The sequence below is a fragment of the Chinchilla lanigera genome, unplaced genomic scaffold (genome assembly GCF_000276665.1).
Source record: "Chinchilla lanigera isolate Chin_1 unplaced genomic scaffold, ChiLan1.0 scaffold00041, whole genome shotgun sequence".
Lineage (NCBI taxonomy): Eukaryota > Metazoa > Chordata > Mammalia > Rodentia > Chinchillidae > Chinchilla > Chinchilla lanigera.
In genome coordinates this window covers 10,150,459-10,222,547 of record NW_004955442.1, presented here as the reverse complement: position 1 = coordinate 10,222,547, position 72,089 = coordinate 10,150,459, and the positions used below count along the sequence as shown (strand labels likewise).

Below are 72,089 nucleotides of genomic sequence, written 5' to 3'. Positions count from 1 at the left end.
ATCAACTTCATAGTTAAATTCATATTTGGAGTTTAAAGTGTAAAAGAATGAAGCAAGTGTGATGGAATTGTTGTGATTCAAATAAATGTTTTTTTAATTGCAGAAGATATAAATTCCTAAAAGTTTCTCTAATATAGGAAAGTACATTAGGAACACATTAAGAAATTCAAATCATTATTGTTTTAAGTTGCTTTTGCTTTTTACACAATGTCATTTGATTGCTGAAAAGGATGAAATTCTTAACATAAAGGTATCTCATACTCATTTCTTCATGGTTTCCAAATTTTTAGTTATATTATGAATTTTCACATTGCTATGTATTGTGACATCTACACTTTGTTCTGTGATCCTGATTTTCAAAAATGCCAAATGTCAACACTACACAGAAAGAGAAAAAATGTTTAAAATAGTAGTAGTCTCTTGACCACAATTTCTTTATTCCCAAAATCGTCAGTTCCTCTGTAGAGGCTGTGAAACCCATATAAGGCCCAGACCTATGATCTTGCTAAACACAAATTCTGTCTCAGGTCTGCGGTGGGGCAGATTTTCTCACTCTGTTCTTATATGTAACGCCCACAAACCATGATTTTAAGAGCAAGTGCTGTCTTCAAATATCTGCATCCCCTGAATCTTTCATAGAGACTCTCTGCTTTGCCTCTAGAACACACTAATTTCTTTCACTGGAGATATTTCTGAATCACATTTATGTGCATACTGATTCATATTCTTCTAGAATTAAATATAATTTCATAGAAATGTGATCAATGACAGAATTTTACTATTTATAAATGATTTTCTTTATCTCATTGATGACTTGAATTGTTTGTTTTTAATGTTTAATGATATGACCAGCATATCTTTTATAATAATTTAGTCCATGTTTTTCTTCAATGCCAGGTCCTTTTGTTGTATAGATTTAATTATATTTTGCATTTTTATATTTCATAAACTTTTTCTTCTGTTATATCTTTGAAGACTTTCATTTTTCTCATTCCACTTGTCAACTCCTTTTCTATAGGGACATCCATTTAAACATTTGTCTTCTCTTTGTTGCTTCAATGAATATTTTCAATTTTTGCCTAAATTCAGAGTTTAAGCCAATCTTTTCCTTAGTTTAAATAGTTATCCTTCAGTATTATCATTTCAACTTCTTATTGGTCCTCATTTTTCTTTGTATATGTCACTTCTCATTTATATTTGTGTTTTTATTTTATTATCCTTGAGATAACATTCTTTAAAATTTGTTCTAGTTCAGCTGATCTACTGTTTAAACAGCTCTGTAATTTCTTCTTTGTTGTTGTGTTAGGTATCCTTGTAACTTGGGCCCATTTTCCCTATAATTTGTATTTATTTTTTTATTTCTTGATGACAATTTTTAGTTCCTGTCCTCCTAGCTTTATTGCACAATTATTTTTTCATATTCCTCTTGCTTAAACAGATCTACCAGATCTTCTTTTTGGTCTCATAACATCTAGATGATTTATTTGCACCAGTTTAGCTACACAAGTTACTACACACTAAGCCACAGTTTGAGGGTTGAGTATTAAATATTGTATCAGCTTTTCCTTGTAGCCTGAGGTCATGGACAAGAGCAAAGAGCCCCTGTTAAGAAAGAAAGCCTCTCTTTGTTAGAAACAATGTTCTGCAGAGCCTCCCAGGTTTTGTGAAATGCCCTGGCTCGTTGCATTATGGTCCAGGTTGCATCCTATTCCCCTGCGAAGATGCGTCCACAGTTATGCTCGTCTTTGAATTCATTTTCCTTAAAAACAGTCACATTCATTTGGTTCTGCTGCTGTTTCACTTGTTTTTTTCTCCAAAAAGAATTTCCATTGCAATACTAGTCACAAAAGTCAAGATACAGAATCAACCTCAGTGTCCCCTGATGGATTAATGGACACAGAAAAATGTTGTATACCCACAGTGAAATGTTATTCGACCTTAAAAATAAGAAAAGCTTGCCATATGCAAAAACATAGATAAACCTGCGGAACATTATTGCTAAGTGAAATAAGCCAGTCATAGAGGGATAAATAGTCTAGGATCCCACTTACTTGAGGCATCTAAAGTTGACCAGTTGATACAACCACTGAGCAGAATGGTGCTTTCTAGGGCCAGGGGGAAGAATGAATGGAAACTTGTGCAGTAGGTACCAAGTTTCAGTTATAGCAGAGGAACAAATTCGAGGGCTCTGCTGTACAATACAGTGCCTACAGTTGACTATACTGCACTGTGCACTACACATTTTAGGAACATGCTTCTTGTATTTAGTGCTCTTAGTTCACACTAAAAAGAAAGGTGGGAGAGTAGCAACAAAACTTGGAGGTGATGGATATGTTCATTACTTTGACTGTAATAATGGCTTAATAGGTGTGTGCACGTGTTCAAACTCATCAATTTGTACACATTAAATTCATGCAGTTTTTTATGCAGCAATTATACTTCAGTGATGCTGTTAATAATAATGAAAGAGTTTGTGGCTTGGCTAAGGAAAACAAAGCAACGGCACAGCTAGGACTCAAATGCAGGCAGATGCCACTACCTGTACCATGGATTACAGCACAGGCTCTTTGCTACGTAGGAGATGTGGAAATGTCCTAGAGAACCACTTAGCTTCCCTGTCATATAGTGAATGGCCCAAAGGCTAGACATAGACCAATAATAGATGATTTCCATGCCTTATACCATTCTAAAGGAAGGATTGTTAACAATAAAGTAAGGAGATTTCACACCTAAATATAAACGAGTATGTTCTAAGATGTCAGATACTCTGGTAATATTGGCTTTGCAACCTTCATAGTGACAACTGATAATCACTGAATTATGGTTGTCCCTTCTACATGACATGTGTACTCTGCAAGCCACCATAGTCCTCCTCTGCTGGAGGAAATTTGTTTATGGACCCAGCCCTGGTAGGCATTTGAGTTTTGCATGCTAACCTAATGAAACCTGACCCAGATCTCCTCCAAGATCACTAAATAGGAGAGTAAATCATAGCTGGAGAAATTACCAAGTCCACAGGAAGTACCAGCCCTGCCTTGAACATGGACACAAGCGGCCCCCCTGACATACAACATTACTCCTGAGAATACCTCAACCCCACCTTAGAGTCATTGGGAGTGTCACTTTGTTCAGCTAGGACTTACTGCAGCACCAGCAGGCTCCACAAAGCCAATGATCTCAGAGGACGACTTGCAAATCCTTCAGGAGCAGCTCAAACCGAGGCTCTATTCTCCAAGGACAGAATAAGAAGAAGCTGATGCCTGAGATGTGGTAGAGTTGTTTCCTCCCAGGGGAGAAAGGGTTAATGAGAGCTAAGAAGGCCCACCTCAAGGTCTAGCAGGGGTTCCTTACGTGGAAGGGGCTGCCAAGCTGCCTCCCATGGACCCTCCCAGGGATTTGCTCCAGAGGAGCAATGGATGGGAGTTATCACCCACATTATCACTCTAGGGAAAACAAGCCTCCCTTTCCAGCTTTCTGCTCAGCTGTGGGGGCTCTCTTAGCTATGATCTGACTCAGTCTTATCAGGACAAACCTTGTCTCCCTGAAATTTGTAGCTGAGGGTGCTCACATTTCACTATCCATGGAAATCCCCCATGTAGTTTCTTAATTATAGAGTCTCCTGGCCCTAATTTTTTGCCGAGTGAGAAAGTCTGTGGTGGAACCTGGGAATTTAACAAACAGCTTGGGTATTTAAAATGGATGTACCAGAGTTTGAAGGGGGAAAAAAAAATCAATATAGAAATTTCTAGAAAAGGGAAAACTATAAAATCAGAAAACAAGTCAGCTATTGCCTGCAGCTGTGGGGTGGGTGTTCCGAGGTTGACTGCAAACAAGCATAAGGCAGTTTTCCGGGGGTCATGATGATCCAGTTCTTACACTGCATTTGGGTCATCATTGCAGAGGTAAATACTTGAAAATTCACCTAACGGGATGATTAGGATGAATGGACATTATGGTATATAAATTAAACTTCAGTAAACTAGCACACACAAAGATACAAACTCTGAAGCAGCGATAATGGAACAAGAGAGCAACATAGAAAAGTAATGAATTATGGTGCCAATGGACTAATGCAAAGGATAACAAACAATCACCGAGCTATGGCTGTGGACCAGTCACTGAGCCAAGTTCTTACACGTATTTGTCATTGTTTTTCACTCCTGTCCCATACATGTCTGGTGTCATCTTCATTTTTCAAATGAGGAAATTGAGGCTTAAGTGACATCTTCACATGCCCTGTGGAGAACTGGGATTTGAACACAAGAGGTCAGATGGCAGCTATGCAGTATCTTACTAATTAATAGTAAGTTAAATGGATCTCGCTGTAGATCTATTATGACAGTCAGACTCCATCACACTTCTAACTTCACAGCTCCCAAATATGTAAGCTCAGGCATCAGCCTTTGATACTCTAATCCTTAGTTTTTGTATCTGCAGACTGAAGATCTAGTTCAGAGGGTTCTCAGAAGATATAAATGAAATAAGAAATGTAAACCACAGTATATATGAAAAGATGTCTAGTAACTAGAAATACATTTAAACTAGAGGATGTGAATCCTTTAACATAGGGTTGAAGCATTCTTTACATATGCTTAGAAATTATTAGCTAGTATAAAACTCTAAAACTATTAGCATGATTGATTTTATTAGTGATCACTTGAGACTTCACATGTACTAAACACCAGGAGACTCACTGATTCAGATCTCACACAAGCAATACAGCACTATCCTGCTCTCTGAAACAGCCAGCATGTGAGCTACTGATTATAACATAATGTCTGAATACCTCACAAGGAACGAGTAGAGGTGGCACATGCCTATAATCTCAGTGCTCAGGAAGCAGAGGCAGGAGGATCACTGTGAGTTTGACTCCAGCCTGGCCTACATAAGCAAGTTCAAGGCCAGTTCACACTACATGGTGAGACTCTGTCTCAAAAAAAAAAAAAAAAAAAAAAAAAAAAATTAAAAATTGGTCGCTCCCAATATGTCACACAAAAATAGCTATTCTTATTATATGGAGGCACAGGTCAGGACTGCAGGGGAGAACAGGCGATTGAGCTTCACCTCCTAATGTTTAGTGTTCCCAGCATTTGCTGAAATCACTGAGAACACCGAAGAAAATGTTTGCAGAAACGCAGATCTGTGGAAATCTTGTTTTTTTTTCTCTTACAGCTACCTGACTTAAGAGTCTTGGCACTTCCCTCGCTCTGTCATTTTCTTCCTACAAATCCCTAAGGCTCCATTGGAAGAGTAAAATTCTCGAAGTGGAAGTACAGCACTGACTTCTGGGATGTCTCCAGTACCATTTGCCCGCTCCATGCTAACTCCCGGAAGCTGCATGGAAAATATGGCTTCTTGGGGACCCTGGGTTCCAGCATTGTGCCTCGGCATGGAACATCCTGTACATATCCCCTGTTGAGATAAGGCAGCCAGTCATGAAATGCTGATCTCCTACCTGGAGTGTGATTTCACACTCCTAGTTCAACTAGCAAAGTCAGTATTTCCAAATGACTGTAATTTTGGTGGGCAGGGTTGTTTAATTGGTTCCCTTTTGTTTTTAAACTCTCAGAAATGCATGGCTTCCAGCTAACAGAGAGTTGTACATTTTCTGTCTTGAATTTTTCAGTGCAGGGGAGAATCAGAAGGTGAAAATAAGTAGATGCTATAGGTTTCATTATAGACACACAGGAGGTGAAGCGGCTTAAGAGCTACCCTGCTTCAATTTTAAATTACAAAAGTTAAGGCAGCAACTAAGTAAATGGTTCTCCTATTCTTAATAATGACTCTGTACTTTCTTCAATCTGACTGAAGGTAGATTGGGGTTGGACGGCCACACACTGAATGCTGGGATCCAGAATATTTTAGTTTTCTAAAGCACAGACTTAGGAAAGGAAAGAACGTCTGCTGTCATGGTCGTTAGCAAGAGTGATGCAGATGGACATCTTTCAAGTATCTCAGCCTCAAATCTCATTAGATGAGAAAAGGGCTCTACTTGCCCATGCAAGACATAATTTATAAACATGTACATAAATTACCTGATTCTTCACTCAGCTGATACTCTTCCAATTGCTTTAATAGACCATAAAACTGGTAATACCATTGTGAACTGTTAAGTGGTCGGCTATTTAGCTCACAGCCTTCCTTGTTTCATAGTTTTTTTCCTTTAGCATGTACAATTTGTATCCAAGTAAATCTAATTTTGCAGTATGTTGGGGATGTTAAACAATCTCTGGGAGACTTGGGCCCACTTTTTGTGGAAAGAACATTACTGATAGCTACCTGGACTCTGTATCTACCTGTTTGTGAAACACGACTCAGGTTAGCTAATTAGCAGTCTTTTTTATGTGACTTAAAGTGCAAGAGGTTCTTGTTGTTTTTGCTGTCATTGTTGCTTATTTCTGTTGTGGGATTATTCGGGACACATATCAATGTGTCTGACAATTTATGCAAAGAAGTAACTTAGTTTGATCACTTGCGCATTTTTAGAATTGATGCTAGCAATACCTCTCTCTTGGACATTGACTACACCTTGAACTAAACACAAAATCTAAATGACACTAAGAAAGTAGAGTGTGGATTCATCTCTGTTAATTTTTTATCCTGAAATTCAAAACCAACACCTGTAGAGACTGTAAAATTCGGTAATTCAGATTCAGAGTGAAATAACTTTAGTGAGATAGGTGGTGAATCTGTTCTACAAAGAGCTGAGACATTTTGTACTAAGTGATGAGAGACCCTTTGAAAGCATCTGAGCAGGGGATATCAGGTTGGAGTCTGTGTGCTAGTTCATGTGGAGAGGGATATCTTGGAATCTCAATGAGGAAGCACACTTAGAAATGTAAGGGTAAGGCAACGGATTTCACCTGAAGTGATGCCACCCAGAAAGGAAGGAAAGGATAGGTGCAAGCAATACTGAGTTGTGATGGGCAGAATTCCGAGAGGACCTCCTCCATGTTCCATCCTCCTGTTAAATTCCATCACCTTGAATGTAGGCAAGGTCCGTGGCTATAATGTGTTTTCCATCCCATGAAGAGTTACTAACCAGTTGACTTTAACAACAAAGAAAATTGTGCCAGGTGGGCTTGATCTAATTAGGTGAGCCCTCAAAACGAACCATGGCATAGCTGAGATTCTCACTGTGGGTCTTGAGGAAGAAAGCAAGCAGCCTTGTTGTGAATGGCTAATGAAGGGAGCCTAGGTCAAAAACTACAAGGAACTGAATTCTCCTACAACTGGTGAGGACAGTATAGGAACTCATGTTTAATGCAACTTCAGCCCAGAAGCCACCTTGAGTGCAGCTTTGAGAGATATTGGACAGAGGACCCAGCCCCACTGCACCTTGACTTCCAGCTTCCCAACCTGCAAGATCATACATGAATGTTGGTTTTAGCTGCTTCATTTGCAGTGATTTCTTAGGCAGCAATGGAAAACTAATGTAAGTCCAGACTAAACCAGTAGATGATCAGTTTAAAACCTTATATATATGAATTATAAAGTTTTACCTTAAAATATACAGTGCTACTTCAAACATATACAGTGAACAAATAAACCACTGACCAAGTGTTTTCAAACAAAGGGACATGTGAGCTTCCTTATGAGTTTATAACCACCACGTTCAGTATCTTGTGGATGTCACTGGTTAAGTGTTTACACTGATGTACATTGAAATCAAGGTTTGTTTTCCTTCTTTTTCCCCACTTGAACTCCTCTGATGACATTAATGTATATTGTTTTGGATATTACAATAATGTTTGAACCTAGTTGAACCATGCTTTATTCAAAAACATGTATCACTGCAATCTAATAAGGCATATATTGTGTGAGTCTCAGATAAAGGCAGGTCTTAAATGAGTTGTGGAGGTTTTCACTGGGGAAAGCTGACCAGCCAGCCCTCTGGGTTCCCAACAGGTAGAATTTGCTATGATGAAATTAGTTGTGGCCGCAATCCAAACAGTCTTTGTCCTGAAAGTTCAGACATTCCTTATTCCTAATTCTCTAAGTAGGCCTGCTCTGTAGAGGCCAAGCTGGATTCATTCTGGACTTAGGTCCAGATTCTGACTCCCTATCACCACGCTCAAGTTAAATGAGAAGAAAGACTCGAGTTTCTTACGCTGACTTGTGACTCTTTAGTCTCCTTGGCACAGGGCCTGGCTGATGTGCACACTTGACTCAGAAATCCTCTTCTCCTTGATGGCCACTAGCCCTCTTAATAGCATAGACTTTATCCCAGCATGTGGATTCAAGTCAGCCTTGGTTTCACCATCATTCTGCTGCATTAGGCTGGCATATATCTATTCTCTGTGGTTCCACATATCAGCTTCATATTTTAAACTCCAGGGGATGACTTTATTTTCAGTCCCTTGAGGTAAAGAGGCAACTCAGACTTGCTATTCTGTCCTGTCTATAGAATAAATCACACAAACTGAATAGACCCAGTGAGATTACAAAACCAAAGCCAAAATGCATTTTGCCCAAAGTCATTCTAGACCAAAGACAATTCATAGAGAGTGAAATGAATATTTTCCCTAGGTTTTATGATCTGAAAGATTTATGGGCCATGACTTTAAAAGCCCATTTAAGTTATGTAGAAAAATGTCCTGATTTTTAGATGTGTGCTGAAGTATTTAGAGATGAAGGGTCATGAAGTCTGCATCTTACTTTCAACTGGGTCAGCAGAAAATCATACACACACAAATGGAGAGAGACGGGTGCACATCGAGGAAATATGGCCAAATTTTACCAAATGTTGCCATTGCCTCTGGGTGGTACGCATGTGGGTGGTCATTATTTTGTCTTTCAACATTTCCCTGTGTTTGAAATTTTTCATAATAAAGTATTGGAAAGAAATTTCACCTGGGTTTTAATTCTACTCTACCTATCCAGAAATACATCTTCTGTCCTGTGTTTCTACAACATTGACTCTAACCACTTTGAGGCACGGAAACTTTCCCTAAAGCCCCTTCTCACCATCCGGTTATATTTGGTACTTTATGTTTTTATTCTCTCATAGCTATTTTGTCCAACTCTCTTCTCCTTACACCGTGGATTTGCTCTCTGCTTTTAATGCAATTTTGTACTTAACCAAAGTATGTTTGCTTTGGCTGTTTCCTTTCATTGATGTCTTATTTAATAAATCAAAACTATCTCTCCAGTCTCTGAGATTATGCCCAGACAATCCTCAGCTTCTCATTAGATTCAGAATGTCTGTAACTTTCTAGGCTGCCACAAAATTACTTTACATTTAGTGATGGTGGTCTAAGTTACAAGGAAATAGATCCAACTCAGTTTGACTCACTTTGAGCCAGGCCTCTTAACATAATTTTAAAGTGTTTGACCCAATCAGGATTATGAAGTGGAAATTTTGAGAAAATCTGATTTATGAATTTTCTTTTTCCTCTGGGGGAAAAAAAAGAACACTGGAACATGTTTAAAGAAGTGACCCAGCATAGGGGGAAGATCGCAGTGTGTGGGCCAAGACACTTCACAATCAACCACCCAGAAAGGCACCTAGGTGTTACCCTAACAAAATGACACACTTTAACAGGCAGAGGGACAGAAAGAACCAGGAAGGGTCTAAGTGCAATGTTGGAAACTTGCTTCTCACAAGAGTCACCTGAGCATGTCTGTATTAACCCTTTTGAAGTCAGTGATGATCGCACTGGGTCCCCTAGAGTTAGGGGAGTCATCTTTGAAAAAGACCTTTGCCAGAGGACTTGTAGTGATATTTTCATGGACATACAGAATCTTTATAATAATGTTAGAAGGTTAATGAATGCATTACAAATTGAAGATGAAGAAATTGGGACTCTGAGATTGGACTAAGTCAATTAATGGCACACAGCTGGATCTTTCACATTAGTCTTTCAGGTTCTAGGGCTGAAGATAAGATCTTAATCATAAAAAAGGGACTTTTAGAGCATGTACTCAAAGTTTGCTCTTCTCTCCTCCCACCCTCCCTTTTGTCCTCTCACTTTCTCCCTTTTCTCTTCCTTCCTTCCTCCCTTCCTTTCTTCTTTCCTCCTTCCTCCATTCCAGCCATCCCTCCTCCCTGCCTCCTCCCTCCCTCCCTTGTTCCCATATTTTCAGAAAACCACATACTTTCTGTATGATTTTCCAGTAGTTATATTCATAAATGCATATACACCACTTACAAAAATCTTGGTTACTATTTTTACTTTTTTATTGAAAAATGCATTACATGTGATAAAAGTCTCTTGTTATGGTACACAGTTCTGTGAGTTCACAAACACAGTAAAGTGTGAAGGGACCCCAGTGATACTGGAAGGTGGAGAAAGACACACAGATTTGATTCCACCTTCATCAAGAGATAGAACAGACTGATTACATGTAAAGTCTCTCTTTCCCTTTTGTACTCAACTCTTCCCCACCCTCATCCTCTGGCCTGCACTAACACATGCCATGTCTATAGAGCTATCTTTCTCCAAAATGTATAAATGTAATCAGATAGTATGTAGCCTTTGAGTATCTTTTCATTCACTAAACAATGCACTTGAAATTCACACACGTTCTTGTGTGCATTGATAGTATACTGATTTTTATTGCTGAGTCGTATTCCATAGAATGGTTGAACCAAAATTTAGAATCCCTTTTCCTAAAAAAGACATTTGGATTGTGCCAGGCTTGGGTGATTATAAATAAAGTCATGGTAAACATTAATGCACAGGGTTTTTTATGAGAATATATCTTTTCATTTCACTTGGGGAAATATCTAGGAGAAAAATTTCTGGGCTTATGTATAGTATTTTATTTTTTAAAAAAAGAGAGAAACAACTAAACCAAATATAATAAAATGTTAGTTTAACAAATGTGAGTTGACAGACAGTAGTTATTATTTATAATATTCAATATCCTGTTCTTATACTTACTGCATTTTATATAAAAATAAAATTCACAATATTGTACAATATGTCAAATAAATAATTCAGGTGATACATGGGCAACTGCTTCTGTCAAGGGATGCACAAGCACCTTGTAATAGTGATAAAATCTTTTTATACCTATTGATACTAATGAATAGGCTCCTAGCACTGAAACCTCTGAATGATTGTGTAACTAGAAGTAGACCAATATCCCCTTTTTGCAGACAAGGTTGGGTTGAGGCAAATCTGTGTGTCTCTCTCCATCTTTGAGTATCACTGGGATCCCTTCACATAGATGCCTACTGTTCTTTCTTTTCTTCCCTGTTCATCTCTGCTCTACCCCCAGCTTATCAAGATGCCATCTTCTTTTAGTTATCATGTTTTCCTCACTCCTGTTTTTTCAAAAGAGCTTTTCAGCCAGTGCATGGAGAATTTACAAGGCATCACTCTTTCTTGCTAAGGTAGCTCATGACAGCATCCCATGACCCCATCCCTACTAGGGTTTGGGGGAAGATAACTAAAAATAGTATGCACTCAGGGAACCCATTGGTTTTAGGCCAGAATAAAGAAGGGAAGGAGCACAGATCATTAGACTTTAAAAGTGGTGGCACCTCCGACCATCTGAAGGTGACAGTGAGAACACTTTCTGGCAGAAAATACCTTCCACAAAGTGCCTTTGGATTATGTTTCAGAAAATGGCATTAGCTGTAGTGATAAATGATCTTTTAAACCTCCAAAGCATTCATCAGTGGAGCACTCAGGCCCTTCAGGTAATGCAAAGAGCAAACACGGGCTAGAAACATGAAATATGGGCCAGTTCTCCATCCACTAACTAAAATGTTTCATCTGGTAATCACTCTGGAGCAAGATTTATTTTTGGCTTCACAAACATCTTTTTAATTTAAGTTAGATTTAAGGGGTCCTCTCTCTCCATCATCCACCTTCCTAGAATTTAACATTTACTGAAGTGTTTTTTTTTTAATTAACCCATATCATCTTCTTCCAAACAAGTGTTTCTGAAAACTGTAAACAGAACTAAACAGTTATTATTAACATCTCTAGAAATTTTAGTTAATGCTATGTTTCTTGAGGAGTGGAATTAAAGTGATTTAAGTAAAAGAAATGTGAAGAAATCTAGTATAGAATTGGAATCACATTTTCCCTAACACAATCCCAGCTTCCTTGGACTCATGTGGTAAAGTTCAGCATGGTTGAAACATTTCTACTGTGGAAACATTTGTTTGTGTCTACTTCTCTTACACATAACTGTATACTCCTTCTTTACCTCCAGAACAGTCAGTTACTTTCACAGGTGAACACAGAGAAACAAAGAACAAAAGGAACATATTGGTGTGGGGGATCCTCTGAGAACCAAGCTCTAAAGGTCAAGGAGTTCTTCCCTGAATTTGACCATGAGGATCCCAAAACTCAGAGACTTCAAGTCTCCACTAAATTTTATGAAGTGTTTGCCTGAGGTAGTGCCATACAGTTTTGTAGGGAAGGTTTCTTCTATCCCACCATGATATGGAGTAAGTTCTCAACCAAGATATTAACTTTTTCTACTTATAAGCCTTCCATTTAGCACAGCTTCAGATCAGCTCTTCTATAAAAATCTGTAGACACAAGTCACTCAAAAACCAATGTATGCATCTGAACAGTGTCCAGATCATTGAAAAGGAGGGGAGGCTCCCCAAAGCTGACATAGACCCTGAAAGGGATGATAGCCCAAGATTACTGATGACTCCACTTCCCATAGCTGGAAAGAATGTCTTGTTGTGATGGGGGATAGAGTTTGGGAGACACATTTTTGAGTACATTCCAGTGGGATACACAGATAGGGAAAGAAGATAAAGGGAACAGAAAATATAAGGAAAAGAGATACATGCAAAATGGAGAGGTTGCTATAAATTAAATTGGGAAAAGTTGAAAAGGTATGATAAAAATATAATAAATATTTCAATAAAAGTTGATGACAGTAAAAGACACTTTGCCCTCAGTCCCCCTCAAAGTGTTCCTCCTGCCTCACCTTCAGACACACTTGTCCCATCATTCTTGCCCTTTTCAGACTGGTTTGGAAAGTCTTTCATGAATGTCTCTCTGTGGCTGCCCCAAAGTCCTCAATCAATTCAAAATGTTTATGGCAACTTCTGTTGAATGAAAATGTGACAGTATGTCCTCATCCACCTTATTCACCACACCTAGCACCATGTGACTTCTAGCTCTTTCTCAAAGTAAAAATGACCATGAAAGTTCAATATTCCAAACTAATTTAGGACATCAAAGCAGCCCCACAGTGCAACTAAAGACAATTACAAAACAGAACTTCCAGAGCTACTTCTGAAAGTGGCAAGAATCATAGCATAACTATGTTTGAAGTCAAGTGGAGTATTCTCAGGTGGATTAATGGCAATATGTCTTTGACTTATAATATGTATATTTTTTTAAATTTAAACATCCACTGTACTTGTTGACCATAGCACTGCATCCATTTAGATTCATAACAGTAAGGATATTTATTTGAACAATAGATAAATTCCAAAGAGATAACCATGAGACAAGAAGCATGGAGGGATTCAGTGGAGAGTAAAGGAAGGATCTAGATCAAACAGAGCAAACTCTACTTACAATGGTTATAAACTAGAGCAATGACACACAAGTTTGGGATCAACTCCGGACTCTGCACATAACACATAACAAATAAGTCATTTAACTTTTGTAAGCCTTAATTTCCTAATTTTAAAAATGGAAATAAAATGTAATAATTGCATAATATTGTGGTGAATCTAAAGTTTAGCCATGTGCTTGGCATATAACAATCACCCAATAAATTTTAGTAATTGGTAGTGTCATTCACACTAAAATCTGAGTTTTACAATTCCTTAGTGAGTAAGGTTTATGAAATTGATACCAGACTTTCCTTCCTACCCAACATCATTTCTATATCACTTACCTTTTCTGCCTTTAGGTATACCAAATGAACCATTAGTAAAACATCTGTATTTCTAGCTTCAGCAATGATTCAACATTGCCAATGATTTTCTTTTGATTTATAGTTATCTTCACTGATTATTAAGTAAATTGAAGATGCTCCCAAGACATTGCTATAAGCTTTCACCAAATTATGGTGTTCTACAAAAAAATGAAATAATGTAAAGAACCAAGTCCATGGTAGCAGAGGTCTAGACAATATCTCTGTCTACAATCTCTCTTACAGAATCACAAAGGACAGCAGCACAAGCAATTATGTAAGAAATCCTTCTCCACAGAAACTATGCCAGTATTTAACTTTTTTGGAAATGAGATTACTCAATTATTTTTGGCCCTATTGCCCTCATTTTTATAAGAATATTTATTAATCAGCATTGTTGAAATTGTAAACAAAGGAAACCATTGTAATATCTCTAAGCAAATAGATATATGGTACCAACTAACTGTACCAAGAAAGGGTGAAGTCCTGGCACAGTTGAATCCAGGGGCTGAATAATGTCATTTCCAATCTTTACACCATATTTTCTCTGTAGGTAAATAATTCTCAGGAAGACTCTCCAGAAGAGGTTAAGACATGGGCAGCATCAGCTCTAAGCTTTCTATGAGTATGGTTACCCTCAGGAAGGAAAAGTGAAATTTGTTTATGAATTTGGTAAGTGACAGAGTGGTTTCTAGCCCAAATGGGACACTAGCAATGTGACCAGAGTAATGTGATGATACAGTGTTTCAGTTGGTTCTGTATAGGTCAGATGTGCACTTCTGGATCAGAAGTAAGGCCATTAGAGTCATGCCCATTCAAAGCAGAAAATCTTAGAGACCCCCAGAAAGCCCAGGGCTCCAGAGTCTGTTTCCAGAGGGAAATTGATACAAAAGGATCCTCTCTCTCCCCCTCCCCTTCTCCTCTTCCTCCCTATCTTCTCTTCCTCTCCCCCTCCTCTCTCTCTGTCTCTGTCTCTCTCACTTTCTCCTAATGTTATGGTTTGTGTCTGTGTGTCCCCCCAAAGCCTCATGTGGTCATGGGGCAGGCTTTTAGAGTTTGATTGATTATGGGTGTGAGAGCTACACCCACCCTGGGGTGGATAGTTTGCATATGTAAGGAAGAGAAAGAGTTTGCTTGTGGCCATTCCTCCCTTTTAGTGTTTGTTGATTCTCTGTGTTCTGCCGCCATGAGCTGTAGCCCTCTGCCATGTGCCACTCTGCCTTGTAACCTGCCAAGTATGGACTGAAACCTCCACAAACTGTGAGCTAAATAAACCTTTCCTTCCTAAATTTTGGGCGTCAGATATTTTGCTCCAGCAATGAGAGAAAATTAACCAAGACACCTACCCTCAGGGATGAAAGGGTTAAGTCCCAGATAGCCCCAGTGCCAGTGAGGCCATCTGAGATCTTTGCTTTGCCAAAACCAGCACCATGCTGAATTTGCAGAAAGGTCTAATTTCCCCTCTGCAGCTCTGAACAAGGCTATTAAGACACTCTTTCAAGTTTTCCCTCTGGGAAGGTTTGCAGCAGCTGCACTGAAAGGAAGAGGTAAGAACTGTAAAGCTTTTGGAAACTGGGCTCTGCACCCTCCAGCAGCCCCAGGCTTTCTCAGGGCCACCTTGGTGTGGAAGCAGCAGCATGCAGGGTAGTGAAAGACCTGAAGGTTTTAGGCAAGGTTCACGTCTGATTATATGCTTGCCAGAGGGTGTCCTGGACAGCATAAAGCATTTTTTCCAGAATAAGGCTAGAGAAAAAAACTTATTTAGTTTAGGATACAGAGGAGCTAGTCTGAGCACAGTTTACGGTGATTGGGAGAGAAATGCTGTTTTCTTTACTTGGAGTGCCACAAATATCATGAGTCTTGCTGGGCTTGATATTGCAAGTACTTCCATAAAGTGCTGTGGGTTATTGGCATGTATGCTTTGTTTGGAATATATAAGTCATTTTAGGAACCACTTCCAGGAGAAGGACACTTAGGTAGGCAACATGGAAAAGTAGCCCACTGGGACACAGATCTGTATTTTCATGGATTCACTGAGTCTCCCTCTCCCTTCCCTGGGATTTACTTTCTTCATCTCACATGTGAGGTGGGATGGGCAGTAAAAATAAAATCAGTCACAAGCCAATTATACATTGTTAGCTCTGTGCTGAGAAATATGGGGTCATATTTTTACTCTTTAAAATAATTATGCAACTGTTTGGAAATCACTTGCATAACCATGGGAAAAGGCAGCTAATGAAATCTCTTTTATTTGCTATTCCTGGAGAAGATGAAATCTATGATTGAAATTTTTCAAGATGGAAAATTCTGTTCTTCTAATACTTGAATACTTTCCCTCATGCCTGAGACTAGATAACTATTTTTAACTCTTCTCAATCATTTGAAATGTTACTCACATCAGTGTTGCAGAAATTCTTGAGCTTAGGACTCTGTTTTTAGATATCAAAACTCAAAATGTGTATGAGACACAGAGCACAGACATTCCTCTGTTTTGTGTGCTGTGGTGAGCAAACTCTGTCATACACGGCTAAGCTCCAGCATGTGGACTCACTGCCTCCGTCAGCTCGCACTTCCTGTGGGTGAGCCCTCAGCCCTAACTGTGTTGTTCATTTCTGAGAGTCCATAGCTCTTATAGATGCTAGAAAACAACCTCTAAACAGCTGGAGAGACCCTGAGGCAGTGTTATGATAAAAACTGATGGCTTTTCAGCTTATTGTGCTCTCTCCTGCAAAGCTGTCACTGGTTTTTTGTTTGTTTGTTTGTTTGTTTGTTTATGTGTGTCTTTTAAAGGAAGTGATTTTTTGCACAACAATTCAACGCTCTCTGGTGTCAGTTAGGAGTAACTCCCTGTGCTGAGAACAAGAGAAAAGTGAAGATGAATGGGACATCTGCTGTGTCCTTGCAGAGGTCACAAGCTAGTGAGAAAGACAGACCCGCCCACAACCAATGACAACAAAAATCAGACTATGATAAGCCGGAACACTTTGAGAGAATGGCGCGGGGACGGACATTTCCTGGATGGGCACTATTTGGAAAGCTATTTGTATTTGGCAATGCAGGATGAATGTTAGGGAGAAAGGAAGAGAGAAAGCTACAGAAGGTGGGGAGTACGTGCATGTCCAGAGAGCAATGAATGAATGATTCACGTTGACCAAGATGTAGTCAGTGTACAACAGCAGTGGAGAAGAGATAGAGATTTATAACAGAGCAAGAATAGTATTCTAATGCATTTCATTTTGAAAACTTGACATGTGATAGACACAGGCTGGGTTGGCAGGAGAACACACAGGCCCAGCTCTCAAGAGAGTGTATAGCAAGAGAAGATCTTAGGCAAAGCACTGATCACAACACAAGGTGGTACATTTTCTAGTGTGGATATATAGAGAGGCTTTGCACTAAATATCTGACATCAAACAGGAGTACAAAAAAGTGTTGGTGAGCACATGGAATGCACTAAGAAAAGATATTCCTAGTGCTTAAAGTAGCAAAACTAAAGACGTGGTGCCATGACAGTTTCTAGTACCTTTAGAGAATTGCAATAAATTTAGGAAGGCCAGAAATGTAGACTAAATCAAGGGCAAGCAGTGGAAGTGAAAGCTGAAAAATGTGTGACTTGTTCTAAATGAAGAAAGAAAAAGAATGCTTCACTTATTAGAAAATGAATTGCAAAGTGTAAAAATCTACAATAAAGTATTTGACCATGCTAAAAACTATTTTAAATGGTTCATGATTTATAGTACATAATCAGCACTCTGCATAGATTTTTCCTTATGATTTTATGATCAATTAATTTTCCATTTTTTTTATGGAGGGGATGATTAATCCAGATGCATGGAATAAGTGAATTTTTGTCTTTAATACAGAAAATTTTGTGAGCTACCCTAACCCTATCCATAGCACTTACTTGGACAACATAAACGCTTCATGCTGTGCTCTCTCTTATGGCAACCACCAGGCTTACATGGTTATCAAGTACTAGAAATGTGACTGGGGAACTGAAAACTGAATGCTTTATTGTATTTAATGCTACTGAATTTAAATTTAAACTTAAACAGCTTAAATGTAGCTACTGACTTCCATACTGGATAGCACAGGCCTAGACAAAGCAAGTATGTATAAAAAGCTGAGATGTGAAATTTGATAGAATTATATTTTTCAGAGCACTGTTCAAAGACTAAACAAATGAGACAACATATCAGATGGGACTAAGTCAACTAGGAATAACATTATGATGTTAAATTCTCTCTGTAAGTTTAGAAATCAGGTAGGGCTGTGTGTGTGTGTATGTGTGTGAGAGAGAGAGAGAGAGACAGAGACAGAGACAGAGACAGAGGGAGAGACAGAGAAAGAGAGAGAGAGGCTAAACGTTTTCTCTTCCTAGAATTACCTTCCAGTTAGAGTTAAAAGAACCAGTTGAACAGAGAAGGTTTTTAACAGCAGTAGAAATGAAACAAAATTTTAAGACCAAACTTAAACCGCAACCTTAATGCAAGTGTACTGACCTTTGATAGAATGACCTTATGAAAGGATTTACACAGTCCAAGATACGTAAGGAATAAAACCTTGTGCCTGAAATGAAAATATCTTGCTTCTGACTCACCAACATCCTTTTCCCATTTTTCTGGTTTTAGCATCAAGTTTTTTCCTTTGGGGACTTGTCATTTCCACCTTCCAGATGGTCCTCACAGAGCTTTAAATCTCAAACCCTGAGCATGATGGCCGAGCCTGGTCAATAAAAATACTTCACCAACCTAAATTTAACGATTAGTTTGAGGATGAATTAAATGAACCAGCTAGGATTCTCCCTGAAATGCTTCCTAGATGCTAGATTGTTCTCTGAAACTAAAAACCAGAAATATTATACATTTGAAGTTGCCAGTGATCTCCTTGCCATTTGTTTAAGAAAGGAAATAGAGACATCGAAAGTTGTATATTCCAAATCCCTGCATTGAGCTATGGCAGAATCTCATAATCCATCTTCTGGGAATTCCTAGTATTTGAGCTATTTAATTTTCTCTTTTTATAGCAGCTGGTTTGAATTGGTTTTATGCCACTTGCAACCAAAAGCTTTTACGAATATATTAGCTCACAGAAGATACAAGACTCAAGATTTTATAGATGTTTTTCAATTAATTAAATTTAAATATTTGCTTCTGACAGACAAGTGAAATAATAATGTTTAGTTAGTAATGGCTGATTATGAAGCAGAGTGATTTTTCCTTATTATTTTAGCAATTAAAGAGTAAAAGAAAAAATAAAGGCAAACTTGGACTTTCCCAATATTTTGACAACTGGTACATAAATGACGTTAAAATCAAGTACTGCAGGAATATGTCACCTACTTTAAAATTCAAACACAGTCTCCAGCAATTGTGTCCACCCTAACATCATCACTCTTATTCTACTGACACATGAGGGAATTACATTTTGAAACAGGAGTCACGGTCAGATTTTGCCCTTCTGATAGAACAGTTGTCTCCTCAGTCCTTCCCCCATTTACTTTCCAACCTGTGTGCAAGAGAAGCAGAAAAGTCCTCTAAAAGGGTGGATCTGGATAATTTCCACTGACCTTGGGAATACACCCCACACTTCCAGAGATTGGAGATATCTACACCTGAGGTGTGGACTCTCAAATATGCCTGAAAGTAAACCAACAACCCCAAGTGAAAATTCACCTTACCCAAATTATCTATAAATCAGTGTAATCATCTATTAAGGGAAGCTGTTGAAAGATGTACAGCATTTGCATGGCATGAGCACACGACGCAGGGAGGAGATGAGAGGGATGACATAAGTGAGGACAGAACCACAGAGCATGGACAGTGAAATGATGAAGGACCTAGGAAGGACTCGGCAGTGAGACAGACAGACAGAGAGAGACAGAGACAGAGACAGAGAGACAGAGAGACAGAGAGAGAGAGAACATCAGGTTGTGTGATATGGATGAGAAATACCATTCAATAAAAGCAGAAAATTCAGGTTATAAAAGACAGAAAATGCCAGTAATTGCTGGGAATGTAGCTCAATGGCTGTGCTTTTTCTCAATGACCTGGTTTCCAACTCTAGAACAACCCTCCCCTCCACCAAAAGACAGCAAAGGAATGGAAAAGAAAGCTTCTGAAGGTGTCTCTACAGAAAAGGAGAAGACAGCACTATCTCTGGACTGTCTGTTGAAGACAGAAGTGTTTTAGGTATGTGCAGGTTCAGCATCAGCAATAGAGACCATGGTGATGTACAGTGTGGCTTCTAGAATAAAATACATGAGCTCAGATCTGGATTACATTATTGATGCCACAAAGCAGAGGATCTCAGCTGAGGCAATTGTGTCTTCCAGGGACAGGTGGCAATGACTCATCCCACCTGAAGAGGAAGGGTGTAGCTGGGAGAGACCAGGGATAATGCTAATTATCTTATACTGCCTGGGGAACCACCCCCAATGAAGAGTGATTCGGCACAAACTGTCAATGGTGCTGTGATGGATAGACCCAGTCACCAGTCATGGCAGGCACGTTTCCTAGAAATAACAACACCCACTTCTTGGTCATTTGGGATTAAATGGGTTAATATGTGCAAAGTAATGGGCTGTCAAATCATTATGGATAACACCATTGTTACTGCTGTTTTATAAGTGAGTATGGTAGATCCAATTATTAATTGAGAGGGGGTAAAATGCCAACAGAAAGAGAATACCTTTAGCATTTCTGTACCAGAGCCTTTGATTTTCAAGTTGTCTTTTAGAGAGAGTGGGGAGCAATCAGGGCTAGGGAGAGGGAGGAAGCTGCCTCTAGAGACTGGTTCATTTTTGCTTCAACTCTGGAACGCCCCCTGGGTGTTCAGTCTTCAGATACAGAAATACTCCCTGCAGTAGTCTTTTACCAGATAGGAAGTGCTGCAGACCATTACTCAAGTTAAAACTAATACACTTTGAGCCAGGCATGGTGGCCCACACCTGTAATCCCACCACTCGGGAGGCTGAGGCAGGAGGATCACTGAAAGTTTGAGACCAGCCTGGGCTCCAAAGTGAGCTCAAGACCAGCCTGAACTGCATAGCCAGACCCTGTCTCAAAAAGACAAAAAAAACAAAAAACAAAAAAAAAAAAAACCACAAAAAACTCAAACACTTTGGATAGAAATGATGTATAGACAATCAACCTGATTCCATGGCTGTTGCTGTTGAGATTGGGCTATTTTTTGGAAGGATGGGAAGACGGATATAAGATAGATAATAGATAGACGATCGATGGATAGATGATAGATAGATAGATAGATAGATAGATAGATAGATAGATAGATAGAAAATAGATGAAATAGGTATTTGGGGATACCTCTAACCATAATATAGTGCATTTACTAATGGAAATGTGTACGTTTGAGAGATTGCATACATATGTTATATTTATGTACATTTCTATTTTCAACAAGGGCATAAAACAGTTTGAACAGATCTTGGGACATACAAATGTTTTGTTGCCAAACTGTAACAGGAGCCGTGTGTGTGCGCGCGTGTGTGTGAGTGTGTGTGTGTGTGTGTGTGTGTGTGATGTAACTAGAAATCACCTGCAAAAGAGTTGGGCAAGAGGCACACATCTGAAAGATTCCTCCTCTAGTCAGACTCACTTAGCCCCTTAATCCCTTACACTGGCAGCTGAATCCCAAAGATGTGTTCGAATGCACAGAGGAATAATAAACAAACACAGCTCAGGCCTCTTGGCGTCATGGAAAAAAATCACCTATTTCTTGTAAATAGATTGTAATAAAACCATAGCGACTGGACCTTTAGTGGAAAAAAGAATGAGCCGAAAGGAACTCTGACTTGGTGGCCTTTAAGCTACAAAAACAAACAAAAGAGCATTGAAATGGACTCAGACACATCCTTTCAAGACCATCAGTTTTTGAAGGTTTATTAATCTTCCTCTTGGCCAGGATACTGGATGGTTTTAACCAAGTGAAGGTAAAAGAAAACAATAAAAAAGAGTTGATGGATGATCTGGAAGATGTGTGTTCCCACATCAGCAATTAAACATTTTTTTTTCTACCTTGTTTTCATGTGTCTGCACTGGCCAGATTCTGTCTTTTGGAGATGAGCTAAAAGAAAAATGGAAGGTTTGGCTGTTGGTCATAGACATGTGTGATAGAAGTCTTAGAATTTGCATGCCTTCTTTTTAATTAATAGGGCCTGATTTCCATTTGGAGGACTGTATGCTTCTTTCTCCTTGAATGGAAGTGTGTGTGCTGGGACACATGACTTAGACCAAACCAATTAGTTCATTACATTCTTTCTGTGACTGCTTTCTCCTTGGCTTGCAATCTACTCTGCTCTTTTCTACTATATCAGTCAATATATTCCCTTCATGCTAAAGTCAGTTTAATGGGCTGGGGATATAGCTCAGCTGCACAGGCGCCTACCTGGCAAGCATGAGGTCCCATGTTCGATTCCTGCTACCAAAAAAATAAAAAAGTAAAGTCAGTTTAATGGGTTTTCTGCTATGTATAACTCAAAGGATATTTGTCCTTCTCCTGGGTGTCTCTGTTGATGCTTGAAGTAGTAGTTTCCTACTGCTGCTGTAACAAATTACCACAATGTAGCGGCTTAAAACAGCACCAGTGTATGACTTTTGTTTATGTGTAGGTCAGAAATCTAGGCAATTTAAGTCATTAAGGAATTTCTTTGTGACATTTTTCTAGGTTGACCCAAGAGGCAGTTTAGTATCAAAGATTTGGAGTTGAATGGAGTTGCCAGTTGGAGGTGTTACATAGGAAATTTGTAGTTTTGACCTTGTCATTTTTACATTTTTATATTGGAGCAGTAATGTAAACCTTTTAGTAAGTAGCCTTTAAGAATTATGAAGCATTGTATAATAAAATATCCCTGACCTCTACCCTAGCCCTACCTTTCAGGGCAAGGGAAGGAAGAAAGGAAGAGAAACAATGGCAGGATGAGGACAAGGAGTGGGCTGGCCATGGAGCAACATCGCCATGATCAGGGCAAAGAACAGGCTATAGGGGCCTGAGTTTTAAGATCCTCTCTGAGGAAAAGAATTCATAGATAGAAGTAAAAATGTGTTACAAAGCTGAATGTTTACTTACAATGAGAACATAAGCCACGACAACTTGCATATTTTTACGAGCTTACACAGAAGCATATACATCACAAAATGCAGAGAAATGATGTAATACTGCTTTTCTTTATCATCTCCTTGACACACTTACAGAGTAATGTTTTTCTCACATTGTGTTAGCTGCAAATTCTTTGATTGCTTTTTCATATGACAACAATTTAATAATGTTTTTAATAGAGAGAAAGGAAGATAATTGTTTTGTTGATTGGAGTGCATTTCCATTAATATCAGTGGTTGTGTGCCATAAAACCTGTGGCTTTGAATACATTCTCATTGTATGCAGTAATGATACAGGTTCTGGCCCTAAAAACTCAAAAACTCTAATGAAATTTTATTCACTTGGGCTGGGGATTTAGCTCAGTGGCACAGCGCCTGCCTGGCAGGCACAAGGTTGTGAGTTTGATTCCTGGTACCGGAAAAAACCTAAAAAAAAAAGGAAATTTTATGCACTGTATTTCCTATATGACAAAAGAAAGCTACGGAGCATTTAAAAATCATATAAGTTGTGTCTTTCTAAATATTCATGTTGGTAGTTAATTATGTTTTGATTAGAACCAAGTCAGTTACACCAAATTTTACACATCTAATAATTGGGAATATTTTCTACAGATTTAATTTCTCTACCTCTCTCTCTCCCTCCCTCCCTCCCCTCTCCTGTTTTCTTTTCACTGGTAGGGACTAAACCCAGGGTCTCTGGCATGATAGGCAAATATTCTACCACTAAATTATATTTCCAACTTCACATCTTTTTTCTTTATTGCTACTCCCATAATTCCAGGCCTGGAGGCTATAAGACCAGGTATATTATGATTGTAGGGTTCCAATTTGAATTGACCACAGCCATCTTGAGCCATAATTACAATGATTGCCCAAGAGTAAACCTAGTTAAGTTTTTCTACATAGTTTCCCAGCAAACTACAAATAGATGAAACCATTTGAGTGATAGGTAGTTTAGGAATATGTCTGACTCTTTGATACGAACTTGAGATAAACCATGTGAACCCTATCTTAAATGAGTCACTTTAATCTTGTCAAATTTATAACTGACCTATGTCATGGGGATCTCACTTGATCTTGCTACTGTCCAGAACCATGCTTCTGTTGGTAAATGCCCCAGTAAATTCTACTTTTGCAGTTTTGGATCCATCTGCCTTTCTTCTTGGAGCTGGTTCTCACACACTGGGGTAGAGTTGTTTTGGAAAGATGATATCACTTTTGCTCAGCATTTTCATTTTGTGACTCTTGAAAGCACGTACAGTGTTTAAAACACATATTCTTTGAAGCAATTCCTACACTGGAATGTAGCAATAATTTAACTCTCTATGGAGGTAACTGAAAACTACATCAATATATCATGCTCATCCAAGTAAAACGTATCCCCAAATCAAATTCTCTTGAATGGATTCTCAAAGTGCCTGGGCAGTTTTGACACTACATAACAGGAAGAGGGAGTATGATGGACAGGCGGTTGGGATATAATCAATAACCTGAACTGGTAGCAGTAGAGTATTTGCCTTAGACATTGCTGGAAAATGTATGACCACAGGAACACATTGCTGAGTTTTGACCCCGAATCTTGGAAACCATCAGTGTAAGTGAAAGGTCTGGATGCATGAGATGAGATTCAGGAATTGTAAAATGATCGTATACATGATAAAAAGGAGATTTTTATATGAATTATGTGATAAACTGAAAGTTTTGGGGACTTCTTTTGTTTTATTGGCTGACTGAGTACAAATGTACCTGCATCTAAATCCACATGGTGTGGTACAGAGGTATGAGTGTGGTTGGAATGGGCCTGACCAAAATATATGCATTGAAACAAAAAATGTGAAACTATGAGAGAGAGCAGGGTAAAGGGGGATAGTGAGGGCAGGAATCAAAATATGCTATGTGCATGTACAAATCTGCTAAAATGAAACCCATCAATTTGTGTAACCAATATGCACTAATAAAGAGACATGAAAAAATCCATATGGCACTGATTTGGAATGGACATCTTAGTCTCACATTCTCAATAATTTGACATTCTATCATTTTCAAAAACCCTTTCCCAGTCACAGTTTCTTTAGTCTGTTTTCCTGTCTGCTCATAAGACTTGACCTAAATTAAGGCACTCGTATAATATAAGTGGAGTGAGTGTGTGTGTGTGTGTTTGTGTGTGTGTGTGCATGTGTACTTGTATTTGCGTTAGGAATATGGGTCCTCTTATGATCAATAAGGATATCTTTTTAAGCCAACTTGGCTTTTAGTGTGTGTTCTCCCAAGATCTGGTAGAGCTTTTCGGTATGTCTGCTAGCCAAGGCAGATACAGCCCATAAAGAAACATACAAAAGGTTAAAACCAGGAACCAGATACTAGGTACAAAGCATATTTTCTTTTGATAAATGTATCCACAAAATTTCTCTTCATTTAATAAGTGTTCACAGAGCATCTATTATGTCATGTGTCCTCTGCAAAGACAGCAATCTACAAAATAGGGAAAACTAGGAAACACTCTAATATGAATCAAAAAAATCAATGGACTCCTGGTCCAGCACTCTCTTCTGCATTGTCTCAGTCTTTCCTTGTTTTTGAGGTATTTTGTGGCTCTTTAAATGTAATGCAACATTGTTAATTTCCTATCACCTCGTCTGGAATTCTGTATTACTTGCATTGTTTATGTGTTATCTTGTAAATGTATGTGTGTTTGTTAATAGGTCTTTGTTCCTTTATCTTTAAAATAAAAGTAAATAAAAATAAATTGTGCAAAATGTATAGTGCTGCAAACAAGCCTTTTTCAGGGAAATGCAAATGTCCCATGGAAAGCAACTAATTCTTGCCTTGTAGATGTTAACCAGTTCAGCCAGCTTTGCTTCTTTTTATAAGTTATTTTCCACATTTCTGAGGCCTACACATTTTTATGTCTTTTGGATTCTCCTTTGAATCATTTGCAACACCTTACAGATTTCTGCATTAATTAAAAACTCTTTAATATACCCTAATTAAAATTTTTGACATGTATGCATGTTATTTTTATAAGAGAGCCATAATTTTACCATTTTTAATACTTCTTCTTTAGCCTCACAACACATACTTCATGGAAGCTATAGGTATGTTAACCATATTATCTCCTACAACTATATGTTGGCAGGTTCTTAGCAGCCCTGAGGGTCTATAACAGGGCCACCTCATATTGTCTTTTGATCAAAGCAGAACCCTCATGAAAATTGACATTTGATTTGATCAAGTGGAGTTTATAAGGTGTGTGCAGCATGTGTAGGCAGAGAGAAGAATTCAAGAGCAAGCCAGATTGTCATGCACACAGCTGGGGATCAGTTCTCCCAGAAGGAGATTTGTGGTCCTGGGAAGGGCAGGTACTGGACAACACTTCCGATAAGCCGGGAGAGTTCGCAGCTGCCATGGCCTGTGCTTCATGATAAGAGAGTCTGCAGGCAAGCCGTCTTCAAATAAGATGAGTCCAAGGGCTTGGGGGAGATGGGCTCGGAGAACCTAAGGGCTGCTGTCTCTCCCCTCGATTTCCTGGGATGAGGGTTCCAACTACTTGCTTTGATGATCAGACACACAACTTCCTTAAAAACACATTTACCCCAGGCTCTACAGTGGTACATTTCATACAGCAAGAGCTTGATTTGTCTGTATGGCCAGGTTAGGTCATGAAACCTGCGTTCATCAAACTCCATCATTGTTTTTAAAGGGTCATTTTATAATTTCCTGACCATTTTCATTCTGAATCCTGGGTTCAGGGGTAAACCCCACTACCTGCAATGCCCTTGTTCAGGGTAAGGGCTCATTCTATACCTCATTTATTTTTCTACCCAGTGGCCTTTCCTGGGAATGACCATTATGGATGGCCTCATCTCAAATGCATTGCTTCCTTGATCCTTATCATTTTACTCTACAGTGGTACAGGCTGCCGGCAGTCTGCCATGGGCCAATCTCTCCCTCTTCCACAGAAAATTCTAGCTGAGGTCATGGAGACAGCAGGGGAAGGCAAAATACCAAATAAAGTGCCTCTTTATGTTCTTTTAAAATACAAATTTTCAGTGCATTCCTGTGTATCTGGTAATAAAAAAAAAAAAAAAATGACTGCTGAGTGATCAAAAGGAGAGGAAAGATTTTTTCTAAACTTTACAGATTTGTGGGGTAAGTTTTCTTACAGATGTCATGTTGGGAGCTGATTTCACTGGCAGGAAGACATTTCTGGAAGCTAACAATACCCTGCAAGGATTGAGAAGTACTACAGTAAGCAGGCTTAATTCCTGACCACATATGATCACCCTGACTAATGCCAGACTTGCCTCAATCCTGCTAATGTCCCCCAAGAATGCACATGATCACATAGTCACTGTTTTTGCTATAATAACCCAAGTACACTTTCTCTGCACAAAGCCCTCATTTGCTCTAACTGGACCTGTATTTCCCAGTTGGAAAATCTATTCTGTACCCAAACAAAACTGCCTTTCCTTTTATGTTAGTCTGCTTTATGATTTCTTGGTTTCCATATCTTTGGTGCAAAGCATTTCTTGTCTGAGGGACCCACTCATTAGATGATTGTATTTACTCAAATGAAATTCAATTGCAGTGAAGAAATCCAAATGAAAGGATTTTGACAACTGTAGCTAGTACACACTTAATTATAAAATGCCATCATTATAGGCTTCTCCCAGCCCTAAAGAACCCTAATGCCTTTCCCTCACAGAGCACTGGTAATGCCTCAATACTAATTCTACTAGTAGAATTCATTGATCTTAGTCAAACCAAATTGCTGTTAGTAACGCGAATATACACATATTCAAAGATTTGTTTGCACATCTGCACATCTGCCTTGAGGAAGTTTATTTTTGACCTTGGAAGATATTAATACATAGGTGTGAATGATATTATCAGAGTATTTACAATTTTCCAGACTTCAAAGAATATATTGGTTATATAGTTTGTGGTTACAATAATAATATTCTATATTTATGAGGTTCATATGCTAACCACCATTCTGAGCATTTACATAGATTATATCACTTATCCCACTCAAACACCGTTATAAAGAGGCTTTATTGTCCCCATTTATAAATGGTCATATACACAGAGTCTACTTGACCAGTAATGAATCACTATAACATTTAGAGTCAGGATTTCCACCAAAGTTGTCTGTTCCAGTCCTCACAATCTTACAACTCATAAAGTTTTTTTCCTATTTATCTTCTTAGTCATACAATTGATGTGGTAAAGTATAGTACTTCTCACATTTGTTTTAGGCTATGAAAGCTGACACTTGGCCAGTGAAGTGATGGTTTCAATCCTGTATACATAGAAGAATCATCCAGAGATTTAAAACTCCTTGCCTAGACCTATATCCCCCTGAGACATTAATTTACCTATTCTAGGTGAGGCCTGACCATATATATATCTCTATCTCTACCTCTATCTCTCTATCATCTATCTATCTATCTATCTATCTATCTATATCTACCTATTTATCTATCTATCTATCTGGATTCCTGCATAGACAGAGTTAGGAACCACTAAGTTTTTGACACAAAATTATTGAACCAAATCCACAGGCATCATCCAGAGAAGAGAGACTCAGAATGCAGATGGAGTTTGTTGGATTTCTCTGTGGTGACTTCAAATATGAGGCACAAGGTCTCTCGGTAGTGGGGATTGGGTCTTGTCCTCCAGTGTCACCTGTCATCACAGCTCCTTTTGGGTCTCAGCATGCCACCCCAGTGAAACACTTATGGTGTGTTCTAGGAAAACTTCATGTCTCTGATCTCCTGGCTGATAGTTCACCCCTCAGTTTGGAAAACACACTTCCTCCTCTTCCTGCTCACCTGTGACTATAAATGTTTGTTCCTGTGGGAAGGGATCCTTGGCCTTGATCTTCCTTTGCCTAACTACAGACTTGTGCAACATCCTACACTTCCCTCATCACAGTACTCACCATACTAGATTTCAGTGGTCCTCAAAGGGTTCTACATTAATTTATGCTTCCATAGGTAAAGGATTGATAGAGTTAGCAAGTAAAATTGCAGGATACACAGTGATAACTGAGTTGCAGGTAAGCAACAATTTTCTGTTAGTATACCTACATTAAAAATACTATGTGGAATACACTTATCCTCAAGAAAACTTGTTATTTATATGAAATTTAAATTTGACTATATTTTACCCCATACAGTTGCTTTCTGAGTGGGAGGAGAATTTCTTTTAAATATTCTTCATGTTCCATAGATCTGAAGATTCTGTTAAGCTTCTTCTAAGAAGATAAGACCTCACTGAACCTTGCCGTACAAAAAATGAGCTACAGGCCACCTAGGCATAACTATTCAGAAATACATATTAAAATGAAGATTCTTGAAGCTGCTGTGAACTTAATGAATCAGATCCTCAGAATCTTGGCCAGAAATTTTAACAGTGTGATGGTAAATTGTACATGTCAACCTGACAAGGCTGAGGAATGCCCAGATACCTGGTAAAAACTTTATTTCTAGGTATGTTCTTGTAGGTGTTTCTGTTTGAACCAGTGGGAGGAGTAAAGAAGATAAGGGTGATTATTGTGCAGTCTCCTGAGGAACAGAATGCCACAAAGCATGGCAGAAGGGTGATATTCTCTTGGCTTAAGCTTGAACTCTCATCTTCTCCTGCCCTTGGACATTGATATTTGTGGTTCTCAGGCTTTTGGATTCAGACCAGAACTGATATCACTGCCCTCTAACTCTCAGATTAAGACTGAAACGCATAATCACCTTTTCTGGTTCTCCAATTTGCAGATGGAACATTGTGGGACTCTTTGCAACATAACTGTGTGAGTCAATTCCTGTAACAAATCTCCTTTTGTGTATTTCCCTATGTGGTCTATTGCTTCTGTTTCTCTGGGGAACCCAGACTAATACATACCTTCATCTGCACTCTTAACCAACAACTCAGGCAATTCTGATGAACTGTGAATTTACAAATCTATGTCAAGAAAATAACTTTTTGATGGAACTTTGGGGCCTAATGTTCAAATGCGCATAGGTAGGAAAAATCAAGACTCATTTCAGTTTTGCCTCTGTTTTCTCCCTTTAGGGTGAGTTTTCAAATATCATATCTATTCTATTCACTATTCTATTCCTACTGGCTATCATAGTGCCTACCATACCATAGTGGCAAGCTGGCTATACATAATCAAAAAATAGGAAAGAATAAAAATTGAATTGTGATAAAAGTCATTTAGCAAACAAGATTCTTTCAACAAATAAGATTTATTTGGTACTTTTTGTGTTCCAGACACTGTATTAAGAAATGAGGATACTGCTCTGAGCAATATAGGCAAGTGCCTACTTTCACTAAATCCATATTTTTCTAGAAAAATATAAGCATTAAACATAGTATGTTTAGTCTCAGAGATAGCTGCAATGAAAACTAAAATAGAAAATTGATATAAAATGCAGGGGGGTTGTTACTCCAACATTTATTTCTATATTTTTATTCTGTTTGGATATCTAACCACTGGGTGGGTATACTCTGATTAATAATTGGTTATGGTAATCCCATTCTCCTTTGCATGAGTTTTATAGTTCAACAGGTGATCCATTTCTGAAAAGTGAGAAATAAATCAAAATATTTTACTAGTAGTTTCTTTACTCTTCAGGTAAAATATAAGTAGGAGCAATGGCCTTTTCCTTTGAGGAATTTCAGATTGTGTATGACAATCAGGGTTATGCAGCTGATGAGGAGGAATAGGATAACAAAGGGGCATATCCTACTTCTTGATAGTTCTAGTAAACACCTGAATTTACCAACTGTGGTCCCATCTACCTTTCTTGTGACATGATACATAGTTTTTATTTCTGAAACCGTTTTAAATTGGATTGTCTCTGCTTGTATCACAAATACTCTAATAATGACAATGAAATAGAGTATGATAGGTGGGAAGGGAATGTGGGTAGTCCAAAGACTACCGAAAATTTCTTGCTGGTGTGATAATATTTGAGCTACAGACTTACATAGTGAGAAAATAACAATGAATCATTTGAATATCTGGGAGCAATAAATTCACAAAAAGAGGCTATAATGTCCAAAAATCCTAATTTGTAAATAAACTTGATGTGTTCAAAGCTTTAGAGGGCCAGCTGAGGTGGGGAATGAACTGTCTATATGGATTCACCAGTGGTATCATTTAAGATCCCAAAGATGAAGGCAGAGAATAAACTACAAAGGTTTCAAAGGCTAACTACAGCTTTCTTTCCAAAGATGGCTGCACCTTAATTCCTAGAATTTGTGAAGATGTTACCTTGTAACAGTTCTAAAAAGGACTTAGTAACTGTGATGAAGTTTGAGATCATGTGATGATCCTGGATTATCCTATCTACCCACATGTAATCAGAAGACTTTCCATAGCAGTTCTTGTCAGATATGGAGGATCCAACATAGAAGACAATGTGACCACAGAACAGAGGGAGAAAAGGTGAAATGTTGTGGGGTCATGAGCCAAGAAATGAAGGAGTCTGGAAAAGTCAAAGAAACAAATTCTCTTCTAAACGGAATTACCCCTGCCTGCCCATTGCTTACAGGCCCATAACACAGCTTTGGGGTGTATGGTCTCCACAACTGTAAGATAAGAATGTATGTTTTCTAAGCCACTACTTTATGGCAATTTGTTACAGCAGCAAAAGGAAACGCAAATGACAGGGCATTGTGTGCTGTGGAAAGTGGCTGAATCTAAGGGAGGGATTTATGCCAAGGGGAGTAGACTAGGTGTGGAAAGTTGACAAGAGGAGCAAGATCTGATACTACTGCTATAATGGGAAACAGGGGACCATGGACACACGGGTCAAAAGGAAGGTGGTAATGGGAAGGGTGACTCACCACCTCCATTTGTTAAAGATTGCAAGGGGTTCCCAGGATATGGACATTTCTATTTTAAAGCAGAAACAGTCCTGACATGCAATCTGGAAGAAATTTCTGAATTGTTTGGGGTAAAAGAGAGAGGGTGCTGTTGGTAGGCATTATCAACCAATCAACAGATAAAAAAGATGTGGGTTTTTTAAATGCAATAGAATACCACTCAGCCATAAAGAAGAATAAATTTGGGACATTTTTAGCTAAATGGACACACCTTGACAGCATACTCTTAAGTGAAATAAATTGGACACACCTGTGTAAATATCACATTGCCTCTCTCACGTGAGAAACTGAAAGTATAAATAAGAACCAAAATATACAATAGATATTGTGAAATAGGAACAAACTCTTCAAAAGGCAAGGGGAATTGGAGAGGGGGAAGGAAGGGGAAAAAATGAGGAAAAAAGATAAAATGGAAACAAAGCTTTATAAATGAGATGAAGAGGGATTTAGGGGAGGGGAGGGGAATGGGAAATAAAAAATTGGAACTAAGATATGTCATGTACAGGTACAAGTTCCCTATGAGATGAATGTGGTCATTCAGTATATCTAAATTGTACCAATAGACTTAAAAGACAGAGGATCTGATTAACCCCTGATTTGGGCAAGAAACTGGGTAAATGTTGGCTCCTCTTAAAGAAAAGAAGTGGGCAGAATGGGACATAGATTGGAGGGGGTGGTGAAGAGCCCAGTGACACCTAGTGGTAAGAGTTGGGAGATAGGATGCTGACCAAGAAATAGTGCAACAAAAATCAACTCACTCTATTTCATCATTTTGCAAGCACCAGCCCTGAAGTTACCCAGTCCAGAGGCTATTTTTTCTTCATTTGAAATAATCACGATAACAGCTTTGTCCTTACAAATTGAGTTTGTCTTCCAAGGTGTTTGCAAGAGCTTTACAAGAAGCTTAATCAGTTTCACATGAATTAATGATGGCTATCAAATGGGGGGAAAAGAATGAATTCCAAATAAATACTTATTGCATAATTGAAGTTGCAAGAACCCACTATGAATAAAATATATTTGTATTTACAGGGCATAAATCTGATGGTGAAACTGTAGGGTGACACACAGCTTTTTGATAAGAACTCTGAACAGTGTTAAATTAGTAATAGGCTGAATACATTTCTTAATTATGTCACGGCATTGTGCTTGGGAATACCATTTGCAATAAATTGAGTCCCATTTGTATGCATGCAGCACAAGGAGAAAGTGTCTGTATTGTGAAAATCCTACTGTACTCATGGGAACACAGGTTAATGTCATCTGCTGCTTAAAATGAGTCCTTGGTTTCAGAGCTTGCAATTGTATTAAGACTTATCATGTACTCTTTCATCAAAGTAATAATTACTATAGATTTACATATCCTGCCACAAGCAGAAACATGACTCCTTCAGGGCTTTTAGAAGGGGGAAGCAATTATATGAGAAAAATAGAGATACGGATACATGATAGATAGATAGATAGATAGATAGATAGACAGGTAGATAGACAGACAGATACGTAGATACATAGAAAGCAAGATCTTTTTAAAAATGAAAATACAAAATTAAAACATTTTTTCTTATTGAAATGACTGTAAAATAGGTGAAGGCACAATTACAAAAGTGAAAAGCATCCTATAGTGGATTAAATAGTCAAACAGACAACAAAGAAAAATGTCCTAATTCCTGGAACTTCTTAATTTAACTTTAAAGGAACTTTGCAGATATAATCAAATTAAGGAACTCATTGGAGAGCCCTAAATTCAGTGACAAGTATCTTTATAAAGAATGATTTGAGATTTGAGACCTAAAGCAGACCAGCGCTGGGGCCTACAGATAGCGTGGAAACATTGTGTAACAGAACATAGAATTGAGACAGAGGTACCGAGAGAAGAAAGGATGTAACAAATTGGAGGCAGAGATTGGAGTCGTGTGTGTGCAAGCCAAGGAGCATAAAGCATCACCAGGAGGACCCAGAAACTGTGAGAGTCTTGGAATTCAGCTAGATAATATAGTCATAGTGTAACGTTTGAATACTTAAGTGATAACAGATTCAGTGCAATAATTGACTTTGTGTAATAATTTACTGTAATAATGGACTCCATGTAATAACTGGTTCCTCATGTGATAATTAACTACTTGTATGATTATTTTCAGGGCAATGATTGATTCTAGTGTAAAATTGATTCTGTGTAATAACTGGTCCTGTGTAGTAATTGATTGTGTGTAATAATGGACTCTGTGTAGTGTGATGAGTTCTTTCTGTAATAATGGAGTATCAGTTAGCATTTCATTTCTGGGACTAAATACCTGAGAAAAGCAACTTAGAGAAGGAAATGGTTTCAGAGGTTTCAGTCCATGGTGAGCTGACTTCCTTGATTTTAGGCCTGTGGGGAGGTGGAACATCATGGTAGAAGGGTATAGCAGAGGAAACTTGTTGAACTTATGGCAAGGAAACAAAGACAATGACAGAACCAGATAAGAAGAAACTTAGGATCAGATATTGCCCTCAAAGTCACAGTTCCATGATGTGTTCCCTTTAACTAGGCCCCATTTCCTAAATTTCATGGCCTCCTGATAGTGATACCAAAGTATTAATCTATCAATGGATTAATCTGTTGATGTGTTTAGAGCCTCAATGATCCAATCACCCTCCAAAAGCTCAATCTGTAAGCACGTGAGCATTTTGGGAAACAGTTTAGATCCTAAGCATAACAGATAGGCTTTCTAATTATAGGTACAAACATGTGAATGCTTGGATTAGTAGAGATTCCAATAAAGAGGCACTTCTAGTTTCAGGCAATAAAAAATTGATGTGTGTCACCTTATTGTGCAGAGGAAAGATGAGAATCATTAGCCCATGCACCTAAGAAGTCAGGTGGATACTTGACTTCCAGCCCAGGCAGATCCACATTGCCCATGAGATCTTTGGGACTCTGTGGCCCTTTCTAGCTCTGGTTCTTGACTTTATTTCTAAAAGAGTCCACTCTCTACCTGGTAAGAGATGACCCTAGCAGCCCAGGCTTCCATGACACATAGTGTGATTTATCCCAAGGAATTTAAGAAAGCCCTGTTTTCTTTCTAGCATCCATATCAGCTCCCAAGGATAACTAGCCAGCCCAGTCTATGTACCCACACCTGAGACTCCAGAAGCAGACAGCTTGATGGACAAGTACATCATTATCACAGGGGTGGGGCGTATTCACAAAGTAAATGACCACGGTGCAGAACATGTAGGTAACAGATGTCTCCTGTTGTTCACAACTTGTGAGCTGCTGCCTCCCGAGGGCTGAGCACGAGCTTCATGAATTCATTCCAGCAAGTTCTTCAGTTTCAGGTGAGCTGTGCACTGTCTTTAGAACACTGAAATGTCTAATACCTGCATATTTATCTGGCTCATTTTCAAATAGGCATAACTGCTCTTATGCAGAATATAATGCAAAATCATTGAGGGCAACAGGTTTATAGTAATAGTTTGTCTTAATAAGTTTTCTAAATCGATATCTACTAAGTAGATAGTGACTGCCCACATACTATACTATATATTCTTTTTAAAAGACATCTTGTGAAATGCCTGTAAAACATGGAAGTGTACTGTGTATTTTTTACCACCTATTTGTGCCTTTTATGCCATAATTTTTTTCCTTAGTAAAATTTTTACAAATGTAGACAAAAACTGAAATCCTGTCTAAAACTTATATGCTCAGATTGGGATAATGAGAATGAGGCTCAATGAAAGAATCTTCAACTGTCTTTATAACCTTTTCCCTTCTGCTCTTTAGAACATAACATAAACATTTCTTCAGAAGGACGGACTTCTTATGATGTCTCTAATTATGTCTGTTGTGCTTTGTGGTTCCTCTCAGATTGATGTGTCCTATCATTTCTTCTCCACTTTCAATATATGCACTGACATATATTATAGGTATCTGCATGGCTGAATAGACTGTAAATGCCAGGAGAGAGGGTCTGCAAGCAGGGTTACTTGGTCGTACTTCTAGTCTCTGACACAGTGCCTGGGACCTCATAAGTATTCACTAAATACTTGCTGAATGAATAAATGAGTCCATCAGTACATAAGCACCAAAGGGAAATCACAGGGAGAAATCTAATTTTCTTCTTAAAACATTATACAATTAGAAGATAAAATGCCTGGTTTGTAATAATCTCCAGGAAATAGATGTCTAAATGTTTTACTATGTAACATCTCTCCAGTTCATGGGAAAATGGTGTTGCTTTTAGAAATGCATTTAGAAAAAAGCATTGTCAATGATTAGAGGTGCATAGAAACAGTTCAAAGAGAAGGTTGAAAAGTTGCCCAAATATGCTTGTTTGATGGAGAACTTCAAAACCATTGTCTAATTTAAAAGGATAAAAATTTTACTTTTGATACATACAAAAGCATAAATCTCAAGTCAGATCAGTGTGAAGTCCACCCAAGGATAGACTCTTACTGACATTTTTAGTGGAAACTAGAACAAATAGGCTGGCAAGTTATGCATAAAAAGGTCACCTTCAAAACTCAACACTAATGGTAGTGGATAGTCCCATATTTGCCCCACCAAGCATCTCTTCCATTTCTGTAGCAGCAATGATTTTTTCTCACTGGAAAGCCATCCCACAGACCTGGTACCCTCTCTGGCTTCCCACACACCAAGGGAGGGGCTCTATCTCATTGGTTAATTGTTGACTCTCACATGTCCATGTGACCTGAGCTGAGCCAATCATAGTCTTCTCAGAGAGTTACCGGTGAAAGAAAGTTGCTTTCATTTTCATGAGTGAAATAAGCCCCATCAGCTGTGTTTGGGAAGGGTAGCAAACTTTATGCCGGCTCCATGGGTAGAATAGTCTAAGAAATGGTAAGAAGTGAGTTTTCTGATGGTATCCTTTAGGGCTTTTGCTGAAGAGGGTGAGTCCAAAGCCATAAACACCCTGGGACTTCTCACTTACTTGAGTCCATTGGTGGAATTTTTTTTCTTTAGTTTTGCTTGAGTTGTGTTATCTTCACTTGTAACTTGATATCTGTAGCTTATTTTGTGCTGAGATGGATTTTAAAACTTTCTAGGTCTGGTTAATCAGTGTTTTACAATTGTTTGGAACAATGGAAGAGTTTCATAGGCCTATCTTTGACTGATTTCAAACAGGTTGTAACATAGTTTTTCCCCATACCTTAGGATTCCATCCATTCTGCCAGAGATGTCCGGCCCACAAAATAGTATAGCGATAGTACAGAGGCATCCTCTAAAGAGCACCGTGAATGTGCTTTTAGAATGTGGAGGGGGGCAGGGGTTTCTTTTCAAAGCTGAAGAAGAAAGTAGGACATTTTTCATGTCTCTGGCAGCTCCATTATGATGCATTTGGACATTTTTGATAAAATTATGAAGCATAAAAAGTTTGAAGCATTGAAGATTAATTCTCCTCCATAAATATATAGATCATAGTCAAATTCCATATGACAAGTTCCACCCAGAGCAAGAAATACTTTCAATGTAATTTCATAGTGATATGGAGGCAGATGATGGGACAAACACACTGAAGAAGGCTTTTGTGGATTGTAAGTGTCAGGTTAAACTCATAACCTGATGAATCGAGCAGCAGCTGCTGTGAAAATGGAGGGTTTTGTTGTTTTAAAGTTGAAAAAAAAGTTAAGAGCTGGTACAGAGGTAAAATTAAAGTAAAAGAAAATAAATAATCCATATCTCTTCTGTTCTGTTTAAATATTAAACTGTCAGCTGCAATTTTGAAATGACACAAAGAGGCTTGCTGAGCTGAAAAAGTGCTTCGTTTGTTGGGTTCCCATGCTGTCTGAACTACAGTTTCATTTAGGGATGATTCTGGGGTAAGACACGGCTGTGTTGTACAGTCTTTTACAAGTTAAGAGTCAAGCACTCTGCTCACTTGATGTTTTCTATTTCTTGCTCGCATTCTTCTTTAACCTCCCAGCCTTTTCCAGGAGCCTAGTACAGTGCAGTGCCCAGTGGAGTGAAGGCACTGGCTCCAGTTTTAATTTCTTTTTTTTTTCTTTTTTTTATTTTAGAAATAAAAGGAGGAAAATACTAACAGACCGACACCATTTTACAAAATAGCATAGGATCAGTACAGACATTACAGAGTTTCAAACAGAGTGGTAGGGAATTAACAATGCTTATTGTATTACATATTGATATCTTCAATGTAGTTTCTCATGAAAACACATATAGACATACAAAGCTAATCAACCAATTCCAGTTATAATTTCCATCCTTTCCCTGCACTTCCCACTGCTTTTTGATTTGACTCACTGTTTGTCTCATTCTTCATGGGATTCCTAAGGACCAAAAAAATGAGGAGCTAAAATATTTCCTCTGAGTTGTGCCATCGTGAGATCCTGCTGGGATCTTGGACAAAGTCTTGCACACAAAGATATTTGGCCCAAATATTTCTGTCTTTGCTAGGATCAGTCCAGAAATTTTGAGAATTAGAGAAATACATGTGGGGTCCTGGTATGGTGTGATCAAGCTGTATCTGTATTTGCTCCCTGTGCAATTAACAACCTTGTTGAGAAAACCATAAAGGAAGGTAAATGAGTATTGGAGCTTTGCTTTGCTTGAAGGTCATCTCATGGAATAAGATTCTAAAAACCATAGGGCTTTAATAGGGAAGCTAGAAGGGGAAGCCATGATAGTCAAGCTAAAGTGAATACAAATAGTCAAGAACCAAACTCCACTGAGTCCAAAGGCAGATTTGTGTACACCAGATAAGACTCAAGCCAAGCGATTTGGAGAAGAACTGAGGTAGGATTGGAGCATATAGATGTCAGCAATGAGTGAGAAGGATCCTAAGAGACCAATAAAGATGGCTTTGCAGTATCTACTTATACTTGGGCATTTTGTTTTGTTTTGTTTTGCAACAGATTCCCCTCATCTTATCCATCTTATAAGGTTTCCTGGGAAGCAGAGCTCCCCTACCACAATAGAACATAAACTTTTTTTTATTATTTTAAGGAGAAAAGAACAAAAACAAAACAGCACAAAAACTATAATAATGATACAGAATTTCAAAACAAGATGGTAGGAAAGCAACAATGGTTGTTGTATTACTTATTATTATCCTCAAAGTAGTTGCTCAGACTACCAGATATAGGTATACAAGATTGGTCAAACAATTATAAACCAATAAAAATTAGTAGTAAAATTATCTTAGCTACCTTGTGTGTGTGTGTGTATTATATTTTTCTTCCTTCTTTCTTTCTTTTCTCCTTTCCTTCATTCTAGTTGTTCTTTCCTATTCAGCAATTTCTTTCCCTTTCACAATATTTATTGTACCTTTCAGTTTTATTTACTCTTTTGGGTTCTTACACTAGGAAGACAATATAGTGCTTACACATGTGAGTCTGATTTATTTCACTTATGAGTATGGTTTCTAGTTGCATCCATATACCTATAAAATCCTTGCGTTTATCTTTCTTTATAGCTCAGTAATATTCCATCATATAAAAATACCACATTTTTCTTATCCACTCCTCAACTGATGGGCATTTGGGTTGTTTCCAAGATTTTGCTATGACAAATTGTGCTACTATAAACATATGCTGCTATACACATATATCACTGTGATAGGATGTTTTCAGTTCTGGGAAAATATCCAAAAGGGGAATGGCTGTATTAGATGGGACCTCTAATCCTAATTTTTTGAGAAATCTTCAGACTGATTTCCAAAGTGGTTGCACCAGGGTACATTGCCATCAACAGTGGAGAAGTTCCTTTTTCCCCACAGCCCCTCCAGGATTTGTTGTTGGTTGATTTCTTGATAGTAACCATTCTTATTGGGGTGAGGTGAAATCTCAGTGTCCTTTTGATTTGCATCTCTCAAATGACCAATGATGCTAAACATTTTTTCATTTATTTATTTGTCATTTGTATTTCTCATCTGAGAAGTGTGTATTCATCTCAGATGCCCATTTTTGGATTGGGTGTTTGAATTAGGGGGGTCTTAGTTTTTCAGTTCTTTATATGTTCTAGATATAAGTCCTATATATGTCCTTTATATGTTCTAGATATAAGTTCTTTATATGTTCTAGATATTAGTTCTTTGTCTGAGGGACAGTAAGCTAAAATGCTTTCCCACTCTGTGGGTTGTCTTTTCACTCTATTGGGTGATTTCTTTTGAAGAATAAAAGCTTTTTAATAAGAGGAGATCCCAGTTGTTGATTCCTTGAAGTGTTTCCTGTGCAGTTCGGGTTTTGTTCATGAAGGCTGTGCCTACCCGTATCTTTTCAAGATTTTGACCTATTTTCTCTTTAGTAGATTTAGTGTTTCTGCTTTAATATTTAGATATTTGATCCATTTTGACTTTAATTTAGTGCATGGTGATAAACATGGGTCTAGTTTTAGTCTTCAGCATGTAAAGCACCAGTTTTCCCTGCACCATTTATTAAAGAGGCTATCTTTCTTCCAGTGAACATGTTTAGCCCCTTTGTCAAAGTTAAGGTGGCTTCTGCATCTTCTAATTTGTAGAACATAATCTCTTTAGAAAACTCATTTTTCCAAAATTTCCTTCATCTATTAGTATAGATGTCATTTTAGACAAGATAGTCTTTTGCTGTGGAAGGCTGTTTTGTGCTTTGTGCAGTGTTTAGCAAAGTCATTGGCTTCTAAGGATGACATCCCAGCAGGATCACTCACCTATTGTGCCAGCCAAATATCTTCTGGAGGCAAATCATCCTCTGTAGTGTGACTCAAGGTCTAGATTCAGTGATCAGGCATATCTCCAGAACAGGGAGCTGGAGAGTCCCAGAAGCTCACTCCAGCTGTTTCACCTCCATCCTGAGAAGGTAAGAGCACACAGCTCTGACATTAGAACAAGTTTAAGGCCTTTGCAGAGAGAACCTGCACTGTTTAGGGTTAGCCAAGATAGCTAGCTAGCATTTAACATCAGGGATGCTGTCACCAACTGAATTCTGGACTGTGCTTTCAGAGGAGGCAGTCTGTTTAATTCCCTTTCTGCTTTTCTCTTAAGTCTAATTCTCCATCTTTTCTGGTGATTCCATGAGAAACCCAAGTAGTCTATCAATAAATCCCAGTTTTGCTTAAAAGAGCAATGGCTCATTTCTGTTGCTTAAACTAAGAACCATAATTGATAGACTGGCCCTGATACTTCACTGGAAAATAACCAGAATGGAGCACTGCGAAAGAGCTCCATTCAGAGGTCATCATGGACTGAGAAGCACTTAGCTGGATTCAGACCCAAGGTCCAGTGGATTTGGAATGAATAAATAACATCAGTGGAATTTTCCCCTCTGCTTTTCCCATCAACCATTTTCTCCCTAAATTTGAACCTTCAAGAAATTTTTTAAAATTAAGTGAAATAAAAGGATGTATATAAAAGTTTTCTTTTCAGAAATCTTTTGTATTTAGGAGTGCATTCAGAGGCTGACAGTCTGAATTTAATCCAGGCACTTAATATTTGGTAAGTTTGGATATGTCACTGTCCTAAGCTTCAGTCCTTTCATCTATAAAATATAGGCAAATTTTCCAGTATTAAAGATAGCAGTGGATAGGAAGGTTTGAAGCAGTTCTCAAATGTTTTTGATTTTTGCCTGTGTGGTATATATTTCTCTTACTTTTGTTTTTCTCCTTAGGAAAATCATATCAGCATAGGACATTGACCCAAGGCAACCAGTCTGCATGTTCTATACCCGGAACTTCAGTGATTGGTTTAAGGATGAACTCATGGCTCAAGTTTGTATAATCGGATCAATACATGTTCTACTTCTGAAGCAGACAGAAAGAAGGGTTTACTGTCTCCAGAATAGTTCCAGTGGTAGGGGGCTATAAATACAAGCCCAGAGCTGCTGGCAACCTTCTTGTCAATGAGAGGAGGAATCAACAGGAAAATAAAGAAGGAAGGAGAAAAATACAGAAAAGAGAATGAAACAACAGTCTCAATATCCACATTTGAGGCTCTGGATCCAGCTATACCTTAAGCAGGTTCTAGGCATGGAGTCCTCAGTATATGTCCTTTCTTGCTTGGGTCAATTTGAACTAAATTTCTGTCTTTTGCAACATAGAAGGGTTGCGTTATATTGCCACTTGGTGTGCTGATTGGTCAGAACATAAAGACTAACAACAAAACTGTAATGAAAGTTTGAAGAGCCAATCACGGTAATTACTCTTTGAGATTCCTATGTAGCACCTGGCATAGGAGACATCAGTAAGCCTGCATTGTTTTGGAGTTTAATTGTAGCAATGCAAGGAGAAGGCTCTCGAGGTGGGATATGATGAATTGCCATTTGTCCAGTCTACCATTTGGGGACAAAATCTTTAGGAAAAATGAGCCTCTTGTACTTTCATGGATGACACTCATATTTCTCAAGCACTTCATAGCCTTCTAACTCTGTGGGGAGTGAGCTTTGTGCATCCAGGAAGCTTTTAGGGTAATGAAATTACAACAAACGATACCAACCTGGGAGTGCTGCCTGAGGCTTAGTCATAGCTTCTTCCCCTCTAGTGCTGTAGCGCTGAGCTCTAACGTGATCTCTGGCATCCAGTGCCCACATTTAAAAGTCACTGCCAAAGGGCCTGCAGGTCAATATTACCCCCACACCCCATAGCATTTCCTCACATATTACATTAAAAAGATACATCCCTTGGAGAGTTGTAAAGATGTTTTAGTGTAGAGCATATATTATGAATGTTTCATCGTTACTCCTCAGGATTTATTTAACATTTTACTCGACAGTCCCTTTGGATTTTTGATTGATTACTAGGCAAATTAGGTAGGAAAACTCTTTCTGTCAGAGATTTCCACGTAGTATCTACAGTGGTGATGTTAATGAGAATAGCAGGCCTTTATCCAGCAATTCTTATGTCAACCACCCTGCCCAGCAGTTCACAGGTGCTCTATTGAGGAAAATACTATTGTCTCCATTTTAAAGGAACTGAAGTTTAGAGAGCTGGGCAGTCAAGTTCAGAGCCTCAGCCAAGGTCCCTCTCACTTCAACGCTAATGATTTCGATGGTACTCTGTAGGTCATCAACCTGAGGTGGGTGGTGTTTCTATAACCACTCTGCACCAAGACGATAATGAAGCTTCAAATATGCATGCATCTAGCTGGCTGGATCTCAGGCAGTGTGATTCCAAGCTAATGTGAGAAATGCTTATCCTCATCCGCCCTGATTACCATGCTTCCCTGTGTACATAACCTAACATTAACTTTGCTTTGAGAATAGAGATAAGGATCGGATAAGTTGGAGAAGTAGGGTTCACTCTCTCCCTTTCTTTGGGATTCACAAACGTACAACCCCGTTCTTCCCTGCAGGGAAGAATCTAGTTTAAGCTGATTTTTCAAATGCTTTCAAAATGACTTAATTATGGAACCTTCTGATGGTTTGTTGTGTTTGTTGCTTCCATCCAATAATGACAGTTAACATACTGAGTATATTAGAAAAAGAATTTGGCCTTTGGCTTCTCCTCCTAAGACCCCTCAGGCAACAGTATGAGAAGAGAAATTGGCCTGATGTTGATGTAGGAAACCCGATCTTTAGCAGGAGGTTTTCAGTTTCTTTGAAAGTCAAATCACAATTATTAGATTGACCGGACTTACTTCTCTTCCCTCCGTGGACATATCATCCTCAAGGATCTATGGATTACATTTGTACTGATGACTCTGTTAGAAGCTAGAACACTGCCAAGCAGTTGCATCTTTGTCAGTTTCTGAAGTACTTTGTGGAATCTATAGTTCAATTTGTACAGTATTTCCATAAGCCTTCAAGACTTTAGGACTCTTCGTGTGCACATAGCCTCTCTGTCAGCAGCACCGACCAGTAATTCCCACTGGGAATGGTACTGTCTGCCGCAGAGCACCCTGGGAAACATCTGGAGCCAGTGTTACCTGTCACAACGGAGAGGAGTACTGTAGCATCTAGTGGGTAGAGCTCTCTCTCTCTCTCTCTCTCTCTCTCTCTATATATATATATATATATATATATATATATATATATATATCTTAGAGTGCACAGGATGCCCTTAACACAAGTAAGCATCCAATTCAAAACATCAATAGTGCCAAGATTGAGAGCACTTAGGCTAGTCTGTGTTGACAGAACAAAAAACCATGCAGTACAACCTTGAAGATTTAGTATGCTGTAAGATTTGGGGTTATTATTTTCTCATTTATGCAAGATCTAATGCTGATGTGTGTAAATTGTCACCTTCCTGAAAGAGTTTCCTCCAAGTGGTACCCAGATGATGCAGGCCTTCTTGGAGCTTACTGTGTCTGAGAGTTTCACTGTCTCAGAAGTTGTAGTTACCAACCAGCCACACAAGCGAAAAATAACATAGGTGATTAAGCATATCTTTTCAGGTCCAAAGCACAAAGAGGATGCACGTTCTTTCCACCTACATTATGATGCTAAGATCTCAGTAATGTGGGTATTGCAAGACTCAGAGGGAAATAGCCTGGTTGCACTCTCAAAAGAAAAATGAGATGTTCTGATGAACACATTATATCATCTCTAGCATGCAGAGAAAGTTCATTTTGAATAAATGCTGAATAAAAGAGGGTCAAAAGCCAAAGTGTTTACATAGCAATTAAAAGTGGGAAAATAGTTTTAATTTAAGAGACTAGCTCTGTTTTGGGGAACACAGCTCTCTGGCCCACCCATACATAAGGATTCAGGCACAAGAATTAGTATTTATTAGTGATCCACAACCATCAATCACTTGGGGCACATTAGCCCATTAAACCACTCTGTGACATCGTTATTATACTTGTTTCATAGAAAATGTCACTGATGATCAGAGAAGTCAAGATACCAGTGCAGTTACACACAGTAAATAAGTTTCAGAGCAAGTACAAAAATCAAAGACAGATTACAAAACCCTTGTTCTTTTATTTTCATCAGCATTTTTCAAAGTTGCCTTTGTCACCTACTATTCCTATGAAAGTGATCCTTGCCAAAACAGACCTATTAGCTAAATCATTTGAAAAATTCTGAATACTATATTTTCCTCTTGAAAAAGTCACAATGCCTCTTACAATATTTAAAGCATATGTCTTGTTTTCAGACCAATTAAAACAATTAGATAAAAGATTCCTGAATTTTCATTACAAATATTAATATTCCATGTAATTAAATGGAACAATCTTGGGAAATACTGCTTCTTCACAATATTTCTGTTTTCAAATTGGAATTTAGTTTTGTACCCACACCCATCCTTATTCAAATGCACCCAGGCACCTAAAATCCTGATTGAGGAAGCAATACAGTGGACCACAATGTCATTAGCCGGAGATCTGAGAGACAGGAGTCTGGTTCTCAGACATGGTTAGAATAAGTTTCCTCCTTTAGATTTTGGTTTCATCCTACATAATTGAGGTAACACAGAGTTAGGTAAGATGTGGCACATAGGTCTTAGCATCTATCCCAAATCAAACATGCTTTGTTTTGCTTTATGTTATTTTATTTTGTGTCTTTGTGGATTTGCTGCATTCATAATCAATATCAATTAATGCCACCTCCTAAAAAAGATATTTACTTTTGTCCTATTTACAGTCTTGCTGGTAAATGGCCCTACTTATTTCCAATGCACCTGTGGTCACATCTCAGGGCCATTTGGGGCTCTGAGTGTGTGAACTAGCATAGGTCTAGAATCTGGAGAGCGGGCCGAGAACCCTCAGCATTGTGACTTCAGCTGGTTCTCTGCCCAATAGATCCAGAACAACTGCCTGAACACATCAAGAAACCCCAAGGTTTGCTGGCACTCATATTTAATCCATAAGCTCTTGTGACCAATTGTACATTGCCACAGATCTTTATGGGACATGTACTCTGAAACTAAGGCCTAATGAAATATTTTGTCCCTGTAGGTCATTCTGTAATTATCCCTTCCATATGGGCTTTATGTTTGGGTCCCCCTAGATTTCTCTAAGTTTATGGATGTTGAATGCGCCTATCTGGAACCCTGTGTTGATGAGGATACTAAGGCCAGATTCAGTAGAAGAGAAGAATTCTTGGAGTGGCAAACAGTACTCCAGGTGCTATAAATTTGCCACCTCTGATAGAGAAAGCCTAAGGTCATTTTAGATAGAGGCCTAAGGTCATTTTAAACCCTAACATACTCTGATTCAATTTGATGTGAAATGTAAGAAATAATTTCATCTCCTTCCACCTACAGATAAAATGTGGTGAGGAAAAGGATGAATTATTGACCTATGCCTGACCTATGAGCTCCTGGCCCAGGCTAAAGTGCAAGGGAAAGGAAAGGCTGATACAGAGATCAAAGTCCAAGGGAAAGGAAAGGCTGGTACAGAGCTCAGAGAAGCGCATGGCTGACCAAAGCTGGAGGGCATTTAAAATGATATATGGCATTTAGAAGTGGTATCTGAGTTGGATTTTGAATGATGTGGGGGATCTTACATCCAGAAATGGGGGAAAGAGGTCCAAGCAGAAGTAACACAAGATGTGCTTGAAATTGGTGACTGCCTGGACCAATGGGAACATTTAATAACTCTGAACATGAAACAGAGAAAAATAAAGGAAGGACATACTAAAGCCAAGGAGGTGGATTAAGGTTGCCAGGTACCCCCAAATGCCAGATTCTGGAGTTTGCTCACTTCCCCATGTCCCACGGCAGAGCAGCTGCATGGTCACTGCAGTGATAGTAAAACCAACAGAGTCTGCACAGAGGAGCTGATTTTCAGGTGAGCTTTTACCTGCACACTGCCACCTAAGTTCATTTGTGGGATCTGTCCCCTCCACTTCCTCTCACCACCCAAAGCACCCTTCCTGGGACTAGGCCTAATGAAATGTTTCCTGTTTAATTTCAGCTCTGCTGGGAGGAGCCCTTTTATCTCTGCTGCTTCTCTGCCATCAAAGCCCACTCAGCCTTGAGTAGCTGCCCGCCCCCTTGCTGGTCCCATCCTCCCAGAATCCTGCCTGGAGGTTTTAATTCAGAGTCTCAGAAGACAAGCAAGGGGGCTGCTTTTGATTGATCCGTCAAACACAATCCCTTCATGACTGTCTTTGGAGACTCAGGCTCCAGACATGAAAGATAAAAACAGGAGATGCCAGCTTGGTTTGAGATGGAAGAGTGTGCTGGATCTTTCTGTTCTTCCTTTAACTCAGAAAAAAATAATATACAACATAAAATGAAAGCTTCCTCTCTCAGCTCAATCAGTGCATTGTTTTCCTGTCTACCCATCTTGTTTCATTTCCCGAATGAATTTTTACTTCTTTCAGAAGTGATAAAAACCATCTAACATTTATCGAGGTTTCTCTGATCATTTGATGTACATTCTAGATACTGCTTATATTAACCCATTTCATCTGAAGCACTGTTTTATGAAGTGGGTACAATCATTAACCTCATTTTAGAGATGAGAAAATTGAATCATGGAAAGCTAAGTTGTCTGTCCCTGATAACACAGTCGTTAAGTGATGGAGCTGGGATTTAACAACAGGCATTGTGTTCCAGAGAACCTGCTCTATGCCAGCTTGCTAAGCTGTATCCTGGGCATTCTATTCTTGGGGTGACAGTGGATGAACTTGATTCATGAGGGAAATTTATTACTTCAGGATCAAGGTATTTTTCAACTATCTCCTGAATGCAAAGATAAGGAGTGACAAATAATTCATGGATTAAAAGAACTAAAACATGTAGCCAAATGACTGAGATCAGCATTGAAGGAGGTTACCCAGGCTTACCTAATTTTTTAGTCCACAAAATGGAAAACTAACGTCCAAGATAGCAAGGTCTTTCAACTTTGGGGACAGATGAGAAACCCCACACACGGGTAAAGAACCAACATTACATGATGTGAAACATAGTCATAAGAAGTTGGCTGAGATAATCCAATTCCCTTTTGATAGTTCTGGTCAAACTTTGGGGCTGAGAAAGCATTAAAGAGTTGAATCTAATATAATGAACCTTTCTTTGAATAATTAGGCTGTATACAAGTACCCAAAATTGACTGTGGTGTGCATGGGATGCAAAGTCAGGAGTCAGGATGGACAATATGATAGGAAAAAAAGATTAAACACACTTTGAGATCAAAGCATTCTCATATAGAATGAGACTTCCCCCAAAGCTAGTTGGCATAGAGCAGGTTCTCTGGATCACAATGCCTGTTGTTAAATCCCAGCTCCATCACTTAACAACTGTGTTACCAAGGACAGATAACTTAGGTTTCCATGATTCAATTTTCTCATCTCTAAAATGAGGTTAATAATTGTACCCACTTCATAAAACAATGCTTAAGATGTAATGGTTTAATATAAGCAGTATCTAGAATGTACATCAAATGATCAGAGAAACCTCGATAAATGTTAGATGGTTTTTATCACTTCTGATGAGGTTCTGGGATCATACAAAGAAAATTTTGTCAGCGATCATAAACTCACACCTTGCAAATCAACAGGGCCCTCATGGAGAATTTTTGGCATGACCAGCTCAGATTTTGTTCTAACTGGATTTTCTGAAACCATTTAAATTTGAATTCAGCCATGTACTGTTAATAAAACAGAAGATTCATGTCTTAGTTCCTTTTCTCTCATTGCTGAGTCAAAATATTCAACCCCAAACTTAAAGGGGAGAAAATTTATTCAGCTCAGTTTGTAGAAGTTTCAGTCCATAACTGGTTGGCTCCAAGGTAGGGTGGCACGTGGCAGAAGGGCAACATTTCAAAGCTGTGGAAGACAGCAAAAGTAACAAGAGCAAAAGGGGAAAAACAAACCTCTTTCTGCTCCTTGTATCTTACCCAGACTGCTGAGATTAGGGCAGTGCCAATCAAATCAGTATACTAATCCAGCAATCACCCAGCCTTAATCTCAGCAGTCTTAATTTCAGCATTGCACTACAAATCAACCACACAATCTAGATTCAGCTGCCTCTAAAAAGCCCACCCTCATGACCGCATGAGGCTCTGGGGGGACATCCAGACACAAAACACAATTCACAAAACTTTTAAAATTTCTTAGGAAAATTTTTCAGTAAAGGTGTTTTTAAAAGCTCTTAGAGGAATGGGAGTATAGCTTGGTAATAGAGTATATATTAATATTTGCTAAGCCCTGGTTTCCGTCACCAGCATCAAACAAACAAAAACAATAAACAAACTTGCAAGAAAATTCAGCTGAACTTGAGTAGCAACTACTTTTTTGGGTTTTTTGCCTCTTTTTGTGGTACTAGGGATTGAATCCAGGATTTCACAAATACTAGGCAAACTCTCTAGTACTGAGCTGCCAGAATGTTCTTGATTTTGTAATTCTCTGGCTTCAGTCTCATGAAAGCTGGGATTATAGGTGTGTGCTCAGTTTAACAACAACCTTTTAAACATTTCCTTTTAATTTTAAAAGTTAAAAAAAAACTGACAAAACAACAATGAAGACAAAATCAAAGCAACTCAAAAACATCAAAGATGGTACATTACCTCAAGACAAAATGATAGAAATTCACAATGGTTGCTATATTACATGCCATTATCTTCAACGAAGTTGCTCAGTACATTAGACATAAGAATGTAAGATTGATCAAACAAGCAAAGACAGTAACAAGTAAAAAATAAAAATAAATAAATAAAAATAAATTTTAAAAAACCATAGGATAGCTGGAATAGGTGTATTGCTGATGTATGTGGTTTATTGAAAGGAACAGTCAATGCTTAAAATTTTCTTTTTTCTTGACCAGTTTTACACACTTGAATTTGGTAATTAGAATGACTGATCTGAAAACAATATGCAGTATAAGAACGGTTGTTGAACTCCTACCATTTTGTATGCTGAAGCTCTGCAACATTTTTGCATTGTTTTGAGACAGGTTCTTACCATGTAGTCCAACCTGTCCTTGTACTTGCTACAAAGCTCACGCTGGCCTTGAATTTGTCATCCTTCTGCCTTAGCCTCCCAAGTGCTAAGACTACAGTCTAGTACCATCATGTCCAGTGTTGCAATCAGCTTAAGGTGCTTTTGCTCAGTGCAGATGTAAATCATGAATCTTCACCGTGCAGCTCTGTTAGTAGTCCTGAGGTCACCAGATGATACCAGGTAATACTGGATGCCAACAGTTGACACTGCCAGCTGCTGGTCACTGCCACTGCCAGCTATCACCATCTGATGCTAGAGTGCATTGGACAACACAGGTTAACTCTATTGTGTGCTGAATTACTGCCATTCATTTTCATTGGCTGCTGTTTTTTGTTGGCTATTGGTTTTTGGAGTCCTTTAGTGTTAACAGCTCTGTTTATTTACTTTGTCCACACTATTCAAGATAAAAATCCTACGTAGATTTCCAGGACTTTTGGAGCCCATACTACCAAAAAAATAAATCACAAAGAGTTTCAAAGGAACGAAGCAAGTATTTTAATGAGGTCTATGCTGCAACATAGGGGAACTAATACACAGGCGGGAGCTCTCTTAGGCCAAAACCCAAGGATGTCTGGGAAGTGTTACTTACGTAGGAGCTTATAAGCCTGTTTCAGTGAGAGAGAGTGCTGAAACCAGGGAATGCTTTAGAAGGCTTGATGTGAATGCTGGATATGCAAATAAGGGGCCCAGACCCCTCCTTTCCTAATCATAGCCACTCCAGAGTGATCTCTGTCTTCAAACTCCACAGCATGGGTTAGGCTGGGGAAGGGATACCACACTGCCTGTCTGGCTGCACTCATGTTGCAGTGGAGAATGGCTGTTTGACAGCCAGGGAGGAAATGCTAGGTAGCCAAGGAGGACACTGAAGCAAACTGATCCTGCTCATTGTGGTGCAAGGGGGAGCAAAGGGGAGCAGGGGAGAGGTACAGACAGCCACCAGCTAAGTTGCACCATCCCCTGTAGCCCAGAAAAATTAGTTAGGCACTTCTCCATCTCACACATAGTAGCTGCTTTTTATACAGTGCTTGTGACCTTTGGTTCACTAAGGGCATTGACACTGTGTATATTTTCTTCAATGGATCTGTCTTTTATTTGTGAACTTTGAGGAAGAGGCTTTATAGATTCCTTAGGCATATCTGTTTTTAGCCATAAACCTCTCTGTTTTCTACTCATTAAACTCCACCTATATCATTCATTATGGTCCAGGGTGAAAAAAAACAGGCAGAAGATATACAAAGATGGATAATGGTTTTTCTGCTGACCTCAGAATGACTTGGCAGAAGCTGAAGAAGATTATTAAACCTAGAGATTATTTGGTTTTGACCATTTCTATGAGACCCGGAATAGGTTGTTTTAGGCGATATATAACTTTCTTAGAGGAAGTTAATGAGTTGTACCTGGTTGCCTATGCTTCCAGAAGATCCCAGGCACTATATAAACCATTATATTAAGAATTGTTGATGAAAAGAACCATCAATAGATGCTCAGAACAGAGGGTAAAAGCATGATGACAATACAATGTTTGTGTGATCTCAAACTGTCTTCCCTCAAGATACTTACTATTATATAGAGAAAAACAGCAACTTTGAAGTGGAGAAGCTCAACAGACACTGCATGAGACAAAGGATCAGAGCAACTGTCTCCACTGATGGGACGTCAACATGTTAACCCTGAGGTGCTTGACTGAAGAAGGAGCATCATTCCTGTGGTACTCTTGCCCAAAGTGCAAAGCATCCCAAAAAGTATGAGGAAACATCAGGTAAACCCAAATTGAGAGGCATTTTATAAAATATTCTCCAAAGGCATCCAAGTCATGAAAGACCAAGAAAGCCTCAGGAATTATTACAATTTCAAGGGAGCAACAAAAACAAAAGTGTTCAAATGCAATTTAAGGGCTGGACCCTGGAACAGAAAAGAAGCATTAAAACCAAGAGGCATTGGAAAAACCAGTGAAGTCCAAGTAAGGCCTGGAGATTAGTTAGAAGCAGTAATTTCATGATCATGATCACTGCGCCATGAGAATTCTTTGTACTGTTTTTTCAACTTTTTCTGAATCTAAAATAATTTCAAAGTACAGGTTTTTTTTTTTTTAAAAAAAAAAGATACTAGAAAGCACATTTATTAAATGTATTAAAAACTTGATTTTTTAGTATTATCTCCACAGCTGAGTATTCTATCCTTTGTTTTACACTTTTTTGCTATTGTTAAAAAAGACTACTTTTTTGTTTTGAAAAAACAAAGCCTTTCATCAAAGTAATACAGTCCATGGTCTACCAAGTTATTAGTGCTAAATGCTGCAGATTAAAAATAGCATTTCAAATATGACTCCTTAGTACCAATCATTTCCATTTAAAAAACATTACTTTTCTTTAGTATTTCTTTCCCTTCTCTTCTTTTCCTCCTCTTCTCTCCCTCTCCCTCTGTCTTTCTCTCTCATGAATTTTTAAGAATCCACTAAAGGATTTGCCAGATTCTGGCAGAAAGCACTATAAATTACCTTACCGCCCTCTCTAGAGGAGGCCACTGCAGAGGCACCAGCCCACTGGAGAATAAGGAAGCAGAGGCCAAGTGAACCTGAAAGGAGGGAGTGCTTTCTCAGAGATACAAAACCTGTGTTGTGAGGAGAGAGAAGCAAACACTGATTTGTTTCTGATAGTGCTGGATATGCCAAGCACCCAGTGATTGGTTATGAAACAAAAGTTCTGATTATTTTCAAATCTCTGTGGACACAGAGCATCAGTAACTGGTGAGCTATGAAAACAGAGCAAGAACTTAGTTCTACTAACCATGGCTCGCTCTCTCTCTGTCTCTCTGTGTGTCTCTGTCTCTCTCTCTCTATCTATATCCAGCTTCCTGTCACCCTGGCTATGGCTCACATCAAAGGGTGCTCTCCTTACACGAGTGGGTCCCTCCTGCCCCACACACTGATCACTCTATCCTCAATGACGTCTCCTCCTCTTGCTTCACCCTGGCACTTCAATGCCAACCAGGCTACTCATAGATGCTCCCCTGTCCTGCGAGCATGCTGCTACCCCCAGCAAGGTGTCTTACTAGGAATGCCTGTCTCCCTGCTGGGGCCAGTACCTCCAGTGGCAAGATCATTTCTCCCTAGTAGGGCTTGCACAGGGTTGTAGTGAGACCAGGAGATAGACAAACAATAGGCAAGTAGGACAGGGACATGAGAAAATGGAGATAAGCACCCAGAAAAGTAGAACACAAGGGAAGAGGCTCACTGAAAGGGCCCCAGGAAGCTAGAAGACAGCAGATATCAGGAGCCTAGCTAAACATAGCAACCACATTGCTTCATTTTCAGGAAATAGCCCAACAAAGTGCGTATACATCTTTGATCTTGGACAGCACCTCACCATCCTCCTTTGGAGCCCCTCTTGGCTAGTGAGAGCTTTTTCTTTGTTCACTCTAATAACCTACACCTGCGTCTTTCCCCACTGTCCTTTTCACGGACTTCATTTCTCAAACTGTTCTGAACTAGAACCCAGAGAGAGAAAGTTGGTAACAGTAGCCTTGCATGGTGATACCTCTTCCATCCAGGCTCTACACACTCACTCCTTTCTCTCTCCCTGTGTAGATATCTTCTTCCCCCGAGCCATTTGCCACCTCCTCTCCAACCAGGGTGTCTACACTGCTCATCCCCTTTATACCAGCTGTTGAACCGATGAAGGAATGGAAGAGGAGGAAGGAATCTTGTCCTTTTACCTATGCTTTTTATTCTCTCTAGAAAACTTCTTTAGAAGCATGCAGGTATGTTTCTGTTCCCACAGTTTGTCAGTAGACTACCTAGCCAACTCCCTTCCCCCCTCACCACCAAAAACAGTTTAAATGGAATCCACCTCTGCCACCACAGTGGTCTTGGTTCCTCTTTGTCACCTCCTAGCTCCTTCTCATTATCAACTCAACTTTTATCACAGAAAAGTCTGGGGAATAACAGGGCAGTTAATGCTTACATTTTACTACAAGGGTCAATTATAGCATACACACCACCTTTTTGTGAACTAGGAAGAGACCGTCTTTCCTCCAGGGAAACACAGCTCCTTGGTACAGTGCAGCATTTGGGGAGTGGGCATTCATTTCCCACTGCTCAGTTGTACTCAGGAGCCTATCCTGCTGGTAAGCTGGGTAGCTGCACAGCTTTGAGTCACTTATTCAGTTTGCTTAACCTCAACTTCACCTCAGCTTCCTCATACATAAAATTAGAGAAACTTAGAGCACCTATCTTAGAGGAAGTGGCAGAATTAAATGAAGTCCGTGTTTCAGAAGCACTCACCACCATGCCCAGATGATTGCAAGCACTCAGTAAGTGACTTTTATAAGATCCCTACTTCATTATTTGGACTTCATCAAACGCTTATTTTTTGCCCTGCTCCGACTGTTAAGAGTCACAAAAGCAAAGATTGTGCCTGACCTATGTTTTGTTGTATTACCTGAACCTAGAACAGTATCTGATATCTGATGGGTATTTAACAAAAATAAAATAAATGAATGAGACCTTCAAGATCAGATAGTATATCTAGAATCCTGCACAGATGCTCATGATAAGTATGAATTATTAAACCTCTCTCCTCCTTTTAAAACATTGCAAATTTCAGATACTCTCTGACCTCTCCCTTGAACTTTTCCCAACAGTTTGAAGCATGTATGTTTATCATTTCAAATATTTACAAATCATAAAATATTAAACATACATCATCCTTCATATTATAGACTGCTTATGCATGGGTCTGTGGCAGTCACAATATGGTACCCAGCTTCCAAGATGGCCCCAGTGATCCCTGTTTCCTGCTATTTGCAGCCTTGGGTGATTTCCCAACCTAAGCGGGCCTGGCTGGTAAACAGCTGAGGACAGAGGAGATGGTAATGACTCCCAAGGCTACACCATAACAAGCTTCATGGCTTCTCTTTTTGTTTCCTGGAACTTTGGCTCTGGGCGCCATCATTCAGATGATTAGGCAGCCCTCTGAAGAAGACCTTGGAGAAGGCTGTTCCCCAGCAGCTGCTCCCCAGCAGCCAGCACTAATGTGCAGCTTGTGTGTGAATCTTCTGATCATAGCTCCTCCACCCTGACAAGCTTTATGAGCTGCCACCTTGACTGAAACTTCCAGATAGGCCCCCAGCTCTCCTCAGCCAGCCAAGCCACCCCAAGTCCTGACACACAGAACAGGTGGGAGTCAATAAATATTTATTATTTTGAGGGATATTTGTTTATTCAGTAGAAGATATTGGTATTATCTAAACCAATTTTTGAAGTGATAGCTTCAATTTGTAATTTTCTGCACAACTGCCCAATCATATGTCTTAAGATTGCTAAAAGAATATATTTGAAAGTGTCAGTAATTTTCTTACTGCATGTTACTGGTTTTGTGTGTGTGTGTGTGTGTGTGTGTGTGTGTGTGTATTTAGGCTCTCTAGTTAATTTTCAGGATATTCTTATGAAGTCAGCTCCTATGAAACCCCTTTTCAGATTAGAACACTGAGGTTCAAAGAGACTGCACTGCTGGAGATCAGACAGCCTGTAAGTGGAGCAAACCAGAACTGGACTCAGTTTTTTCCAAATCTAGGACCCATGTTCTTACCTGTTGTACCAGGTCAGCTTCCTGTGGAAGTGTTCTTGATTGTTTGCCAAGGCTTGGGATAAGTCTGTAATATGCATTATCAAATTTGAACTTTATCACTGTGAAGCTTATTTTAAACATGAGAAAACTATGGCATTAGAAGCGAATGCTCCCATACACTGTTTGGGGAAAGCAGCCATTCAACCAAAATTGCCACATGCTCGCGATGATAAGCCATGTGACTTTCCTCCAGCTCATTTCCTGTGGGTGGATATGTGGGAGGCACATTGGCAGTGAGAGGGAGGGAAGAAGAGAAGAGGGAGGTTAGGAAGAGGGAGGAAGGAAAGCTTAAGAAGTATAAGACCCCTTCCCCGCTTAAGTCAGAATCTGGGGTGGGGCACAATGAAGACACCTCTTTATCGCAAGATGGGAATGAAGGGTATTACAGACCAGAGATCTTAAAAGGATTCAAATGGGTAAATACGTGATAGAAGCTTGGCTGAATTTTCAAAAGGAAGTGATAACTGGGTGGTGAGGGAACATACTTTTCGGTGTAAGGAAGACAGAACTTGTACTCTCTTCCCATTGCAGGCAACAGGCACTGTGGCCCAGAAAAATTGTCTGTCTGTCTGTCTGTTTTCCTTCCTTTGTTCCTTCCTTCTTTCCTTCCTCTCTTCTTTCCCTCCATTCTTCCCTTCCTCCTTTTCTTCCTTCTCCCTTCCCTTGTTTCCTTCTTTCCCTTCCTCCCTTTTTTTCTTTCCTCCTTCTCTCCTTCCCTTTCTCCCTTCCTTTCTTTTCTTCCTTCCTTCCTTCTTCCCTTTCCATTTCCTCCCTTTCTTCCTGCCTCCCTTCCTTCCTGCCTTCCTTCCTTCCATGTTGAAAATCTGGACTTACAGAGGAAACCTCCTGACTTTTAACAGTTAACAGCTAATTCTTTTATTTTATTTTTAAACACAATGTGTAAGCAGAACCTGCCTGGCAGCCTGAAAATCCCCGCCAGCTACATGTCTGTGGCCTCTTTTGCAGAGAAACACAAGGTCATGAGGTGGCAAGGCTGAAGGACCAACTGCCAGGACAGAGAACAAAGAGAAGGAGAAACCAAGAGGAGTGCCATACAACTCCTGGCCTAAAGGCTGACGATGAGCCATCAGCCATGGGAAGGTGGACCAGGGTGGGGTGTGAATCTTTAGAAGCTGCTGAATGAGGTGTAAGCAGTGGCCTGTCCTCGTAACTGTGGGCTTTGTGGACTACGATCTTGAAGAGAAAGAGTGCTGTCAACTCAGAAGGAGTTTCAGACTAGAAGCCTCTTGGCAGGCCGAGAGCTCTATTCTCTGTTGAAGTATCTGATCACTGGCAGTTTCATTCCCTCTTCGTTTCCCTTTTGACTCTTGAACATAAGGGATTGAGCACAAACTGGCAGTGAATGATATCCCTCCCAACTCCGGGTGATTATGTGCGTTAATAATGATGAGCGTGTCTATGTAATATTTGCATGAAAAACTGTAGACATCTGGTGGCGTATGCTGGTGTGTGTGGTGTTTGTTGGGAAACAGAAGCAAAAGCTAAATGCTGATGAAACGTGAAATCTAACCGTTCTGACTAAGACTAAAAATAAAGTCGGCAGGCTTTCTGGGTTTTTGCACGCCAGCAGTTTTGAACCACTCACACCCGCTACTAGGTTAGGTTACCGTGGAAACGCTCCGCTGTGCATATACAGCAAACGGAGTACACAGTTCGTGGGCCTGGACCCTGGGGGTCCTATTACAGAATTTTGTATGTTTAGAAATATTTTGTAATAAGGCCCCTGGCGTCACTTATTAGTAATGAAATGTGCAACTGCCTCCATCCTCATCAACAACAAATTTGTTTCTTATGGAAATGAATCGTCATGCTTTCAGGTAAGAGTGTGTGTATGTGTGATTGTGTGTGTAATTTTATCTTCCTCCAAGTGTGATGCTACAGTTAATATTTTTTCTAGGTAATTCTGCTTTTCTCCTAAGCTGCAGAACCAGTCTGAAATTTCTAAATTTTGTGCAGAGCAACCAACTTGTAGTTTTTGAGCCCCAGGTCAGAGGCAGAGACCCAGGGAAGGATGCAGGAAGCTCAGGATTTGCAGGTGTTTTCTTTGAAAGTGCAGATTTTTAGGTAATGGCAGATGTTCAGCATCACTAGCATTGTGAATTCCAGGAGTCTTGGCTGGGAAAACTTTCGTTCAGTTGTAAATTTTGTGCTGTTTCAGTGTGGTTAGAGTAACATTCATATAAAGGATCTAAAAGTGAAAAGAGGACTGTGATTTTTCTTTTCATTACCTGCTCTGAGTGGCTGGGAGAAAATGACTCCTCCTGATATTTACCTCCTTGGTTCTTTTCCAAAGTGTTAATCTAAATGTCCCCAGTAGCAGAGAATGGAATGTTCTTCTCTGTTAATGGTTTTCAGCCTGTTTCAGGAAGGCCTGCAGTTTAACACTCCCTGGTGGCCTCTGTGAAGTTATCAGAAGGATATGCCTCCCAGAAACTGCAGATAGCCTGGCACTTTCTCTGCAAGTCACGCCACTAACTCCAGATGCCCTGGCCACCACGTGGACTGGTTGGGGGTTCAAGCTATTCTTGCAAATTGCAATTGATACGTTATGGAGGAGGGCAAGTAGGGTCCTGGGGTTCATCAGACCTAGAGTGCAACACTGGCTCACTCACCAAGACCTTGGATCATTTTTGTAATTATCCTGTGCTTTTTCCTCATCTGAAAAGCTGAAACACTAAAAGTTACCTCCTCGAAAAGATTAAAGGGTATGGAGCTATATAACATTTTGAAACTAGCCAATAATAAAATAAAAACGTATAAGAATGATTAACACTTAAGTAGTGCACACTCTGTACATGATACACTATGTTGAACACTTAATATACATTTTCTTGTTTTAGCCTCACCATAACCCTTTCAGGTGAATAACATTATTTCTGCCATTTTTACAGCTGGAAGAAAAATAAAGGCTTAGAGCAGTAAATACTCTGTCTAAGGTTTATAAAGCCATTTGAATCAGAGCTCGACATAGAGCTGGCTATTAAGGATATTTTTTATTCTACTAGATGAAGGCAGGGCAATGGTTTTATTAATAAGAGAGGTGGTGCTGATAATTACAAAATTGGCCCTGCAATTTTAAGAGGCTGGAGGCTGGGACTGGGGAGTCAAAGCCAACTGAACTCTTGACAGATTCAGACTGGTAGAAGGCTTATCAGGAAAAAGATTCCATGTACTATCCAAATATGAAGAAAAAAGATAGATGACTAACTGGGCAATTTCATATTGGAAATGAACCTGCCACAACAAACGGTGAGGATATTTGTGTGAACAGCTCTTGTGGAGGGTCTAAGGATGTGTTCTCCAGCATGGAGGAATCATGCCGTCTCTTCTCCCTGGCACTGGGGTCAACGTTGCGGAGAGCAGTCCCGGTCAGAGCTACACATGCCAAAGTGAGACTGGCAGTAATGGGGGCTGTTGGATCTAATGCCAGAGATAGTCATCTCGTCTGCTCAAAAGAAACCACAGTTAAATTTTAGATAATGTGTACAAAAAGGTAAACCAGCACAGCAAGGGTCTGGCTCCCCACAGATAGCTTTGCTGGGCTGCAGCACTGCCCCCTAGAACTTTCTGTGGTGATGCAAATGTTTTAGATCTTGGTGGCTCACTATGTTTATTGAGCTCCCGACATGTGGACAGTGTAGCTGATGGTGAACTGAATGCTTGACGTCTTTTAATTAATTAAATTTTAAATTTCACTAAACATAATGTCTTTCATACAGAGAGACCTGAAAAATGAGGTGGAGGTGTGCAAACCAGTGACTATGAGGAAGGCTGTAATTTCAGGGTTCAGAGGAAGTGTTGAATCTATCCCCTCCCCCTCTGCAAACTGTGACCTTGGGAAAGTTAAATTGTTTATCCAAGCTTAGGGCAGCCATCTATAAAAACAAGGCAATGTTGGTAAAATGATTAAGAGCTTGTTGTGAGAATGGGATATTTTACATAAGGCTTTTTGGGCTCAAAACAGGGGTAAGAGAATACTAGTCATTATTATTAACAGCACTGTAACTGTCATCAGTACTTTGTAATCAAAGGATGCACAGGTTGTTGCAAAGAAGGAAAGAGGAGATGGAGGGAGGAGAGAGGGAGAATATTAACTCTATGGTGATTGAGCCAGATGCAGAAGAAATACAGGAGCATAATTTACGCAAGGGGCGATATTTGAGCTTCACTGGCCACAGATGATGGATGTACAATTGCTCCACAAGGTGACAGGGGGTGATTCAGGTTGAAGGTGCGTTTGGGTGTGTACTGTGTTTTGAAGGAGTCTGTATTGTTTGGGGAACTGGAGAACCACAAATATTGAGTGTGTAGGGTCAGGTATGAGCAAGATCCTAGGACCTAACAACCACAGGAGAGGTTTTGGAGTGTTTTTTAGATTATAGTGATCTATCATATGGATTTATGGAGGGAAGTGAGATCAGATTTTCATATCGAGAATAAATCTGGCTGCTGTGGGTGAATGAGTGGAGGGGGAAGGAGGCAGAAGGCAGAGATATCAGTAAGAAGGAGATGTGGTACAAGATGACAAGTCTCTGAATTAAGTCAGTGGCCATGGTCTTGGAGGGAAGGGTGGATCTGAGAGGTAGATTAGAGGAAAACATGATGGGCCTTGAGAGGAAAGTGAAATTGAGACATTCAGCATCAGGAGCCGGATTAAATAAATAGTACCAACAATAGTGATCACTTTGGTTAGTCTGTCCATGGTGCTTTTCACTTTGCAAATTGTTTCTCTCCTACTATCCTCCCATAGCCAAATGCATACCCTGAAAATTAAAAGACAGGCTGTGCAGGAAGTGATGGGTCCAGGCTCCAGTGTGATGTTCAGTACACAGCGGGTGAGTATCAGGGTCAATGTTATTGTTAATCCTTGTTCTCACTGATGTTGTTGGAAAGTTAAGTCCAAACCAGAGAGGACCCTTGAGAGACCAGAGAATGTTACATAGAGAAAGCATTCAGAGGGCCCTTGCCCTACAGGTGGGGATATTTGGAGGGCCTTGGACCATGTGGTTCTTCACAGGCTTTCCTCGTTCTGCATGTAAAACTGAGTATGTGGCTGATACTGTGCCTTATCCCTTGTGTGCTCCCTCCCAGCTTTTGGCTTGTGTCTTTATTTGGACTTATCATAATGCACATAGCATAACGAAAAGAACTCTAGGAGTTAGGCAGTAATGGATTTGCATATGATTTCTATTAACTGGATTTTTTTCACTTGCTCGTTGGGTTTGGAGAACAGATAAGGAGAAGTAACAAAACATTGTAGTATCTCTTTTTTTTCTCATTGGCCAAAATCAGGGTAATATTATCCATCTTGTATTTGTTTCATGTTAGTGATATCTTGCTTTAAAAATAGAAGAGGCAAAGTGGCAGACAGACAGAGATATCCAATGATGAAGATTTATTTTTGTTCTGCGTCATGGTGTTTCTATGGCTTATATGACCCTAAGATTTTGGCTAGTAATCTGAGACAGGACCCCAAATGAAATGAATCATGTTTAAAATAGCCTTCAAGGCAGCTTGCTCTAAAAACTCATTAGCCAGACATGGTGAAACAGGAGCCCTGACACACACTTTCAGGCTCAAAGCTGAAACATGCTCCCCAGGGCTGATCCTTCAGCACTTACTCCTGATACCCTTCTCTCTCAGATGGACAGAGCCGACAAATCTCTTCTTTGATGGTTTTCTCAGTTTCGGACTGAAATAAATCTGGCAGTCAATCTAGCTCTGGCAACTGTGCCTCAGTGGGCAGGGGGTGCCAAAGTGGGTATTTTTCTTTCAAATTCAATTCCAGAAGCTTTAGGTTTCAGGGTGAAGAGCCCTCAAAGGGGCTGCAACACTACCTCAAAATCATTGCTGCCTTTTGGGGTAGGTTGTTCTGCTTTCACACCATGGTAGCATTTAGTCGCGTAGGGCATCTTTTGAGAAGTCAGTGATTAGGCAACATGAGGGAATGAGCCATATCATAAAAATTACTTTCCAAGAGCTTTTAAAAATTCCTTCAAATAGGGGCTGGGGATTTAGCTCAGCGGCAAAAGCGCCTGCCTGGCAAGCGCAAGGTCGTGAGTTTGGTTCCCGGTACCAGAGAAAAACCAAAACCAAAAAAAAAAAAAAATTCCTTCAAATATCCAGACTACTTCTTCTCTTTTTAGCTTTACTTATAGGAACATTTTAAATGATCATTCACTTTCCATTCTGCCTTCTTTTTTATTTTTACCTTATATTTTTATTCTTACCTGTTTGTAGTCTATCATAATTACATTCATTTTAAGAAGTTGGTGCATGTACAAAACACATCTCAGTTGTTTTTACTTCCCCTCTCCTAACCCCTCCCCTGCTCCAGCTCTAGATACCCTTCCCTTTTGCAAAAGATCTATCTCTTTCTTTCCTATTATCCATCCTTTATTTTCCTCTTTAAATTATTTATACTTTGTGATTCTCACATAAGAGAAATTGCAATATTTAAGTTTCTGTGTCTAATTTATTTCACTTAACATTATGGTCTCAAGGTGCATCCATTTTCTGACAAATGACTTGTTTATCTTTCTTTATGGCAGCGCAGCACTCCCTTGTGTGTAACACCACATTTTCTCATCTATTTGTCTGTTGATGTATGTATAGGCCACTTCCAAGATTTAGCTATTATATGTTCTGCTGCTATGAATATGAATGTGCATGTATCACCACAGATATTATACCTTTAGCTCTTTCAAAAAGATATACAGAAGGAGAACAGCTGAGTTGAATAGAATTTCTATTTTCAGTCTTGAGGGATCTTCATACTGATTTCCATAGTGGTTGTACTAGTTTACATTTCCACCAGCACGGTAGAAGTGTTCCTTTTTCGCCATAGACTCACCAGCATTTGTTAGTGTTTGATTTCTTCATGATAGCCATTCTTTATGTAGTAAGATAAAATCTTAGCATTGTTTTAATTTACATTACTGTAATGGCCAGAGATATTGAACATTTTTTTGTGTATTTACTGAGCATTTGCACTTCTGAGATGTTTCCTCTCCTCTCTTAAGTAAAAGTTCATTCAACACAATATGGCTTTTCCCTAATGAATTAAGGTCAGTGTCTAGCACATTCTTTGTTGAATATATATATATATATATGTATATATATATATACATATATATATATGCTTCAAGAGGGAAGCATATGCATTCCTGGAATAGACATCCCTGCATGACTCAGCTTTTGAATTACTGTGGCTGTGTTTTTTGGTATCTTTTTAAAAACTTGCTCTCCTTTCCCTCGTTGGATGTCTGGCATCTGATTTCCCTTCTTATTATCAACTCCTAGCAAACTCCTTTCTTTTTCTAATTGCTGGCTTCTAATCTGCTTCCCAGTGTGAAACTAGATTCTGAAGTCTCATTCTAATTGTTGTGAATGTACAAACACTTTGAGAGAGAGTATGGAGGGCAAATTCCCCTGAGTCAAAGTGCTGGCATCCAGAGTATCTCTTTTTTTTTTTTTTTTTTTTTTGCGGTACTGGTGATCGAACTCACGACCTTGCGCTTGCCAGGCAGGCGCTATGGCACTGAGCTATATCCTCAACCCCCAGAGCATCTCTTTCATGAAATATTCTCCAATCATTCAGAAGCTTGGCTATGTTTTGTTCATTGTTGCTATAATTTAAATGGAGGATCCCATCACAAATTCAGGTTGAAACTTTATCCGCAAAGTATTAACAGGTATGGCCTTTCACATCCTGTGGTGATCTCAAATGTCAACTTGATTGACTTGAGACTCACAGTTTTAGGTGTGTCTGGGTGGGTCATAGACACACATAGGATGGGACCTGTATCAGGTCCACCTGGGTCTTCTCCTGTGCTTTTATTCCTTTTTGCCATTCTTCCACTATGCCCTTCTGCATGATGTTATGCCTTAGAGCCAATCAACCATGGTTGAAATCCCTGAAATCGGGAGCCAAAATAAAGCTTTTCTCCTTTACATTGTATATATTGGGTATTTTGCCCCAGCAATGGAAACTGACTAATATACACCCTTAGAATAGGGCATAAAGTGGCAGGGAGCACAGCAGCAAGGCACCATCTTGGAAGAAGAGGGTATCCCCCGCCAGATGTCTGTGCTGATGCTTTGATCTTGGACTGCCTGGCCAAATGGATCACAAAAACTGAATGAGAATTTTACCATTTTGGCTTGGCTAGATTAACATTCTATGCCATTCCTGCATAAGATGGAGGGTGGTCATTGAATAGGTGAGCCCGGATCATATGAATGTTGGCTCAATTGTATCTAAATAAGGAGGAGGGCTTTGCTCCTAAGGGGAAATTAAAGTCCTGTCACTAAATAAAGGGAAGTGGGTACTGATAGGTAAAGCAACAGGTGTTTAATTCACTCTTCTCTTCCTTTCATTATAGGACAAAACTGCAAAATTCGGAAGGATTATCTTCAGCGTTTGCCTTAAGCCTCCATTAAAAGTTTAGCAGCACTTTACGAGCTCAAAGAAACCTCCACAGCAGTCTCTACAAAGCTGTTCCAACTACTTCTTTTCTGTTTACATGAAAGACAGTGAACTCACTGGTGATCTTAATACATACATCAATTAATTTAATTGACTTAAGGGTTGTTCTTACATAAAATGCTACTCTTTGGATTGTTTTAGAAGATATCAATTTGTCATTAAAAAAGAAAATACTGTACAGTAGCTTTTAAATATTTTTGTTCTGACTCCTTTAATGTCTGTTTTGCTAAATGCTTAGCCACAAAAGCCTGGGTTGAATAAGGGCTTCTTTGCTAAAATAAAAATAATCTAAAATGTAGATGTGTCTAGAACTATCATGAAAGTGTAAATTAATTAGCCACACTGAACCTCAATCAGTAGTGTCTCTAAATTCATCTTTCTTTTATGCCATTCTCTTTTCTAAAACATATTTCACTTGAAAGTAGCCATTCTGGTTACTAGTTCTCTTTTTTGAGCCAAAGTCACAGTCAGTAAGAAATTCTTGTGGTTTGTTTTTTTTTTTTTTACTATTGTAGTTAATAATTCATTAATAAATATTGGAATTTGGACTTTGTGCCAGGGGCCATGCTAAGGGCTAACTGCCAAAGGTGAAGATATGAAAATAAATAAGAGATTATCCTTATACTAAGAGGGTCCACTTTCTTTTGGGGAAATATTAAAATATGTATGGAAAAGTTACATTATACAATATCAAACAACGAGCAATGTCATGAAGCAGGTAGTATTCAGCACCAAACTATAACTACAAATAGAGTTATGTAGAGGTAGTACTTCATGCTGTGTGACAGAAGAGCCTGAGAAGAATTTCTGAATGGAAAGGGATGGAATAACAGTGTCTTGTGTGTCTGTGTTCCATGGTAAAACTTTATACATCTTTTTACCAGCTTCATGAAGGTATTTATAGAATGTAAAATTCACTTGTTTTAGCTGTACAAGTCAATGGTTTTTAAGTCAATATGCACAGTTGTGTAACCAGCATCATAATAAAATTTTATAACATTTTCATCACCTTACAAGACTCTCTCAATTTTCAATTAATTATTGTTTCTATTCCCTGCCCTGTACCACTAGGAATTTATTATCTTTGTATAATTTCCTTTTTTCTCGACTGATGTATAAAGGAAATTCCACAATATGGAGTGGTGATGTCCAGTTTTTTCACTTAATATGATGATTTTGAGGTTAGTCTATGTAGTAGTATGTATCAGCTCTTTTTCTATTTTTGAATGACTTTCATTGCCTAGACAGACTACATCCTATTTATCCACACATTAGCTGCTGCACATTTTGACTGTTGCCACTTTCTGACTACTACGAATAATACTGCTATTAATATTCATATACAAGTTTTTGTGTAGATATATGTTTTCATATTTTTGTTCAGTAGATACTTCAGAATACAATTGCTAGGACATATGGCAAACTTATGTTCTACTTTTAAAGAAATTATTTGTCTTCCAAAGTGGCTATATCACATCATACCCCCACCACTACTGTCTGAGGCAGAACAGTACCTACTTTACTTTGCTTAATTGTCATGTGAGCTCTATGAAGAATAAGATTAGATTTAAAAAGACAGGTAGTTTCCTTGCCCAAGGTTATCCATCACATAATGGGTGAGGCTGTTTTAACCAAGATTTAACTGATTTCAAAGTATTATTTCTCATGCTGTGACTGCAAGATTTTGGAGCAGTCTTTTGAAAGAAGGCTTTCAAATTCATATTCAAAGGGAAATAAGGATTGATTAATAATGCCTACCATGGGCAAAGGTATCAGCTCTGAGGCACCTGTACTGTCAGTGCTGACCACAGAGTAAAGCACATATCCCAATACCCTGTAATAATATGCAACTCTTCCCTTGACTCCTCATCAGTACTAAACTCAAGATTATTTTAGTATAATTCTCTTCTCGATCCTTCAAGCTGAAGGGACATTCTATCGCCTTATTACACTGGCTTGGAATTTTCTGCTTAATTTCTGTGTCTCCCATGAGGCTCAGACCACCGGCTAGAAAGATACTGTATTCTGCCAAGTATCCTGTGAAATAATAGAGTGCCAGGGCTGAAAATGATACCCAATAAATGTTGCTTTTTTTGAAAGAATCCAAGAAGAAAAGTGAGTATAAACTTCTACATTTTCCTCCCATTTTCAGTATGGTAAAGAAAGAGATGGGGACTTTGAGTAATGGAGCATATCTCAAGAGCCAAAGAAAGATGGAGAGAAGCCTTGAGTCCCCAAATTTCTCAATCATTGAGCTCCAGCTCACTGCTTGAGAGAAAATGGCCTCTGCCTGTGACTTGCTGAACGATTGATGTGACCCGTTACATTCTGCTGAGGCTGGAGTGTACTGAGGCGAAGGCTTTCAAGATGCAAGGCTCTCCTTTGGTTTACAAGGAGTGTGGTTTTCGTGGTGCACAGAGAAGAAATTACTGCAAGGAGGTTTTTCTAGCAATACTTAAACAGAAAATTAAGATGAAATCTAGACCTAATGCAGTTGGTCAGTGGTACATGTACACCATATAATTTTATGATCAACAAAGAAGGATCCAAAATAATATAACTCATCCAGCAAGGTAATAGAGCCCACTTGCTTTCCTTTTGCTCTTTCCTCTCTGTCTCTTATCAAGAAGACAAAGGGAAACATGTTAATGGTAGTTAGCACTAAATGGCAAAACGGTTGTATGTCCTTTTTGCTTTATTTTCAAAATTTTCATAAAGAATAATCATTAAAAGTGGCCAAGATAAATATTATTTTCAGAGCTTTGGTAATCCTTTCAGCAGCTGTGTTCCCATTGGTAGAAATGTAAAAAGCGAAGGTGATGGGTAGTGGGAAAGATGCTTTCCATAGCCACCATGAAGGTCTGAAGGCAAGCAGGCTCTCCAGTCCTGGGAGGTCTTCAGTCACACAGGTGAGGGTAGAGGACTCCCCTGATCTGTGGGAGGACCCTGCATGGTGAACTCAAGAGATTCAAAGCTACAATGTTTAGATTCCTGGATTCTTGAGTGAGGAGCTGTGTCAAGGAGGCAAGCACGCAGGTGCGTACCACTCTTGTGTGACCTCATTTCCTCAGACATTTGATACAGCAAGCTACTTTGTATTTTTAAATTTTTATTTTATTTTTAGTTTACTTTTTGAGACAGTCTTTTATGTTCCCCAAACTGGTCTCAAACTCCAAGGCTCACATGATTCTCCTTCATCGTCCTTGAATGAAGCTGGGACAACAGCTAGGAGCCACTGCTCCTATTTACATTTTTATATTATGTCAAACTAAAGAGGAGTTGTAAGAAAGCACAGGAATGCCCTTTACTCAATTCTTTACTTTTGATTCTAATATCTCTTTTATGAATCATTGACATTTTGTTCTATTTACCTTCTATCTAATCATCTGTGCAGTGTATGCACATATATACATTTACAAGTGTATCTTAGGATCTGTGGCAGGTTGGTTCCCAGACCCGTGTGGATACCAAAATCTAGGCACGTTCAAGTCCACATAAAATGGTATTTGCAAATGACCTATATGCATCCTCCTATATACTTTAAATCATCTCTAGGTTATTTATAATATCAAAGACCATGTGCATGTTAAGTAGATAGTTGTTATACTATACAGATCAGGGAATAATGACAAGGAGAAGGCCTGTACATGTTCAGTACAGATGCAATTCCTTTTGTAGTGCTTTCAATCCATGGTTGACTAAATCCACAGATGCAGAAACTGTAATTATGGAGAATCAACTGTATATACAAATGCCACATATGTGAGGATATATATATATAGATATATAGATATAGATATATAGAAAGATATCACAATTGTACATATAGTTTTATGATATATACCATATAAACATTGTATATAAAGTTCTATAATATAAAACATAAACATCTATCATCTATGTATCTATCTATCATCTATCTACAATCTACTTACCCAGCTAATCAACATGTCTTTTTCTTCCTGAATTGTTGGGAGTAACTGGATTATCACGTTCCTTCCTTTAAATTCCACAATGCTCATTTACTAAAAGTGAGGCTGTTCTATTACATCACACAATAAAAAGATTAAAAAAAGTAAAATTTGTGTTTGATGGATGTTATTGAATCCACAGTCCGCATTCAAATGCTGATGATGATCCAGATCCTGTGGGTGTTGTTCTCTCCATCCAGGATTACACTTTAGTCTCTAATCTGGAACATTTCCTCAGGTTTCCTTTGCTTTCCTTGGCCTTGTTATGAGAAGACCAAGAAGGATACTGGCTAGTTGTTTACAGAAAACCCCTAAGTTCAGCCTGCTGTGATGGTGTCTCCTAACAGAGCTCATGGGATCCCCTCTACCTCCCCACCGTAACCACCTAGCATGATGCTGTATCCCTCTCAGTCTCACGCACCAGGCTGCAGTTTGTTCGGACCTTGAAGATACTAACTTTGACCATTTAGTCGAGTTAGACTCTTCCAGGTTGCCGCCTTCTAAAGTTACTATTGTACCCTTTGTAATTAGAAATCATTTGACAGCACACAATATCTTATTCTTCATCAATCTTCCACTGTCCAATTTTAGCATCGTCTGGTGATTTTCTGTCATTCTGTCAATATCTATTATTTTGGCAGTATAATATATGTATGATTTGGATCAACATTTCCCAACAGGCTCAGGTGTTCAGAGGTGGGGCTTTGGAGGGTCGTTAGATCAGGGAGTGCTCATTAACACTGATAAGTTCATAGCTGAATGTGCTGCTAGGAGGCACACTGGGTGGTGGAAGTAGGTCACTGGAAATGTGACCTGAAACTGTACATTCTGGTTCCCAACCACTTCCTCTCTCTCATCCTCTCTGGTTGTTTCCCACTCGCTTTGCTCCCTGGCTGTCATGAGGGAGCAGTTTTCCACTACCATGACGTGCGAAGCTTGTCTTTGCCATGCTCTGCTGCCATGGTGCTTCTGCCTGCAAACCAGCCAAGCACACACTGAAATCTTTGAGCCAAATGAAATCTCTCTTCTTTTAAGTGGTTTTTGTTCAGGATTTGGTCACAAGGACATAAAGCTAATAAGTAATTAAGAGAAGGAAAAGTTTCTCCTTCCCTCACCACTGAGTTTATAGCACATAGATTTATGGATTCTTATTTTATGTAATGAGTCATAATGGATTTCTATCATTTTTACTTAGATATTCAAATTGTCCCATATTTGACTAATGTGCAGGATTTTAGCCTTTATGCCATGGGCAATGGGAAACATCTTGCAGAGCTTTAGACAGAAGGATATAAAGAGTAGATCTACTCTGAGAATTTAATCCAGCTAAAGCACAGAGAATAATTGAAGGAGATTACATTTTAAAAATTATTTTGGTCTTTATATTATTATAGTAAGAACATTTAATATGAGATCTACTCTCATAACAGTTTAAACGTACAGTTCAGTATTCTTAACTATAGGCAGAGTGTTATACAGCAGATCGCTAGAACTTTTTCACCTTCTAGAAATGGAACTTTACACCCATTGAATAGCAATTCTTCAATGTGCTTCATCTCTGGCCTCGGTAAGTGCCGTTCAGCTCTCAACTTCTCTGAGTTTAAATATGTTAGATAACTCATGTAAATGGAACCTGGTTCTTCTGTGGCTGGCTGATCATCATGTCTCAAGAGTTCATCTTTGTTATGCTATGTGTCAGGATTTCCTTCCTTTTACAAACAGAATAATGTTTCATTTCATGTACTGTGACAGCTGAGCTTGATTGTGTCAATTATTTGGCCCAGGAGATTGATGGAACACACTTTTGGGTGTGCCTGGGTCATGGAGATGTGGCCTTGGGTAGTATATTTGGTTGCTCTCCCTTTTCTCTTTGGCACCATTCCCATTCTCTGTTTCCTGACTGCCATGAACTAAGCAGCTTTGGTCCACCACACCCTTCTGCCAGGATGTTTCTGCCTTGGACTCAGCTGACCATGGACTAAATCCCTAGAAAATGTGAACCAAATTAAACTCTCCTCCTTTTGCTATGAACCTGAGGTATGGTATCCAGCAAAGGGAAAGCTGACTAATGCACATATCCACCACATTATTCTTACCCATTTATCCATCAGTGGAAATATAGGTTGCGTTTATGTTTTACTTATTGCAAATAATGCTGGTATAAATATGGTTTATAACGGTCTGTTCAAGCTCTTACTTTTTGTTTTGTTAGGTATATACCTCCAAGTAGGATTTATATATCATACGGTAACTCTACTTTTAATTTTCTGAGGAACCTCTGTACTGTTTTCCATAGCACCTGTACCATTCTACATTCCCACCACCACCATTCTATATTCCCACCACAAAAGTTCAAATACCTCCCTATCCTCCCAAACACATGCTGTCTTTTAAAATCTTTTAATAACCATTCTAACAAGTGTGCGGTAATATCTTCTGTGTCTTTGACTTGCATTTTCCTAGCATTACATATCTTTACATATATATTTTGGCCTTTTGCAGAAATGTCTACTCAAGTCCTTTGTCCCTTTTCTAGTACAATGTTAGTTTTTCTATTGGAGTGTGTATTTCCTCATATATTTTAGAAATTAACCCCTTACCTGGTGTATAGCTTGCAAATATTCTTTCCAGTTCTGCAGACTTCCTTCCACTCTGTTGCTTGTTTCCTTTGCTATACAGAAGCTGTTTAGCTAGGAGTTAGTCCTTACTGTCTGTTTTGTTGCCTGTGCTTTCAATGTGCTCTCCAAGAATTCACTGCCAAAACCAATATCATGAAGTTTCTCCCCATATTTTCTTCTAGGAATTTTGCAGTTTCAGTTCTCATGTTCATGCCTCTCATCCACATTGGGTTGATTTTTTTGTGCACAAGGTAAGACGAGGGTTCAAATTCATGCTCTTGCATGCGGATACGAAGGAAGGACTGCATAGAGCTACATTATGTGGGGGTAACATACTGGAAGCTCTCCACCTCTTTCTTCTTCCATCCTGGTGTACGTGTGATTCTTGTTCTTCATGTTCCTACCTTTTACATTTGTGTCTGTGTGTCTGTGTTCTTTTGTTTCTCTGAGTAGGTCATTGTGTCTCTTTTATGTGGAACCATAGTTTCTTAAACAGTGTGTACTTTCCCCCTAAGCATTGTACCCTGACGCCTTTGGAAATCCTCTGAAATGCTTTTCCTTTTACTATGGTAATAAGCCTTCAAACACATAATTGAATTCAGATATTAAATACTGTAAGCGCTAACATTTAGCTTCTGATGAAAATGTGCATATTGTGTTTGAAACGACCAAAAAAGTAGTGAATCAAAACAATATTTTTTTCCTTCCTTCTGTGAAGTCTTTGTGCAGAATAACTCAATCTCTTTTGGGCTGCATTCTCTGTGATGTGGGAAATGGAACCAGGGCTATTATGCAGTGATAAGATGTGGTTTCCAATTCTACAGCACTGTGGGAATCTGCTCCATTGTAGGTTTTATCACCTTTCGATTTGCCAACTATTTCTAGCAGGGAGAGCACGATGGTGGTCATGGTGGGAGACAATACAGGAGAAGGACATGAGATCTGGAGTGATTCATTCACTCACTCATTCATTCAATCAAACAATGTCTATTGATCACACAAGCTGGACACTCAGTTTGGTGTAGAGGACATAATATCAGAAAAGACCCACTTCACACAGTTTTCTAAAGCTGCCTCTGCTACAAGGTAGGGGTTTGCTCTTTCTTTCTTTTTTCTTTCTTTCTTTCTTTTTTCTTTCTTTCTTTCTTTTTTCTTTCTTTCTTTCCATCTTTCTTTCTTTCTTTTTTTTTTTGTTTTTGTTTTTGGTTTTTTCCAGTACCTGGAATCGAACTCATTAACTTTGCGCTTGCCAGGCAGGCACTGTGCCACTGAGCTAAATCCCCAGCCCCTTCTTCCCACCTTTCTTTCTTCTTTCTTTTCTCAATTTACTCAGCTTCCCTGTTCTTGTTTCATGCAGCTCTGTCATGCCACAAAAAATACTGAGGGTATAGCAAGAACTCCCTCAGTAAACAGCAGGTAACATATAGGTCCAAGTTTTCTTATTGCTCCCAGGAAACCCCAAACGAGAATCTTACCACTTTATCTCCTTTTTCTTCTAGGTTGAGGAAGGACCTATATGCAGTGGTAGCAGTGAGCTAGACGTTGTATGCTCCTATCCTAAAGAGGCTAGGATATCCTTAATCTTTACTGTTTTAGGCACATGAAACACCAACAGATGCTGGACACTTTCTCAAGACAGTGGGAGGTATTAGAGGGAAATGAGAGACATTTCTGAGGTGATCTATTTA

The 72,089-nt window shown here is 39.1% G+C and overlaps 3 long non-coding RNA genes across 5 annotated transcripts; all 3 read left to right on the top strand.

Annotated features, from left to right (window-relative positions):
• The first annotated feature begins 15,317 nt into the window (after positions 1-15,317).
• LOC102020059 lies at positions 15,318-30,751 on the top strand. Its single transcript, XR_262130.1, has 2 exons — positions 15,318-15,395; positions 29,199-30,751. It is a non-coding gene; the product is annotated as an uncharacterized LOC102020059 (long non-coding RNA).
• Positions 30,752-45,500: 14,749 nt separating this feature from the next.
• On the top strand, positions 45,501-46,985 carry LOC102020291. 3 transcript variants are annotated; one of them, XR_262133.1, is made up of 3 exons: positions 45,533-45,568; positions 46,453-46,519; positions 46,646-46,985. It is a non-coding gene; the product is annotated as an uncharacterized LOC102020291 (long non-coding RNA). The 3 variants fall into 3 exon arrangements; XR_262132.1 differs by lacking the exon at positions 46,453-46,519 and having other exon boundaries at positions 45,501-45,568; XR_262131.2 differs by lacking the exon at positions 45,533-45,568 and having other exon boundaries at positions 45,998-46,519.
• Positions 46,986-56,581: 9,596 nt separating this feature from the next.
• On the top strand, positions 56,582-64,825 carry LOC102020722. The gene is made up of 3 exons (XR_262134.2): positions 56,582-57,141; positions 60,075-60,159; positions 63,709-64,825. It is a non-coding gene; the product is annotated as an uncharacterized LOC102020722 (long non-coding RNA).
• The last annotated feature ends 7,264 nt before the right edge of the window (positions 64,826-72,089 follow it).